This window comes from Lathyrus oleraceus, chromosome 3 (genome assembly GCF_024323335.1).
Source record: "Lathyrus oleraceus cultivar Zhongwan6 chromosome 3, CAAS_Psat_ZW6_1.0, whole genome shotgun sequence".
Classification (NCBI taxonomy): domain Eukaryota; kingdom Viridiplantae; phylum Streptophyta; class Magnoliopsida; order Fabales; family Fabaceae; genus Lathyrus; species Lathyrus oleraceus.
Genome location: NC_066581.1, coordinates 342,825,459 through 342,897,547, shown reverse-complemented (window position 1 = coordinate 342,897,547; position 72,089 = coordinate 342,825,459). Strand labels below are relative to the sequence as shown.

At 35.3% G+C, this 72,089-nt stretch overlaps 4 protein-coding genes across 4 annotated transcripts in view; 2 read left to right on the top strand and 2 right to left on the bottom strand.

The window, feature by feature from the left end:
• The window catches only part of LOC127131194 (18.1 kDa class I heat shock protein-like), a 522-nt gene extending 257 nt beyond the window's left edge, over positions 1 to 265 (top strand). Inside the window, exon 1 of the mRNA XM_051060128.1 lies at positions 1 to 265. This exon is cut by the window's left edge and continues 257 nt beyond it. Coding sequence (XP_050916085.1) covers positions 1 to 265 — 265 coding nt within the window.
• Positions 266 to 23,584: 23,319 nt separating this feature from the next.
• Positions 23,585 to 26,244, bottom strand: LOC127131193 (uncharacterized). The gene is made up of 4 exons (XM_051060126.1): positions 25,966 to 26,244; positions 24,573 to 25,177; positions 24,236 to 24,497; positions 23,585 to 24,130 (listed from the first exon to the last, which is right to left on the bottom strand). The coding sequence occupies exons 1-4, from the start codon at positions 26,242 to 26,244 to the stop codon at positions 23,585 to 23,587; spliced, it is 1,692 nt and encodes a 563-aa protein (XP_050916083.1).
• A 1,410-nt stretch (positions 26,245 to 27,654) lies between these two features.
• Positions 27,655 to 28,335, bottom strand: LOC127131192 (uncharacterized). The gene has a single exon (XM_051060125.1). The coding sequence runs from the start codon at positions 28,333 to 28,335 to the stop codon at positions 27,655 to 27,657; it is 681 nt and encodes a 226-aa protein (XP_050916082.1).
• Positions 28,336 to 48,894: 20,559 nt separating this feature from the next.
• On the top strand, positions 48,895 to 49,710 carry LOC127129235 (copper transporter 6). Its single transcript, XM_051058495.1, has one exon. The coding sequence runs from the start codon at positions 49,097 to 49,099 to the stop codon at positions 49,547 to 49,549; it is 453 nt and encodes a 150-aa protein (XP_050914452.1). The 5' UTR covers positions 48,895 to 49,096; the 3' UTR covers positions 49,550 to 49,710.
• Positions 49,711 to 72,089: the final 22,379 nt, after the last annotated feature.

Here is a 72,089-nt window from a genome sequence, read left to right as displayed (position 1 = left end):
ACGAAGCGACGTGAGAGTTGAAGTTGATGATGACAGAATGCTATGTATCATTTGTGAGAAGAGTGTCGAAATGGAAGAACAAAGTGGTGGATGGCACCGTATTGAGGTTGCTAGTGGTCATTTTGTTCAGCGTCTTACTTTGCCTGAAAACTCTAAGGTTGATCATGTTAAGGCTTATATGGATAATGATGTGCTCACTATTAATGTTCCTAAGAATAGAGTTGTCAACAAACGTGTTAGGAATGTTCAAGTTTCTCATGTTTGAGAACTTAATTACCACCGTGTCTAAGTGTAGTGAGATTCTCTATTTGAGAAATAATTTGTTTAAAGAGATTATGTCTCTTTAAACTATAAAAGTGTTCATTAGTTAGAAAATATCTTAACACCTATTATCTTATAAATTGAAGCTAGACGCTTGATATGTATCATTCTAGAAGAGACACGGTTAACTATATAAATAAAAATTTACTAAGTTGTCTTCTTCTATATCAAAATAACTAAAAAAAATGTTAGATAATTAATTGATAATCCTGGATAATCTTCGAAGAATCGTGTTCGTTCACTTTCCGAACAAAGTATTTCGACCCTATTTATGCCTGGGTTCACGAAATCTTTGTGGGGATAATTCTTGAAGAAAGAATGTTTCTGGCAAAAGAAAGATTCTGGAACGTAGAATGGTTTTTGTGTGTAACCCTAAACCGAGGCCAGATTTCCCCCTTTATTAGGAGAACGAAAACTGAAAACGAAAAGTCATACCTTTTCAAGAAAAACGGTAATAACGGCTGGGAAGGTTCAAACGTTCAAAATAAAATTTTCTTCGGGGCGCTGCCTAAAAGAGATGAATTGGCTAAAAGCGGGACCCCAGCCAGGGGCTCTGCCCCTTGGACCCCGGCAGGGCGCTGCCCCGCACCCCGCCAGGGGCTTCGCCCCTTGGAACCCCAGCGGGGCGCTGCCCCGCACCCCGCCAGGGGCTACGCCCCTTGGAACCCCGTTTTCAATTACTTGCAGTCAATTACACGTTGGCTCTACGAGCGTGCACTCCGCACTACTCCTAACTCGTTTCCAAGCTTTAACGCATAATTGCATCGGCCTATAGTAAATCTCATTACTACTAAAATCATGGGTGATACTAAAATCACCAACAAAAAACACTATTTTAGCTTTAGTAGAAAAGCAGATGCTAAACGTTAGAATCACTACAAGAAATCACTATTTATAATAGAATTACTCATAGTTTAAAGTTCAAGAAGTAATACATGTCTTGGGAAATTGAATTAACGATGACAGAGTGCATGCACGTTCAGTGATGTGACGATTTTATTAAAGTGGTCATGATGACTATGACGTACTATTTTGAACAGTGTCAAATAGTTATTAAAAATGCCATCTTTCTTTCACCTTTTATATATGATCGAAAGTGACATTTTTTAGGAGTCATCTATTAGTCTGAGAACTTTGATTTAGTATTTCTATGATATTGCTAAGTATAATAATTTAGTTGTAGCTTCGACATTTTGATAACTTTAACTGAAAAATATGAGTTCGACTCGCTTATTGGATATTTGAGACTTAGTCTATTCTTGAGTTCAAGGTTTAGATAACCTAGAAACCTACCAAACCTAGTTTGAACGAATATCAAGAACAGATCCATAAGATTATGATCATTCTCTCTTTAAACCATGTTAAGAATCTCCAAAAAATTTATGGTGGTTTGACATATTTGGTAGAAGCAGAAATAAGATAAATTCTCAGGCTAAGTACAAGTAACTAATCATTTCGACACTATGCTCCAATGTTCGACATAAGTAGTTAGCGGATTTAAAAGGAAGTTTGGAATAGTAAGAGTACTTCAAACGATTCAAATGTCGAAGACACATGTAAGCAGACTGGAAGGCTTAAGCCCACGTAAGGGAATACGTTTCGAATCTTGTGAAGATAACTGTTATCGACAGTTAACATTGTTATAGTATATAAGACAAGTCCAGTCATGTAAACAAGGGTCACAAAATTCATTAAGTATTTTCTATAGAAATTAAGTATTCAAGTCACATAGAGAAAAGAGTTTGTGAGAAGATGTGTGAATTTGTGTCCTTTCATTTAATTCTTTAAATTCGAAGCATTTACCTTTTATATTCTTTGTTTATTCTTTATTTTTAAAGCAATTTGTTTCAGTTGGAGTTTATATTTAAATTCTTGACATTCAAACATCAATATTCAAAGTACAAGCATATTTTCTCAAATCTTTGCACAAATATGTCCTAGGCTTTTTTCGAGTTTAATTCTGTAAGTGAATGAAAACTTGTGATTTGATTTATCAAAAATAACAGTAAACAAATTGACACGTCTAGTGGGACCCTTTTTGTACAAGAAATTCAAATTTTGCAGAAACGTTTGGTGCATTTTTATTAATTTTGTTCTTCATATATGAAATACTATGCCTGGGTGTTTACGCGTCTAAGAAGTGGTAAAACTTTAGTTGAGATGACATGTTCAAAGAATAATTCCCTTCCATAGAATAACGCTACAAATAATGAAAACAACCAATAAAATCGGCAATTGGTGGTGTAGGTACTTCAACAACCGTTAGAGTAACTGCTCCTTTTGTAATTCAGACATTGATTTCGACGACATTACCGGAAGTGGTGGTTCTCCCAGCATAAGTAAGGAGCATTCTGACTACTCCCAGGGTTACACATGCATTTATAGGAGACCCTAGGCCTTCATTTATTCCAAGTTTCACGCTACCCCCTAGTAATATAGAATATCCATATCGCATGCCAACTGCAATAATGACAAACCTACAAACTAGTGTGTCTACATATGTAGATAATACAATGACTATTGCATCCCCTCTCAATCCATACTTAGCGTCAAGATTTGCTATAAGTAATCCTAGTTGAATTGCACAACCACAAGGAGGATTAGGATATATCCCTTAACCAATGCTATACCTAACTAATAATTCCTCATGTCTATGAGGCAACAAATGGATCAAAGCAACCACGAGATAGAAAACATGCTTACACATCAAATCGATGTTGTGCTTTATCGTTTGATCCAAAACACAAACCATACTTACCAACAATTGGCGCATCAAATGGGTCAAATCGCTTATTTCTTTGGCACCCCTCAAGCGCATATCCATCTAATCCCTCAAGTCCAAATAGACAGAGGAATTCAAAACCTAGGTCTCCCTAATAACCAAGGGCAACAATAGGTTGTGCCCCAACAATCCGAACAACTTGTGCAAAGGGCAGCCAAAACAGACATAAGCCAAAGTGGCCATGAGTTGGTATTGGTCAATAGAAATCAGGATGCAGACCAAGTAATTAGAAACGTCCAACAAAATAATTTGGGGGGGGGGGGGATAACATAGTCAATGTGGTTGAACAAATCCTATCCCAAAATGGAATTAATATTTGTATGCATAGACCAAACTTTGTTTCTGCCTTGTCGGAGTATGTATTGCAAACTAAACTCTTTAGGCATTGGAATATCCCCAAATTTACTAAGTTTATAGGTGACACCAGTAAGTCTATTGTCGAACACATCGCTCGATACCAGACACAGGATGTTGACTTGGCCAATAATGAGAATTTAAAGATGAAATATTTTCCTAATTCTCTAAGAAAAAATGCCTTCACTTGGTTCACTACCCTTCCCCCAAACTCCATATTTAACTGGAACTAATTAAAAAGGGCATTTCATGAGCAATTCTACATGGGAGAGCTGAAGGTTAGTCTGAAAGAGTTAGCTAGCATGAAGAGGAAGTTCTCTGAGTCGATAGATGATTATCTCAATAGGTTTAGGATAATGAAGTCAAGTTGTTTTACTCAAGTGCATGAACACGATTTGGTCGAAATGGCTGCTGGAGGCCTAGATTATTCCATTAGGAATAAGTTAGATACCTAATACCTAAGGGATATGACCCGGTTAGAAGATATGGTTAGGCATGTCGAGTGGTTAAAGGATGAAAAAGTTAGGTCGAGTAAATACCATAAGAAATAAAAAATTGCTTATGTAGAAATATATGAAAATGATCAAGAATCTGACATAGTATTTGAATATGTCAAAGAAAATGAGGTTAATTTGGAAGAATTAATTCCAAGACCTCCATATGTTTGCAGGGTCTTGAGACCCCCTAATAAAATAAAATTATGTCGAACCTAGTAAAAATGCAAAATTCATTACAAAAACTTATATGTTTGATGTAACTAAGTGTTATGAAATCTTTTATCTTTTAGTTGATGATGGTCATATCATAGTTCCAGAAGGCCTAAAGACGCAACCATTGCGGAGTATGTGTACGAATGTGTCGTATGCCTAAAGGTAAAGATCGAACATCAAAAGTTAGGCGGTTTGTTGCGATCCTTAGAAATTCCGGTGTGGAAATGGGATAACATTTCAATGGACTTTGCAGTTGGGTTACCTCGTACGCAAGGTGGTTATGATTCTATATGGGTGATTGTGGATAGGTTAACTAATACCGCATATTTCCTAGCTATGAAAACTACTTACAAGGTAAGTCGACTCACACAGTTGTTTATTTCAGAGATTGTGAGGGTATTATCGCGGTGAGAATCAAAGACCAAGCTATTAGGTTAACTTGACTCGCAAAACAAAATATCACCACCAAACTTTAATTTATCCAAGGGAAGGGGAAAAGATCAAATAACCCATAAATATGCAATGCAAAATAGTGCAATAAAGAGATTTAAGGTTCGGGGGATTGTTATGAAAAGGGAAGGTACTAGCATTCTAATCATTTATAATATCCTATAGGAACCTCTTGAGATATTTGTGTTTGGTTATTGTTGTTTGCTAAAGATCGGGGGAGATGAGAAGAGAAGTGTGTTTTATTGATTTTTGATTTGAAAAGACATAAAAGTTTTGTGCCTACGTACCAATGAAGGATCAAAATCTCGTAGTTCGGGGTACAAATAACAAAAGGGGTTGTTTAGTAGGTTTTAGAAGAAGAGACAAGCTGTCATCTTAAGGAGAATACTCATTTAAACTACCACAAATATGAGAAGATGGATCTTTGCGTCATTATGAAGGAAGGGCTCCAACTTGCAGGGAAAAGAATCTACAAGTATGCCACTAACTCCTTCATATGGAAAAGAATCAACATCAATTGCAATCATTACTATGGGGTAGGATATTTATATCTCAACTATAAAGATGATTCATGTCTAATCTCACTTGAGAAAGGGTTTAAAAATGAAAAAGCCAAGTGGCAAAAGTTTTAAATGAGATTTGTGTTTTTTAGTCTTATAGAAAGAGTTTGATATGCTTAAAGTTTTTTTTAAAGCATTTATGAAGAAATAAAGTTTGAAAATTCAAGGACCTAAAGTCAAGGTTTTTTGTATGAAGGAAGTTCAAGTTTAAAAAATCCTAATATTGGATTAGGGTTTAGAAGGGGCTAAAGGGCACACAGTGGGTAAAGGAAGCTACAAACACACACACAATGAAAATGAACATGATAATAAGTCAATTGTAATCCCTTTTTCTTGGATTGAAACATAAGCACAAGTATCATGCAAGAAATTTCATGAATTAACAATATGCACTAAGCAAGCATATGAACAAAATCACTATCATGTATCAAGCTTAAACATATTAAGACACCAATCAAGGTCATCAATAAAGAATATAGCAAAAGGCATGGCATAGATAATAGTTCATAACACATGGATAATACAAGCATACAAAAAAAATGCCTCAAGAATAATTTTACAAAGTTCATCAAGTCAAAACATCAAACAAGATATATTATGATATAATTCATAAGACATGTAAAGCAATGGTCGAGGCATTTTAAAAGTGGACCTATAAGTATCATATAAGCATTTTAAACCTTAAACAATTATGTCATGCATCAAGACTAAAGAAATGTTTATGAGAAAGTTCAAAGCACATCAAAGTATCATATTATGACAATAATTCACCTCATACAAGAGTTCAAGTCATTAGGGTTCATGCCTCTAAGGTTCATACATTAGGGTTTCAAATCAAGTCATCAACCATAAACATCTATGTACTTCAAGCACAAATCAAATAAACAAGTTATATCAAGTCTAAGTCCAAGTATAATCAAGGTGTTCAACACACGGGGATCAAAATGGGAGCAAATTAATCATGGGAAAAGTTGAATCAAAGCATACTTAAATGAAAAAATAAAAAGGAATAAATAACAAAGTTTTTTTTTTGGATTTTTTAATATAAAAATTAAAACTAAATAACAACATAAATGAGCTTTTATGAGGGAGTTCATGTTCAAAACAAACATAATGGTAATAAGAATGAGTGAAAATGATGCCTTTATGAGGGAGTTCAAAATAAATTTTTTTACCTAACAGAGTGAGTTCGTTGCACCTTCAAAAGCACTTCCAGATGAGAAATAATGATTCCTCTAGCTTCCTTGAGTGCAAATGTGGAAAGAGTGCAAGAATGATTCAATGTTTTTTCTTGCTTGATGATGGATGTTTTTTGTGTGTTGGAGCATTGCAATGAGGCCTCCTTTTATAGCCAATTGAAGCACATGAATAGATCATAATGAAGCACTTTAGGACCTTGACTCATATTTCAAACCATTAGATCATGTCTTGGTCAAAAAGTCAACATCATAGCAATCTTGATCAAAACCCTAATTTAGGCATCAGATGAATTTGGAACTTGTTGATCTTGAATGGATGAAATATTGAACTTGATTATGATGATAGGAAATCACTTGACTATTATGAATGAATGATAAGCTTGAATTACTGAGGAATATGTCGCAACGCGAAAAACAACCGGCGGGAAAAGACACACACAAACAGAGCCGCCACCGTGCGTTATTTATCCCAAAGGAGGGAAAGGAAACACTCGAAGTAAACCTAGAAAGGAAATGGTCTTACGACCGGAGATTGCAAGGATCGGGAGTCGGTTACGCAAGGGGAAGCTATTAGCACCCCTCACGTCCGTCGTACTCGACGGGATCCACGCTCAAAAGAATAGAATAAGGTTGCTAAATAACTGCTCAAAGAATTCACACACACTGGAACAAACAGGTGAAAGAATATGGAGGAAGGGGACTCGGTAGGATGTCGCATCCTGGGCCTACGTAGTTCGTCAGAAACAAACATCAGAGTTGACGTAGTTCGGGGACATGGGAACGAGCTCGCTAGGAGATCGCATCCTATGCCTACGTATCTCATCTGGAATGAGAATCAGAGCTACCGTAGTTCGGCTAACGCACGCCGAAACAAAACACAACACAAAGACGATGAGACGTCAAAAGAAACACATAACAGGAAATGGACTACCAATGGCCGGTCTTACGTCCGACTCCAAACACACCACAAACAGAAAACCGAATGCCAATGGCTGGACTTACATCAGACTCCAAACACACCACAAATAGGAAACTGAATGCCAATCGTTGGGCTTACATCAGACTCCAAGCACACAACAAATAGGAAACGGAATGCCAATCGCTGGTCTTACATCCAACTCCTAACACACACAAAAAGGTTATCAAACAGACAAACTATAGGGAGTCTGGAACTCGAGCCTAATAGCCGTCAAGCAAACACACACAAAAAAGAAAAGGTTGAAAAACAAAAAGGGTGCCCGGAGAGATCTCGCACGATCTCCTGCCTATGTACCTCATCTGGTATGAGGATCAGGGCAACGTAGTTCCCCTTAACAGGGGAGAAACTTTCTCCTAACCAGAGACCGGGAAATAACAAACTAAAAGGGAGACTGGCTCGAGCCTAATAGTTGTCATGCAATCCACAATAGTCCTAGGTTGAGGTATCTGAATCAAAATCTAACTCGCACAGGCAGCAAGTCAATCACACAGCAAGTAAGCAACACAGGTGAACATGTATCACACGCTATATGCAAACAAGCGGCTCATACAAGGCTGGGCTTTAGTCAAGGGGTCATATCAACCTCGACAAACAAGCCAACACTGGAAAGGGTGTCTGAGGCTCTTAACCACTAACATTGATCGTCAGGGTGAGCAGATGAAAGGTAATGAGGGTTGGACCTCATAGCTCTTAACCCGGGCCTGAGTGAGCTTCAATCAATGAAAACGTGGGGGTCCAGAATGAGGGACCCTGCTCCACTTGACGGACACTGTACAAGATCTTGGGTGTTTATTCAAAAGCATCAGCACGTAGTGCGAGCATAATGAAAGACTCAAGTGAATAGCAGGGGACTGACTGCTAGTCCCTTCTATCTGCCAATTGCCTCTTCACTTAGAAGGACTTGAAGTACATGGCACAAAAGTAAACAAACACAGTCATTGCCTCTTAAGGAGGACTTCAGCCAAATGCCTGCCAAACAGAAATGACAGGGCTTCCAGACTACATGGAGTTAGAAGATGATTACCTAGGTGGTATGCCAACCACAAGCAAAGCAACTCAAGCAATGAGTTAGAGCTACTAAAGTACCTGTAAAAAAGTCAAACAAGTCAATATTCACATTCAGACAAACCAAACAAACAGTCAACAGTGTTACAACCAATATGCACAACATGTAAGTCAACAAGTAGACAACTCAAGTGAGTTCATCTCCAAGGAACCTACAATACAACAAATGTTATTGGACAAAGCAAATTTTCATCTCAAGTCATGAGATCAACATCAATCATTAGGACTAATAGCTTGGACCTGAAATACAGAGCTCAAATTGTGAGTTCAAACCACTAGTGCAAAGACTAGGGTCAAAGGCAAAGCAAAAAGTCAAAACAGCAACCAATATTCCACATGAAGCTCATTTATTCAATCAAGAACATGTCCTAAAAAGGACCAAGTCTAAAGCATCAAGCAAAGTCATCTCATGAGCAAGATATGGCAAAGGCAATTTCAAAGCACACAATTGGACATCAAGAATGAAAATTCCATATTAAAACAGAAATGACTCAAACAATCATGAAAACTTTTATGAGAATACAACATGTCAAACATAATCATCATGTCAAAAATTAGAATCAACAGAGCTCAATTGACCTAGAAATAAAAATGCACAAGTATGACATCAAATTGTGTGACACACATTGTCAGACTATACATTCATGTGTCTAAAACAGAGATGAAAAATGCTAAAAATGCACAACCAAGCCTCAAAAATCATGCAACATGTTGGGAATAATAATACCAAATTTCAAATCAATTGGCCAATGTATGAGCATTTCATAATAGAATGAATGAAGCATGTCACATTTGCATACATGTTCAAATAACAATTCACCATTCAAAATCCAGAAATGATAAAATCAGGAAAGTCACATCATAAAATACTAGACACTTCAATGAACATGTGAGAAAAAATTGCATTCAATTTGGATTAATTTTCAATTTGTTATGAATTTTACAAGTTGCATAAAAATAATGAAGTAATGTTGAAAAATGCATGAGAAAATGGAATTTGGAGAAGAATTGGAAAATGTTGGAGCGGAGGATCGAAGTGAGGAGGGGCGCTGGCCAAAACGACGTCGTTTTGGTGTAACCCTAGCCTCCAAACCAGGTGGTGGCGCTACAGTTCCAGGCGGTGGTTCATGCGGTGGTTTCCACCGTCTTCTTCGTGAAGACGGTGGTGCTACTGTTCATCTTCTTTTTTTGTGTGCAGAATTTTATAAAATTTATATCGTTGGAAAGGTCTTGATGAGTAGATTCCAAGTATCATAAAAGCTAAGCCTAATTCTCAACATATTTTCAAGATCGAAGGAAATAAGTTTCTAGATCTAAACTTTAATTCAACATAACTTCTTCATTTTTCATCCAAATTTCATGAAATTTATATCAGAATTCTCAGTGATGAAAGCTCTACAAGTTTATGTACATAAAATCAAGATTTATGAGATTCGAATTTCCAACCTCTTGAAGAGTAGTGGATGAAAACAGTGTGTTCAAGCTTCCTGAACCTCCAAATCTCCTTCTCCACTCTTGTTATGAAGCTTGATGTAGAAATGGATGCTTGCCACGACCTAGATCTTGCTTAATTTGCACTTGCCATTGATGTGTTCATGTGTTGAAGGTGCACAAATCTTTACCAATTTCTTCAAAAAATGTATGGATCTTGCTCAAAACTCCATGATGATGAAGGATCTACCAAGAAAATGTGTGTTTGTGTGGAGAAAATTTGAATTCCAATGAGAGAGAATTTTGGAGGGAAAAAATTTTCTAGATCTAGAACTTGTGATTATGAGAAAATTCTGTTATGATTTGTTATTTATACCATGTACTAATCACTTTGCTAATCCCATTTAAGCTTGGTTAATTTGGATTAGTGAATTATGAAATGTTTTGCACAAAAATGAAAAAATGAGCTTGCATGCACAAACCACACGTGAATAATGCCATGCAAATATCCAACTCCACTTAAAATCATCTCATAAACACAATGGAAGTGGAATTTTACTCATGTGATGCACCAAATTTAAATTCCCCATTTTCCCTCCAAAATGCACTTGAATGAACACATGATTATGTGAACTTTTTTTCATGCAATGCAATGTTTGATTTGGAAAATATAGGTCAAGACAAGAATTTTGCAAAAAGAGTGGACCAATTTGGAGTTTTGGATAAAAAATTATGGCATTTTGAAGTTCCATGTATATTGTGCAATCATCTGGCCATAACTTCTCAACCATTCATCATAAATTCATGATCTTAGACTTTTTGGAAATGGGAGAGAAAGATATTCAACTTTCATGTTGGACAAAATTTCATTTGAATCTTCTTTGATGATGTGAAATCAAGTTGAATTTGAACCAAAATCTTTCCATTTTTGGAAACTTTCAATTACACGTCACTTTCCATTTTTGGAAACTTTTGATCTGACCTCAAATTATTCAAGATAAGTATTTGTAATGACAAATGAACTTCTTTGGTACATGAAGGAAGTGTCTCAAACCATCTCTCCACCTCCTAGCCCTCAGTTGACTTTCTGTTGACTTTTATGGGGCCTAGATGACTTGAAAATGCACTAGGGACTTTGAGCCTCTAACACTTGGCCAACTTGCTTCAAAATGAACCTTGGCTCATATAAGCTCAATAGAATGATCATGTGATCTACACCATCAACAGATACCTCATCTCCTTGAAAATCCCTGGTTGGAATAGAAGTCATTGATTAGGGTTGACCAGAGGTCAAAACCCTAATCCAGAGGAATCTAAGCATGAATAATGAACCCCTTGATAATGTCATAACCATGATGATGGTGACATATCCTTGCCAATAAGATAATGATCAAAACCATTGAAGGACCAAAAAACCCTAATGCACTGCAAACCCTCAGATGGTTGATAATCAGTCCATAGAAACCCTCAGGCTTAAACCACATCACTTCTCCATCTCTGAAAAGACTTTGGAGGATAACTTCATTATTTCCACATGATATGCAATATGCAAATGCCTAATGTCCTAAGATATGAAATGCAATATGCTAAGCTAGTCCCAAGAAGAGGAGGGCAAATTTTGAGGTGTTACAGAATGCCCATAATCTTGACCAGTCAATCACTTGAGCTCCTTAAACCAACACACCTACCTTGTGAAAGAATCAACTAAGACCAAACATATTTTTGTATTTTCATAAGGTTGGTAATGCATAAAAGATACACACATGAGATGTTTGATGCTATGTAAATGATGAATATGAGATGGGATCTTAGGGTTAAAAACTAGGGTATGACCGATTCCCCTATTTAAGTTTCTTCCATCCGAAGATATGAAGATTGACATCTTCGTTTCGACGAGATGGAAGAGACTTAAAAACAAAGATGCATAATTTGGCCCCTAAGATGCCACCAAATGATATGATATAATATGAATGCAGACAAATATTCTGTGGGGAATAACAACAAACTAATCTACTAGGAAATGATTAATATTATTGGGAAAGGATTAAGATTATTGGGAAAGGGTTGCAACTTCGATGTAAAGACAAAAAAAATGTGATTCTGACAATTGGAAAGATAGGAACTTCACTGGGGAAGAGACTGTCAACTACCAATCGTAAGGTAGCTTCACAGGGGAGAGAAATATTACCTACTACCAAACATATGGTAGCCTAAGCAAAGGTAATAAAATCGGGAAAAATATCGGATCACAACTGATTTCTCAGATAAAAAGATGACCGTCTGTTTAAATAACGAGTCCAGTTGAAGAATAACAAACTTCCATTAATAGAATATGATTCAGTTTCTTCTTTAACTAAATAATCCACATAGAAAAAGTAAATAAACCTCCCCAACGCTCCGGGTTGTAAGCCACGAATGGGTCTCAGTTTCTTCTTTAATCTAGTTTTCCACTTGAAAAGGATAAAATAAACCTCCCAAACGCTTCGGGTCAACAACCACGAACGAGTCATGATTTCTTCTTTAATTAAGTCTTCCACTTGAAAAAGGTAATAAACCTCCCCAGGATTCTGGTCATGAACCACGAAAGGGTATCAGTTTCTTCTTTAATCAAGTCTTCCACTTGAAAAGGATAAGCAAACAAGCTCTTAAAAGGGTAACCATTTTCTGAGTTAATAACTTCACCGAGGATCTTTAAAGAGATATTGGTCTGTTAATTTTCTAAATGAATTTCTCAAATAAAGAGAAAATCATCTGTATGGATCTTCATCAAACTTCTATCCGGAATTTAATGGGGAGATAACCATAATTTAATAACAAACTTACTTGGGAAGCTGCCATTAGATATGGTTTACATTGCATGAAGCAGATAAAACACTTGTAATAATCTTCGACAAACTCCTCTGACGGAATTTTTCGGGGAGATAACTATTTGATGAGAAATAACTTCATCATACTTCTCTTCTAGACTATCAGAGAGATTACCATCTGATGAAAGGAAAATTGATATGTTGATCTTCAAACTTCTCTGACGGAAACTTCCCGGAAAGATAGACATTTAATGAAGGGTAATTTGAAATATTCATAGCTTCATTGGGGACAAACAAACTTCTCGGGAAGATATTACCATTTGTCATTCACAAGGAAATCCAGGAACAAAACAAGCTTCTCAAATAAAGAGATCACTACACGTTGTTGGGTATAAACTTCAAGGGAGTGTTATAGCAACACTATTTGGGGGAATAAAGTTTGTGTTCAATGGGGAACCACCAATAGATTCTTCCTGAGGGGAGAAAGTATTCAAAGGTGCAAAATAAATGCACTCTCAATCCAGGTTTCACAGCCTAGAGAGACTCAATCATTAAAATCTTCAGAGACCGAGTTCAATTCAGGAATAAACTGGAAAGAAAATGTCAAACAAGAGACTACCTAACGAATAACGAAACTCAATAGGGTATTTTCCCGATCCATGGACGGAAAGGAAAGTAAAAGCAAAGTCTTCCACGAGGGATAACTCAGTGGGGAAGTCGAAAGGATATACACTTTCTACTCACTACGCCAAAAACTGGAATAGACAGCGCCCCTTAGAGGGCGCTTTATTACAAAAGCGCACTCTAAAGTAAAGAGAAAAAATAAGGAGCATACTATTGGAATAGACAGCGCACTTTAGAGGGCGCTTTTGTAACAAAGCGCACTCTAAAGTGAAGCGAAAAAATAATGAGGAAATGGAGGGACACCAATAGAGGATGCTTTATTGAAAGCGCCCTCTAAGGGTAACCTTAGAGGGCGCTTCTAAAAAAGCGCTCTCTATGTCCATGTACATTTCCAGTTTATAAGGCGCTTTTGGAAAGCCTTAGAGAGTGCTTTTAGAAGCGCCCTCTTAGGCCCCCTTTAGAGGGCGCTTTTGTAACAAAGCTCCCTCTAAAGTGAAGCCAAAAAAAAATGGAGGGACAACAATAGAGGGCGCTTTTGTGAAAGCGCCCTCTAAGGTTACCCTTAGAGGGCGCTTTTGAAAAAGCGCTCTCTAAGTCCATGTACATTTCCAGTTTAGAAGGCGCTTTTGGAAAGCCTTAGAGAGCGCTTTCAGAAGCGCCCTCTTAGGCCCCCTTTAGAGGGCGCTTTTTTTAAAAAAGCGCCCTCTAAGGTCCCCTTTAGTAAACATTAAAATTATAACATATACTGCATGTCTCTTTATTTTCCCTCTCTATAAGCTATTTCGTTTACGTAACTGGGTTTTCTCTCAACTGCGATTACTCTCTACTGCGATTACTCTCGTCCTCCGTTCGTTCTCCCTCCCTCACCGTCATCGTCGCCGTTCGTTCTCCCTCCCTCACCGTTCACGTTCACTGTGTTAACCTCTTCCACCGTCACTGTTCACTTTCTTCTCCATCGTTACCGTCACCTTTAAGGTATTTCTCTTCTCCATCGTTACCGTTCACTTTCTTCATGTGTTTGATTAGGGCATTTTCTAAACTTAGTTTTTCATTTTGTGCATTATGTTGATTAATGTTGTTTAGGGCAAACTGAGTTTTTTATTTCTGATTGAAAACTGATATATTTGAAGTGTGTTTGAGCTTGTGCTTGGAAGTTTGATGATTATGGATGCAAGTTTGTTCATGTTCCAAACACCATAAGTTTGCATTGGTCTTTTGCATGCAGTAGGTGTGTGTGAGTAAATGTGTATGCAGTAAGTTTGTGCATGCAGTAAATGTGTTCACGTATTGAATCATTGTCTTACTTGGGTCTTATTGAATCATTTCTATATTACAGATAAAATGGCTAACCAAGACGATACCCATGCCGCGAATGAATCACGTAACAATGTTGAAAAAGAAATCAAACGAGGATTGACTGTTATGAAGTCAATCATTCGTGCAAGAGACAAGGGTGTAAAATTTGAAGTACATTGGAGTGCTGAAGACCAACTAATTGAGCCTAACGGTTCAATGTTGGCAAGTTACATTGGTTTCCTTGTTCGCCAACATATTCCGATTACATGTGATAATTGGAGAAGTCCGGACTTGAAGGTTGGCAAGGAAAAAATATGGTCGGAGATACAGGTACTTACCATATATTGTTATATGTTTTTTTTGTTGACTATTTGTTAATCATATATTGTTATAATATTACTTTATAATAACACACTCCATTTGTATGTTTTTTAGAGATCCTTTCACATCGATGAAAGCCGGCAAAAACATTGTATTCAATTGGCCGGAAAAAGACTCCGAGGATTTCGATCCTTTTTGTGCAACAAATTTCTCAAGGATGAGGAAGGAAAATTTGTTGAAGGAGAACGGCCAATGAAGTATGCCGAGATTATTTCAGCCGATGAATGGGATAACTTTGTCGCCAAACGAAGAAACGAAAAATTCCATGTAATGTCTATTAATTATGGTATTATACAATTGTTAAGTTACTTGGTTCTAATATGCCTTAAACTTTTTTATCCAGGAAGTAAGCGACATAAATAGGAAAAGGGCATCAAAACCCGCGTATCCGTACAAAAAAGGGCGTACGGGTTATGCACGGTTACAACAAAGAATTGTGAGTATATTCAAATGCTATGAGCTTATACATTGTCACAATATGTTATAATTGATGATCTTATAATCTAATTCAATGTGTAGCTAGCCGAGGAGAAAAGTGACGCAACATCTCTTCCGGAGCACGTATTATAGAAGGCTGCTCGGGTTGGGAAGGATGGGGCTGTCGTTGAAGCGGTCCAAAATGTTTATGACGAATGTGTAAGTATATGTAACATTATTTCTTTAATTATATCGAAAATTTTGTTAGACATATAATTCATTTTTAATCTCCTCTAATAATATTTCAGGAGACTTTATCCCAAACCGTACCTTCAACCGAGGTCCAGGATTGCAGGAGCGTACTTAGTCGAGTACTAAATGTTCTTGAGTATTCCGGTCGTGTGAGGGGTAAGGGTTTTGGTGTGACTCCGTCGTCATTTTATAAAAAAACAAAAACAAAAAATCCTACCAACAAAGAGGTGATGGAGACCTTGGCGGAGTTAAGGGCACAAGTACTCCAACTGCAAAACGAGAATGCAAGGTATAGAGAGGAAAGGTGCGCTTCCGAGGCAAAAGATACTAGTGACCGAGCTAGTATCAATCATCAACCGAAATTTCCCGAGGTAATTATATATGTTATTATGAAATTAAAATAGCACTTTTTTACTTGACACATATACAAGTTAACAATAACATTTATTATTGGTTTAGGGCATTTCACCTTGTCAGCTGTATCTATCGTCACCAACTTATCGCATGGTTGGCAAGGGAAAAGTGCACAATACTTTGGGTGAATTACTTCACCATAATCCCCTCCCGGTGGGATTTATGAAAGTTTCGGTTGACCTCGTATTAGATACGGACGCCCGTCTACCATTACCCGACGTTGTTTCAGAGACAACGTTGATGCGAGATGCAGTCGGATCCTTTGTTGGTTGGCCGTCAGATCTAATTTTCCCTGATGCCGAGGTATATATGTTCTAAATGATTATGAATATTTAGTATTCACATTTCAATTCAGCTACAATTATGATATTTAATCAATCCTTATTACATGGTAATGTTAGACTCCTACAAGACCCATTATGAAATAATTGCAAAGGAGGACATGCAACAACTTTTTGAGCACGACGAATTGGGCATCGCTATCATTCATACATACATATGGTACTCCGATCAATCTATAATTTACTTAGTTGAACAATTTATTTACACATTTCAATGAGTAGTCTAATATTTATTATGTTTCTATTTAAGGTATATGTATGACAAATTGATGCGGGGAACTGAATTGTGTAACCGTTTCAATTTTATTGCTGCTTCCCGTGTCAACGCAACGTTAATATCGAAAAATCCAACATCCGTAAAGAATGATCTAGTCGATAGATTCATGGCGGCCGGCGATAATACTACACGCAGTTTGTATTTTTTACCGTTTAATTCTGGCAACGGGTTAGATTTTCTTTCTAATAATTTCATTCTAATCTATGTATATCTTTTACGTAGAAAATTTTCATTCATCTAAATTTTTGTTTTATTTTACAGTGGTCGCTGGGTGTTGGTTGCTATGGATCTTTCGAGACTAATAGTGTATTATCTCGATTCGTTATCGGGTGATTGGAGTAAATATCCGGGTTTGAAGAAGACGGTTGACACGTAAGTGAAATTCCCCTAAATATTCGTGTGTATTTCTATATTTAATTATGTCTGTCAGATTGACCTCAATATACGTTTTTATTTTGTTAGGGCAATAATAAAATTTAGATCGAAAAAGAATTACCGCATTAGGAAGGACATTACCTGGGTCAGAGTTCAGGTATATATTAAGTATCTTATTTTTGCTTATAATAGTGTTTGTTTTTTTGCTTATAATAGTGTTTGTAAGAAATTAACTATATATATATTGTTTGTTTTTCTGTGTAGTGTCCTCAGCAAAATAATTCGGTCGATTGCGGATTTTTTGTATTGAGATTTATGAGAGATATCATTGCATTGAATCGTATAGACATCCCAAAAATGGTATGGAATAATAACTTAGGGTTTATTTTAATATTATCGGATAACTCATCTAATTTGTTACTAAATCATGAATATGTTTTATTCTCTTAATTGTAGTACTTTGAGGAATACAAATCTTACTCAAGAGCTCATTTGGATGAAATGAAGGATGAATTGTGTCAATTCATTGTTGATCAAAGAATCATATAGCTAGGTTGTATATTGTTGTACATATATGTATGGAATGTTGTTGTTGTATGCTGTTGTTGTATATATGTTGTATATTGTTGTTGTACTTTTACTAAATCATGAATATGTTGTTGTATATTGTTGATCAAAGAATCATATATTAATGTTGTATATATGGATGATTAATGTTGTATATAAATGGATTCATGTTGTATATATCAATGGATTAATGGTGTATAACATTGGATTAAAGGATGAAATCAATATGAATTTTACACTTTTGCAGCATGCGAACAGGTTACCAATTAAATATCCACTGTTTTTCAAACAAATTTTTTTAAAATAACTAACACTTTAGAGGGCGCTTTCTGTAGGAAGCGCCCTCTAAACACTTTACATTGAGAACTTTAGAGGGCGCTTTGTCCAGAAAGCTCCCTCTAAACACTTTACATTGACAACTTTAGAGGGCGCTTTCTGCAGAAAGCGCCCTCTAAAGTGTTAGTTATTTTAAAAAAATAAGCGCCCTCTGAACACTTTACATTGACAACTTTAGAGGGCGCTTTTTCCAGAAAGCGCCCTCTAAACACTTTACATTGACAACTTTAGAGGGCGCTTTTTCCAGAAAGCGCCCTCTAAGGTGTCCCTTTATGGACCACTTCAGAGGGCGCTTTTTTCATAAAGCGCACTATAATGTGGCCCTTTAGACAGCGCTTTCTCCAGGAAAACAAAGCGCTGTCTTTACCTATGCCAGCGCCACTTTAGAGGGCGCTTAAAAGCGCTGTTATAGGCCAAAATAAGCGCCCTCTTTTCCCTTATTTGGCGTAGTGACTTAAGGTTGACAACTCTACTGGAAAAAAGGAAAGTATCACTTGGGGAGAAACACAACAAAGGTGAAGTAATCACATCAAGAAAATTTGAAATGAATATGACTATGAATTTAGCTACGCATGATCTATGTATGCATGTATGCGTGTGATGTTTATGCTGACAAAACATACGCATAAATTGGTGATGAAATAAACATCACAATATAACCGGATATTCGGCTAGCCATCACTAGAGATAAACAACACCAAGGATAAATCCAAACAATCTTTGTCTAATCAAAAAGGACAAGTACACGAACTCCATTTCAGTTAGGAGTTCCAAGCTCCAGATTCAACTGGGGATGAAGTAAATTATGTATTCTGCTGGGGAAGAAACCCACACTCGGCTGGAGGAACCTTAATCAAATCTTGGTTGGGGAATTAGGTTTAGTAACTCACTAGGGAACGTTAAGTCCCAAAGACATCAACTGGGGGATATGGAGCCATACACCTTAACATGCCATAAAAAACTTGAAGTAAAGATCCATCATCTGGGGATACTTGCAAGGCAGATCACAAAAAGACGTAGTTCTACATTTTGAGGTTTAACCGTTCTTGGAGAAACTGTTGATATTCCTTCTTATATTCATAAATAAAAGGAAAACACACACATTTCTATCAAAAACAAAAGCTTTTATTTCAAGACTTCCTATCAAAAGTAGAAACGATATCTTGCAAGGTAGAATAAAATAAGAATTGCAAATAAATGGATAAGGTCTCAAATTTTATTGAAGGAATGGTAATCAAAAAATGGCGTGATTCCATGGATCATTTACAAAAATTTGGAAAATTGTAATTAAAGGGAAAAGGCTACATTAAAATACGATGACCATTATTCTCCCTAATAACTTTTTGAATTCCAAACATTCTTGAGCTGATTGAGAGCCATTTGATTGAGAACTCTTGATGGATGAGGTCGCCTTAGATAATTCAATATGTTCTGATGCAGTTACTTGCCATTATCTCTAACTCTTTCCTAGATTTCCCTTTCAAGTTTTCAATCTACCGAGATGATTATTTCTGTTTATGTCTCGAATTTTTGCCTGGACTGCCCTTTCGGGTTTTCAGCCCACTGAGACACTCATTTTTTTGGCCTAAGTCTCCCTTTCGGGTTTTCAACTTAGCAAGTTGTTCTTTTATTTTTGTTATACAAAATATTTCTTGACTGCATTAACATTTATAGGACGGGGGAGCTCCTCACCATCCATAGTCGCAAGAATTAATGCACCACCAGAAAAGCCTTTCTTGATAACATATGGGCCATCATAATTAGGACTCCACTTGCCTCTAGAATCAGAAATGAAAGATTGGATCTTCTTAGGCACGAGGTCCCCTTCTCTGAATACGTGAGGTCGGACCTTTTTGTCAAAAACTTTCTTCATTCTTTGCTGATATAACTAACCATGGCATAAAGTTGTCATCCTCTTTTCTTAAATCATATTCAATTGATCATACCTGCTCTGACACCATTCAGCCTCAGATAAATCAGCTTCCATCAAGAATCTCATTGACGGGATCTCAACTTCTATCAGGAGTATTACTTTCATGCCTTATACCAAAGAGAAAGGAGTTGCCCCTGTTGAAGTGAGGACGGATGTGTGATACCCATGCAAAGCAAAAGGGAGCATCTCATGCCAGTCTTTATAAGTCACAACCATCTTTTGAATAATCTTCTTTATGTTCTTTTTTGCAGCTTCGACAACATCGTTCATCATTTTGTTGTTCAAGTTCGATCCATTATCAGTGATGATCTTGCTTGGAACACCATAACGGTCGATTAGTTGATTTTTGATAAACCGGACAACCAGTTTCCTGGTGACATTGGCATATGACGTTGCTTCAACCCATTTGGTAAAATAGTCATTAGCCACCAGTATGAAACGATGTTCGTTCAATGCTTTGGGTTGAATCATTCCAATCATATCAATTCCCCATAGGAAGAAAGGCAAAGGAGAAGAAAGAAGATTGAGAAGAGTTGGAGGTACATGAATCTTGTCGACATAGATCTGGTATTTGTGACATGTCTTCACATATTTCCAACAATCGAACTCCATTGTCAACCAATAATATCATGCCCTTAACATTTTCTTCGCCATTGTGTATCCATTGGCATGAGTACCAAAGGACCCTTCATGAATCTCTTACATTAACAGGTCTGCTTCGTGTTTATCCACACATCTGAGCAAGACCATGTCGAAATTTCTTTATACAACACGTCATCATTCAAAAAGAAGTTACCAACTAATCTTCTCAAAGTTTTCTTGTCTTTGTTTGACTTCCCAAGTGGGTACTCTTGCTTATGAATAAAACATTTGATATCATGATACCACGACTTATCATCTTTGACCTCTTCTTCTGAAAACACATGAGCGGATCGGTCAAGGCGCATAACATCAATTTTGGGTACATCATTCCACCAGTTCACAACAATCATAGAGGACAAAGTGGCTAATGCATCTACCATTTGATTTTCTTCACATGGAATATGATGAAACTCAATTTCATTGAAGAAGGTCTACAACCTCCTTGCATAATCTTTGTAGGGGATTAAACCGGGTTGACGAGTTTCCCACTCTTCTTTGATCTGATTGATTACCAAAGTCGAGTCTCCATACACATCCAGAATCTTAATTCTCAAGTCGACAGCTTCTTCGAGACCCATAATGCAAGCCTTATACTTTGTCATGTTGTTTTTACAATTGAATGTCAACCTTGTAGTAAAAGGAATGTGGGAACCATGAGGAGTAACAATGATGGCTCCAATTCCATTACTGTAAGCATTAATAGCTCCATTCAATATTAATCCCCAATGGGATTCTAACTCTGGCCCTTCATCTAGCAATGGTTCATCACAGTCTATTGCCTTTAAATACATCACATCTTCATCCGGGAAGTCAAACTTGATAGATTGGTAATCATCAATGGGATGGTGAGCAAAATGGTCAACCAAGATACTCCCTTTGATGGTTTTCTGGGTATGATACTCAATGTCGTATTCAGGCAAAAGCATATGCCAACGAGCAATTCTTCTGGTCAAAGCATGATTTTCAAAGATTTACTTGATTGGATCCATTTTGGATATCAACCAAGTGGTATGATTCAACATATATTGACGGAGACGATGAGCAACCCAAGCTAAGGCACAACAAGTCTTCTCAAGCATAGAATACCGAGACTCACAATCTGTGAATTTCTTACTCAGATAGTAAATGGCGTGCTCTTTTCTACTTGTTTCATCTTGTTAGCCATGCACACAACCCACAAAATCTTCCAATATAGTAAAATACATAATTAGCGGCCTTCCTTCTACTAGAGGAATCAGAATATGAGGCTCAAGCAAGTATTCTTTAATACTATCAAAAGCTTTTTGGCAGTCTTCCGTCCAAACACAACCCTGATCTTTTAGAAGAAGCTTGAATATATGGCCATAAGTAGAAGTCATACGAGAAATGAATTTGGAGATGTAGTTCAAATGTACGAGAAATCCTCTCACTTTCTTTTCAGTTTTAGGCGCGGGAATTTCTTGAATGGTTTTTTACTTTGTCGGGATCAACTTCAATTCCTCTTTGGATAACAATAAAACCTAAGAGCTTTCCTGATTGAACACCAAAAATACACTTGTTGGGATTCAGGCGGAGTTTATATTTTCACAAGCGCTTAAATAACTTCAACAAATATTCCACATGTTCTTCTTCAGTTCTGAACTTAATAATCATGTCATCAACATATACTTCAATTTCTTTGTGCATCATGTCATGGAAGAGAGTTTTCATGTCTCTTTGATATGTTACACCAGCATTCTTTAAACCGAAAGGAATTACTCTATAGAAGAATGTCCCCCATGGTGTGATGAATGTTTTTTTTCTCCCTATCTTAGGGTGTCATTCTAATATGATTGTATCTGGAGAATCCATCCATGAAAGAGAATACCTTGAATTAAGCAGTGTTGTCAACCAACATGTCAATATGTGGTAATGGGAAATTATCCTTTGGACTGGCCTTGTTTAGATCTCTGTAGTCGACACACATTAGAACTTTGTCATCTTTCTTATGAACAAGCACTATGTTGGCCAACCATTGAGGGTATTCAGACGTGATAAGGAAGTCTGCATCAATCTATTTTTGGACTTCCTCTTTGATCTTTATGGCCATATCTTGGCGAGTTCTTCTCAATTTCTGCTTGACCAGAAGACATTATGGATTCAAAGGCAAACAGTGCTCTATAATATCTGTATCCAACCCTGGCATGTCTTGATAGGACCAAGCAAACACATCCACGTACTCTCTGAGAAGCTCTATCATTCTCTCTTTGACAACTAGAACAAGCAAATCTCCAATCTTCACCTATTTTCTATCTTCTTCTGAACCCAAGTTGATTACCTCAATTGGTTCCTTGTATGCCTGAGTGGTTTCTTCCTCATGCTCGAGTAACCGAGAGATCTCATCAGGAATCTCTTTAACACTTTCCTCTTCAGCTTCAAATACCGGGAATTCAAAGTTTAGAAAGGACATAAGGTCATGGTTTTTTAATGGATGTTTCATAAATTAATTTGCACATGTGATTATGCTTGAATTTAGAAATAGATAAAGGTGGAAAAGTATGCAAATGTTGCAAGTGATTATTACATACTTTTTGTTTTAGAATTACCATTTTCTGGAAAAATAAAAAAGTAAAAACAAATAACATGGAAAGCAAAAGGTGGCACTTTTAATAATGATTGTCAAATCTTGTAATAAAAGCCCAACACCAACTCTTTTGCCTTGGGCAGAGAGAAAGGAAACATTTTTTTAAAAAGAAAACCCTCAAAATATTCTTTTGCCTTGTACAAAGCGAAAGGACAGGACAACAAAACATTACTTAAAAATGTGAGTAATGGACGGGACATCAACAACAACCCAGTTTTGACAAACCACTCAATGCACAACGAGGTCTGGTGAATCCTTTCCAGGATCATCTTCTATAATAGCACTGACTCAGGCAGAGTGGGATGAATGAAACCTCCGCTACGGAAAACTTCTTGAATAGGGCGTATGAACGCGTCCTTTTGACAACCTTTGCAGACGAGGAAGAAAAACCAAGACCTTATCGGGACTTGTTATCTAGCAAAATCACGACCTCTCCCCAACCATCAGTTGCACAATTCTTGACCACCTTCTACGTATCCTTGAGAGAACAAATGGATGCCCTACTTCTCTCAATATCTTGATCAATAATAAACAAGGCTTGAAACTGGGTTCCAATAGCATCTTCAGGTTCAACATAAGAGAATGATGAAAGGTGGCTCACAATCAAATCATGTTCTCCATATACCATCATTAATTTCCCATTCTTTACAAATTTGAGCTTCTGATGAAGAGTAGAGGTGATTTCCCCTGCCTCATGGATCCACGGGCGACCTAATAAAAAATCGTGTGCTACTTCAATGTCCATAACCTGGAATGTGATCTGAAAAGTGTGAGGACCAATAGTCATATGAAAGTCTACCTCTCCAATAACAGTTTTGCGGGAACCATCGAAAGCATTCACAATAATCCCATTACCTCTCATTGGAGCGCCTTGAAAATATAATCTGGAAAATGTTGATTTAGGCATCACATTCAGTGACAATCCAATATCTACCAGCACACTCGAAAGAGCGTCACTCACATAGTTCGTTGAAATATGTAGCACCATATTGTGATTTCTACCCTTTTTAGGGAGCTATTCATTACAAAAACTAAGATTATTGCAGGCAGTTATGTTAGCTACAATATTGTTAAATTGACCCACAGTCACGTTATGATCTACATACGCTTGTTCTAAAACCTTTTGCAAAGCTTCTCGATGAGCCTCAAGGCTCATTAACAAGGAAAGCATGAATATCTTTGATGGTGTGTGCAACAGTTTCTCCACCATGTTATACTCGTTTTTCTTTATAGATTTCAGCACTTCATTATCCATCTTATGATTTGTACCACTAGACTGACTAACCCGCTCAATTGGAATCTCAACCTGAGTTTTCTCTACATCGACATCTTCGGTTCTTCTGGGACATGTAGAGGCAAACACACGCCCACTTCTTCTGACTCTGGTCACATCAGCAATATTAACAATGGAAGGCAAAGGAACCTCCACTCAATCTTCAATCATGGTGGCGTTATACTTGTATGGTATAGCCTTCTCAGATTTATAAGGAACTGGACCAGGAAAATTGATAACCAAAGGAGAAGCATAAGTATTTCGGTTGTCATAAATGATCTCCACAGGCTTGGGAACATTGAACTGAGGTACTATAACATTAACTTCATTATCATCATGGTTCCTATCATAGGTGATCGTGATAGTCCTTTGATCTAAAAACTTCTGAATATCTTGGCGTACAAGAGGACATGCACGCAGATTTATGGAGCAAATTCTAGAAGCAGTGTAATTGTGTTCATGATCAACGAAGGCAAGCCTTGTCAAACTAGCATGCATTCTGACTAAGGATCCTCTGGTAAACCTAACCTTGAAGACTTCAAATTTTCCTGGACAACCATGCACCATTTTTACTAAATCTCCCTCATGCTGAGGTAAGGGATTAGCTTGCACACTCGGATTAACATCTTTGAAGGACAAAATGCCACCTTTAATCATCCTTTGAACATCAGATTTTAAGACATAACAATTCTCTATACTGTGACCAGGTGATCCTTGACGGTACGCATACAATTGAACAACTTTGTACCAATAGGGTATTTCTTTTGGGACAGCGGGTGGAGATCGAGTCTAAATGTGATTTTTGGCTAACAAAGTCGGGAACAACTCCGCAAATGACATTGGGATAAGATCAAAATGGGGTGTTCTTTGGACACGATTGTTGTTGTTGAACTAAGGGAGAGCCTGTTGTTGAGGTTGTTGATGTTGTTGAGTAGATTGTTGAGTAGGTTGTTGATGAAACTGTGGTTGATAGGTTGGAGCTACCACTGGTGGATTGATGATTAGAGAAACGGTTGCAACATGCTGTGGTTGGTACCTTCTTCTTTGTCTGCCATGCAAAATGGCACTAACTTCCTGTTCCTTTTTCTTAATGAACCCACTTCCGAACTTCTTAAAATTACTGGAAGAACCCAATTTTTAGTTAAACGTCCCTCACAGAATTCCTCTTCAAGCTGCATCCCCATGTTCACCATTTTAGTGAAGTCATTTGGTGCGCTTGCAATCATATGGTCATAGTAAAACGAACTCAAAGTCTTTAGGAAAATCTTTATCATCTCTTTTTCCTCAAGCGGAGGACATATCTAGGCGGCTACCTCACGCCATCCCTGAGCATACTCCTTAAAATTCTCCTTGTCCTTCTAAGACATGGCTCAGAGTTGGTCCCTGTCCAGTGCCATGTCTACATTATATTTATATTGTCTGATAAAAGCTTCTCCAAGGTCATTGAAAGTATGGATTTGTGCACTGTCCAAACTCATGTACTACTTGAGGGCGACACCAGTTAAGTTATCCTGAAAGTAATGGATTAATAATTGATTATTATCTGTCTGGGTTGACATCTTGAGAGCATACATTACCAGATGACTTTGAGGGCAAGAGTTGCCTTTGTACTTCTCAAAGTCCGACACCTTGAACTTGTGCGAAATCTTAACATTGGGAACTAAGCAAAGATCAGAAGCATTCTTGACAAATAAGTCTTTTCCTCTGAGGGCTTTGATTTCCTTTCGCATTTCTGAGAATTGATCTTGAAACTCATCAATTCTCTCATCCATTACAACACATTCACTTGGAGCGGTGTGGAAGATAGGTTCTTCGTTGTAAGGAGTAGTGTGTACAACAAGATGTAGCACCGTCATCACGGAGATAACAACTAGAGCTTCAGTAGCCTATAGACGATACCCTTCTGGCATATAATTAGGAGGCATTCCCCAAAGAAAATCGGAGGCCATGTGGTACTGAGGATCACTGAGGGGTGCCATAAAAATAGGTGTAGACACGATCTCAGAGATCACGATTCTTTGAATAGTCTCTTAAGAATCAGGTGATGGTTGATTCTGAGCAGCCACCAATGCTTCCATCATGTTGGAGAGTCTTTCCAAGCTTTCTTTCAGAGTGTTCACTTCTTCCCAGAGCTCTTAGTTTTCTTGCTCGAGTTGATCCATATTTCTTTGTTGACCCGCTCGAGTGTTGTGCGGATGATACAATTTGACTAACAGAGATAAAAGACACAAATAAGTTTCCTGGAATACAAACTTCTTGCATGATACATGATGTGTTAATGCAAATGAATTTTTTTTCAAGGAACTTTTAATAATTATTGCAAACGTTATAAAGGATAACATTTTTTAAATAGCTAAAAGAACCTCATTTCATTAATAAGTGGAAACAATACAAATCAGAAGTTTTAACTTTCAAAAGTTCTAAACAAAATAGAAAATAACAAAAGCTAGAATCTAAGAGTCCTAGGGTATCCCGTGAGAAGAAGATCCAATCCCTCCTTGCAGCTTCCTGTTGAGCTCCTTGATCTGGTCTTCCATCTGAGTCTTCTCAATCATGAGCTTGTCAATAATCAACTTCCAAGCAACTGAGGAGGGAGGAGTATATGGCAGAATGCTAGAGGAAAATAAATCTTGTTGTACCTTTCTCTTCTTGCTGAAAAGCTCCTCTTCATTCTTCTTCTTCAAATTATTTTGGAGTTCTTCATTCTCATTATTAACAAATTGATATTTGTTCTTCCAAACGTCCCTTTCTCATTGCACCTTGGTCAAAGCAATCAAAAGTTTCTCCGTATCAGTCATGAAAATCCGAGTAGGCTCTCTAGCGGCTATAGGAAAAGGCTCATGGCGAGGATAAGGCATATTGAACTTGATAGCCCTAGATTTTAGCCATTAAAGATAAGTCTCCAAAGAAACACAATTTGGCTTCCCTAGAACTTCTCTCCCCTTTTTATGGACATGACACCATGCATGCATAATCTTCTCCTTAAGTGATTTGTTATCTTCACCTTCTTTAAAGAAGAGGCCTTCCAAGAGGATATTGCTTGGTTTATCTTTCATAGGATATCCAAGATGACGACGAGCCAAAACCGGGTTGTATTTGATACCTCATTTTGTACCGAGAAGAGGCACATTAGGAAACTCTCCATAAATGTAAATGATTTTCACTTCATCATGAGCATGACTATACCACTCAATATCATAATGTGTGAGAGACATAATCATTTGTGACCATAAAAGACCATCCTTAAGATCCCAAAAAGTAGTAGACTAAGGCAAGTAAGAAATAAGCCACTTGTAAAGCAAAGGCACACAACATATAATCATCCCTTCACAATAAGAGTTTCTGAGATGAATGGAATGGTAGGTATCTGCAAGTAGAGTGGGAACTAGATTTCCAATCAAGAATATCTTAATAGCATTAATGTCAAAAAAGTTGTCAACATTAGGAAAGAGGAACAATCCATAAATGAGCAAGGCAAGAATATCCTTAAAAGCATTTGTACTCTTCATACTAGCAAAGTAATGAGCTTTATCGATCAGAAACTTAGCTGGAAACCCAAGAATACCTCCTTTGATGGTTATATGAGCTTTAATCTCAGACATCTTTAAATGAGTAGCTTCAGAAATAACTTTATCCTTAGGAATCTCCTCCAATCCAAAAAATGGGATCTGATCAGAAATAGGTAATCCAAGCAAATATGAATACTCCTCTAGTGTGGGCATAAACTGGTAATCTGGAAAGGTGAAGCAATGATACAATGGACCATATAACTGGACTAGTGTAGAAAGAATTCCATCTTTCATATTGGTTTTCAATAGTGACAGAAGTCTCCCATATCTATCCTTGAATCCTATTGGATCAGCAACCAAATCCCCTAGTTCTCTTAGATCTTCTAGCTTGAGACTCTTGAAAGTGTACTTTTGAGTTCTTCTTCTTCCAAAATCCATGGTAAAAAAAATCATGTGATGTTTTCAACAAGTGTTTCTAAGTTCCTTGAAAATTTGGTAAAAAATTATGAGTGAATGCATCAATGTATGGATGCACAAACAAGAACACAAACATATGTGGTTCAAAGGTTCGACGTTACGAGCATGGGTTCAACCATCCCAAAAGGTATGTACTAAGGTTTTTTACCCATAGAAAAAGGTTCTAAGAAGGTTCCCAAAGTCATTGATCAATCTTTTGGATATTACTAGCACACTGATTACTCGGGAATCAATAATATTCTCAAGAGAACCTCGTTTGAGTGTTGCATCGTGTATCAACTATTTCAGGTTTACACCTTCATAGTCATTGCACTATGTCCTAAAAGGCCAAGTGGGGTAAAGGGATACTAAAGTCCTCAATTTCTCAGGCTCCCAGGTCGAAAGTAGCAATGCTTTCACAATTACTCATTTAATAAAGACTACCCTCAAAGGGGCTTCTACGGAGTGGGGGATTCTCAAGTCAGCTTGTTCGGGATTACTCCACCCAAGCTTTCTCGACTATACCACCATTCTATCTTATTTATGTATTCAAGTCCGGGTTAGGACATATCTCACCACATATGAATCACCAAAAGAAACCCAAACAATATAGCAAACAATATAATAACGAAAATATATACAAGATATGTTTAACCCTCTTGGGGAATTCCCCAATGAAGTTGTCATTTTTGTCGCGGTTAGAATCGGATACCAAGCTATTAGGTTAGCTTGACTCGTAAAACTAAATGTCACCATCGAACTTTAATTTATCCAATGGAAGGGGAAAAGATCAAATAACCCATAAATATGTAATGCAAAACAGTGCAATAAAGAGATTGAAGGTTCGAGGGTTTGTTATGAAAAGGGAAGGTACTAGCATGTTAATCATCTATAGCATCCTATAGGAACCTCTTGAGATATTTGTGTTTGGTTATTGTTGTTTGCTAAAGATTTAGGCAGATGAGAAGAGAAGTGTGTTTTATTGCTTTTTTATTTGAAAAGACATAAAGTCTTGTGCCTACGTGCCAATGAAGGATCAAAATCCTATAGTTCGGGGTACAAATAACAAAAGGGTTTGTTTAGTAGATTTTAGAAGAAGAAACAAGTTGTTATCTTAAGGAGAATACTCATATAAACCACCATAAATATGAGAATATGGATCTTTGAATCATTATGAAGGAAGGACTCCAACTTGGATATAAAATATACAAGTATGCCACTAACTCCTTCATATGGAAAATAATCAACATGAATTTCAATCATTACTATGGGGTAGGAGATTTATATCTCAACTATAAAGATGATTCATGTCTAGTCTCTTTTGAGAAAGGGTTTAAAAATGAAAAAGCCAAGTGGAAAATTTTTTCAATGAGATTTGTGTTTTTTAGTCTTATAGAAAGAGTTTGATATACTTAAAGTTTTTTTTGAAGCATTTATGAAAAAAGAAAGTTTGAAAATTCAATGCCTAAAGTCAAGGTTTTTTATATGAAAGAAGTTCAAGTTTGAAAAATCCTAAGATTGGACTAGGATTTAGAAGGGACTAAAGGGCACAAGGTGGGTAAAGGAAGCTACAAACATACACAATGAATATGCACATGAGAATAAGTCAACTATAATCCTTTTTCCTTGGATTGAAACATAAGCACAAGTCTCATGTAAGAAATATCATGGATTAACAATATGCACTAAGCAAGCATATGAAAAAAATCACTACCATGTATCAAACTTAAACATCTTAAGACACCAATATATTTCATGATATATCACATGGATCATACAAGCATACAGGCAAAAATGTCTCAAGAATAATTTTGCAAAGTTCATCAAGTCAAAACATCAAACAAGATATATCATGATATCAATCACAAGACATGTAAAGAAATGGTCGAGGCATTTTAAAAATGGACCTATAAGGAGCATATAAGCATGTTAAACCTTAAACAACTATGTCATGCATCAATATTAAAGCAATGTTTAGGAGCAAGTTCAAAGCACATCAAATTATCATTGTATGACAAAAGCTCACCTCATACAAGGTTTCAAGACATTAGGGTTCATGCCTCTATGAATAATACATTAGGGTTTCAAAGAAAGTCATCAACCATCAACATCCATGTACTTCAAGCACAAATCAAATAAACAATTTATCATCAAGTCTAAGTCCATGTATAATCAAGGTGTTCAACACATATGGATTAAAATGGGAGAAAATTAATCATGAGAAAAATTGAATCAAAGCATACTTAAATGAAAAAATAAAAAGGAAAAAATAACAAAGTTTTTTTTTGGATTTTTTAATATAAAATTAAAAACTAAATAATAAAATAAATGAGCTTTTTATGAGGGAGTTTATGTTCAAAACAAACATAATGGTAAAAAGAATGAGTGAAAATGATGCTTTTATGAGGGAGTTTAAAATGAGCTTTTTTTTACCTAGCGGAGTGTGTCCGTTGCACCTTCAAAAGCACTTCCAGATGAGAAATAATGATCCCTCTAGCTTCCTTGAGTGAAAATATGGAAAGAGTGCAAGAATGATTCAATTTTATTTCTTTCTTGATGATGAATGTTTTTTGTGTGTTGGAGCATTGCAATGAAGCATCCTTTTATAGTGAATGAATTCAGATTTGGTGCAGTGGTTATTGGTATTGTTTGATGGACTTTAGATCAAATCTAAAAAAATGGTGAGAAGTACAAAAGTAATTTTTCTTTTATTGTTTAGATAGAGTAAGATCAAAGTAATTTCTATTTACAAAGTTCCAAGCAAAAGTGGTTGAGAAAAGTGATCTTTATGGAAATGGCAATGAAGCTTTATGCCAAAATGATCCATGAATGGTATGTTGTTTGGATAATGGTTCAAGCTCTTGTGTAATGCATAAATATTTTTTTAAAAACACTAATTATGCTAAGATTTATAAGCATCATAGGCTGCAAAGCATGATCTTGAGGTTTGGCTTTGGTTTGAACGTGAAACTTGACATGAAGATGGACTTTAAATTTGGCCTAACATGGTGACTTTCCTTCTTTTAAACTCCTAGCTCAAGTGTGATAAATTCATGTCAATGGTATCTTCGAGAATATTTTCCTATCCTATAAAACTTTCATGTTGAACAGTTGAGGAGATTCATCTTGGATCGTGGAGATAATTGGCCATCAACTTTAACAATCTTAACTGCTAAACACTTGGAAAATTTTCCAAGTGTTGAACAATTTTACAACTTTGAGATCTCATCTTCATCACTTCATATATTCTAATCCTTATGAGATATTTGGTTCATTATTTATACAAAGTTGAAGCATGGAACATAATCTACAAGTAAATACTTTAAGCATGAAAAATGATGGCTTGAGGAAGAAGCTACAAACTTATAAAGTGGGCTTCATGAACATGCAATTTCATAACTTGGAGAAATTTTGAAAACCCCAGATTTGACATTCTTGAACTTTTTCTTGATCTTCTTGATCAAATACATTTATAAACCATATTTTCATGATTCTTGACTTGATAAACCCATGGTTGACCAAGAAATCTCAAAAGTCAAACTTTGACCTTGAGCAGTTGCCTTTTCATCAGATGAATTCCAAATCTTCAGTGATAAATGAATCAAACTTCTTTAGCCATTTGAAGCACATGAGTGGATCATAATGAATCACTTGAGGACCTTTAATCATATTTCAAACCATTAGATCATGTCTTGGTCATAAATTCAACATCAAAGCAATCTTGATCAAAACCCTAATTTAGGCATCAGGTGAATTTCGAACTTGTTGATCTTGAATGGAGGCAATATTGAACTTGATCATGATGAATGGAAATTACTTGACTATTGTGAATGAATGAGAAGCTTGAACTACTGAGGAATTCCCATAATCTTGATCAGTCAATCACTTGAGCTCCTTAAACCAACACATCTACCTTATGAAAGAATCAAACAAGACAAAATATATATATATATATATATATATATATATATATATATATATATATATATATATATATATATATATATATATATATATATATATATATATTTAATTTCATAAGGTTGGTAATGCATAAAAGGTGCACACATGAGTTGTTTGATGGTATGCAAATGATAAAAATGAGATGGGATATTAGGGATAAAAATTAGGGTATGACAGGTACATGGTGTCCCCACTAATATTGTGTCAGATAGAGGAGATCTGAAGTTCACTTCATGGTTTTGGGGATCAATTCAGCAAGCCATGGGATCGAAGTTGTGTTTGAGTACGTCCAATCATCCTCAGACAGATGGTCAGACAGAGAGAATGATACAGTTCTTGGAAAATGTGTTAAGGTCATGTTTACTTGAAAGTGGAGGACATTGGAAAAAGCTCTTACCATTGATTGGCTTTTCATACAACAATAGTTACCGTGAAAGTATCAGAATGGCCCCTTATGAAGCTTTGTATGGGAGGAAATGTAGAACACCTCTTTGTTGGATGGAAGTTGGTGAGGAAAGGATTTTAGGATCGTAAATTATTCAAGAAAGTACAGAGAATATAAGAATGATTCGTGAGAAAGTGAAGAAAGCGCAAAGTTGAGATTTAAGGAAGGTGACCATGTATTTTTGAAGGTTACTCCAAGGTTGAGATTGAAAGGACCATTTAAATCACGGAAGTTAAGTCTGAGATACAAAGGACCATATCAGATTATAGAGAGGATTGATAAAGTAGCTTACATATTAGCCTTACCACCTTCTTTATCTGAGATGCATGATTTTTTTCATGTATCTCAACTCTAGAAATTCATTCCTGATTCTCTTAAGCCCGTTCTTCTAGATTCAGTAGAAATAGAAGTAGGTCTTTCTTTTAAGCCTCAACAAAGTCGTGTTATAGTACGAGAAACTAAAATATTGAGAAACAAGGAGATTCCTCTTGTTAAGTTCCAATGGGATGAACCACATCTGGGCGATGCTACTTGGGAGCTTGAGTCCGACATGCGAGAAGATTATCCTCATATTTTCCAAGTAATTTTTAAATTCGAGGATGGATTTTGTTTAGGAGAGGGGGGGGGATCTAATACCTTGTATTTACTTAAATACTCAAGTTCATATCAATTTATTTCCTATGTGCTCTGAAAGTTATCAGTTGGGTCAAATAGAGTAACTAGTGAACTCTGATTGACTTAACTAATATTCTCTGAGACTGGCCTTTTATTAATTGGTATAGGAGGGACATTTTGATAATATTAATAGTGAGTTAATTACTCTAGTAGAACAAATAATAAAGTGTAGTATCACTTGGGATATTCGTTACTACTATTGTTATTTTTCTAACCACACATTTCTACCACTCATTTGTGTCCACATGTTTTTCCATCACAAAAACTCTTACCAACTTCTAAGTACCATTTCACTTGCCCATTTCCATATCAAATTGTAATGAATTAGTAAAAGGAAAGGAAAATAAGAAATGAAGCACTGGAGAGAAAGAGGAAACTTGTGGAAAGAAGAAAAAACTTGGAGGAACCAATAGCTTGGAATCACCATCTCATCCCAACATCTTTCATCAATCTCTGCATCTCTTCATCGAGGTGGGTTCTAGTTAGAACTTTTATGTTTTAGAAGTTAAGGTTTATATTAGAATCATAGAATAGTTGGTAAGGTTCATGATGAGTGTTCTATCTTGGCTATGAAGATTTCCATAAACACAATATTTACTCCTATTCTCTGTGATGGTTATGATTCACATGATTGAGTGTTATTGTTGTTGTTTAGGCTTCTATATGCTATTTTATGTTCCTTATATGTTAAATTAGTGTTTTCCCCACCCAAATGTGTCATGGTAGTGTTTTAACTATGTCATATTCGCTACAGTTTGCTAAGAAAAGTCAGGGGAAATCTGCTACTGACTAGGTTCACTAGGAGTTCGCTGGAGCTCACTAAGCAAACTTGATAGAACTGAGAAAAATACCTTGGTTGTTGTTTTCACTATAACTCAAGAACCGTAATTCCAATTAACGCGCGGTCGAATGCGTTGGAAAGCTTGTTTAAAAATATATATGGTCATAATATTTGATGATAACTTCTTGCATGTTGTTTGTGATGAGTGAAATATGCCCCATTTTCTTATGTGTGTCTTATGACATATGTTATAATAGGTATGCACTAAATCAACAATAATTGAGAGAAATACATGATGAACAATGTGAGTTAACCTAGAAGTCTAATTAGGTTAGAAGGATTAGATACATGATATATATTACATGAATAACATTAGACGATGATGTTTATACAAGATGATACCTCAGTGAGTATCATGGATGAATGATCGCCATGTGTAGGAATGTTATGCCTTGTAGGGAACATGTTGTGTTATTGTGTTGTTATGTTATTAGGGTGAATGTGATTACCTTGTAGTTGTCGAATACAATCATGTTGTGTTATATCTAGTTACATAGTCAGAAACAACCCATTTATTGCGTCATCCCATGTTGCGATGCTTATATATAGTAAGAATTTGGATGTACGCATCAATAATTTGCTCAACCAAATGGGTTAGAGTACCATAGATGACATGGACCTCAAAGTGGGTTAGAGTCCTATACGAGGCAAATGCTCGAAATGGGTTTGGAGTCCCATAGGGAGTGACGATTCTTAAAGTGGATTGTTATCGCTTGGAATCCAAAATCTACACTTAATTCGAAGTATGATAAAAGGATCAATGACCCGTGTCGATAATCCTATACGTAGGGTTGATCGGGGAAAGATACACAGATATGGTTTCTGATTAGTGATTGTTTGAGTTAATGAACTCAAGAGGCATGTTTCCATACATTGCGAGTTTTTCTTTACTTAAGTCTTTTCCCCTTTGTGACTTGATTTAGGATTTGATTAGAACCCTATAAAGTCGAGTGGAATCATAAGATAGGGAACCCACTAGGATTATTATCTCACCCCATATTTGTTGATTATTTTCAGGAAGTTCTGTGGAGGTGAAAGGTAAGGACAAGATGGCTTGATGTTCTTGCTTTCTTGATATTTTGGATGGTTTTTTCCGCTATGTAGATATCTATTTTGAGATCATTCTGAGAATGATCTAGTTCCTAGTTTCATTTTGGTCATCCTTTTATCTATCTATCTATCTATCTATATATATATTGTGCCATAGTTGTAGTTCTTTTTGGGCATGTAAATATGTACAATCTTGTCAATAGACGCTTATGTATTTAAGTACTAGTAATACACTATGTATAATATGTAATTCTAGATATATTATATGTTGGAATATATATATATATATATATATATATATATATATATATATATATATATATATATATATATATATATATATATATATATATATATATATATGTTAGATGATAGTACCTATCTAGAAGGGGGGTTGCGCTTTTTAAAAATGTTTTCAACGGTTGCGGAAGCACCCTAGATTATAATCGTCTAAACGATCCGTTAATGGAAAGACCGGATTTGCGTGAAACCGAATGGAATAACTACGATAGAGATAATCAACCACTATCTAAATCAATTGATTAACTACCACAATCCTTGATATTGTTACCTCTAATAATACGTTAACACAATAAGAGAGCAAGTAATAGATTAATAGATTTGTATGAGATTAATTTTATCGAGCACTTGGTGAGCACTCCACACCAAGTTTCAATTTCACTCAAATTGAATGTGCAGAATTTTATTCAGTTGCAATCAAAGTGATTGCACTAATTTATCAAATAGTTATTATACATAACAATCAAGCGAGATTGATTTTACTATTAATTTCACACAAAACGTAATTAATGCAGAATTTAAAGAGATAAGAGAAAGAGAGAACAAGACCAGATTTGTTGAGGCAATTCCCCTATCGTCTTCGCTTTAGGGTACGTCTGCCCTCAATTCTAAATCTAGAATTGAGATGTTTCTATTAACAAGTTTCAAAGTTAATACAAGAGAACAAATGATCACCATCAATACACCCCTAGTGTTGTTGCAGATCCTATTCGCTTTTCTCCCCTTGATTCGAGTTGAACCAAGTCCTTTAAGTGCTTCGAACAAACCTCCGGTTATAGCTACCTTATTGCAAGAACTCCACGTTCTCCAAAACTTCAGCTCGGCTGATTTCGATCGCAAGTCGCTTGAATCCTAAGCTTTCTTCACAATTCTCCGGTTACCGCTACTTGTTTGACTAAACCCATCATTCTTCAAATCTTTCACTCGGCTAAATCTGAGAATCAAAGGTTAGTGCAAAAAAACCCAATTCTTGGAGGATAAAACTCCAATGGTTTTATTCAAGAAAAACTCACACAAAGCCTCAACTCAAACTAAGACTACACAATCCTATTTGGACGTTATCACCACAACAATTCACAATGCTCAACAAAGATTGTTATGTGTGATTATTAAGAAATGCAATGAAGAATGAAGATGAAGAGCACTTTGGTGTATATCTTTCACATTTCTTGTTACATGTTGAAGAAGAGACTCTAGAATATTGATATGATGCATGGACCAAATAACAGACATAACATAATTATTTTGTAAAATTACACAACAGAAAATTGAGTCCAAGCAGCGACCACTCGACCTGTTTACACAGGTCACTCAACCTGTTCGGACCCGAGGCAAAATTATTCAAGTCAAACAGGGGATGAGTCGACTCAAACAGGGTTTTTCCAGAGTTGAGTCGACTCATGACTCGACCTGTTCAGACCCGTGGCAACATGGTTCAAATGAAACAGCCAATGAATTGACTCAAACAGGGGATGAGTAAACTAAAACAGGTTTTTTTCAGAGTTAAGTCGACTCATGACTCGACCTGTTCAGACCCGAGAGTTATGCTCCAAGTCATGAGTCGACTCATGACTCAACCTGTTCAGACCCGAGAGTTACGCTCCAAGTCATGAGTCAACTCTAAATTCTGAAACTGTCAAAAATGAGTTTTTGATATTTTGGTCAATTCAAACCATTTTCTTATGAACTTAAGGTGCAAATGATGATCAAGTGCATTATTCACATCTAGGAAATGCTCCTATATGCATGGACTTATTTCCCTTATACTTTGAGCATGTTGGAGGATGAATGCATTCTATGATATGATGACACCGTCCAAAGCACACATTATGAGCAACTAAAAAGGTTTGACATCATTAAAAAAGGACAACGAATCTTTGCCCTCACAATATATATATATATATATATATATATATATATATATATATATATATATATATATATATATATATATATATATATATATATATATATATATATATATATATATATGGGTCATGATCAAATTACACAAATGTGTCAAACTTGATAACATGACATCTTCAATAACTCTTTATCACACATTCGTATAATAAAATTCACTATTGAATTAAATTTTTTTATCATATAAATCATGTATATAAAATTTAATATCAATCATAAAGAAATTATACTTTTATAAATTATTTAAATAATAAAAATCATTGACACAAAATGTTACAAATCATGCCTTCAAGTTAAAGTTAATTTCGGAGAATATATATTAATTCTACTTGAGAACAATCAAGCAAGATAAAAATTTATTATACACTTCAAAAATCAGTTATCAATGTTCCAAATGTGAAATCATACAAAGATTTAGTATTTTTGACTAAATAATTATTCAAAACTGAAATTTTTATAAATAATAAATTAAATTTGTTTTAAAGAAATATACGGCGAATAAATACTTTTTATTAAACAACTTATTCAAATTAAAGTGTTTTCATTTATTTTGTTAAATTAAAATAAAATAGTTATAACAACAACTATAATAATTTGTACGCTTCTATTTTATTAAAGTTGTTTTATTGAAAGAAAATCGAATAATAAAAGTGTTCTAGCAAATAGCAATGAATAAATGTTTCTTATCAACTAATTAGTTCAATTTAATAAATTTACTATAAACTAAATAAAAATGAGAATGAATATAATAATATATAAAATGAATTAATATACAATATTAATGTAAAAAATCTTATATTATCTTTCAACCACAGTCATTAAATTATATATTTATAATAGTTTACTTATAATATAACTATTTTTAGAGTCATCCTATTATCATTTTTATTTATTGAGAGTGTAAAAATATAAATATTAACAATTTTGATCTATTAAATGTAAATAAAAATAATAAATAAATATTTATTATCGATGAAAATAAAAAACACGAGACACAAGTTTGTCTTTGATACATAAAAATTTATGAGCCAAATAATCATAATAAAAAAATTAATCAAAATTAAAATTTTAATAAATAAAAAATAATTATAAAATAATAAATTGAGTTTATTTTAAAAAAACATACACCGAATTAATACTTTTTATTAAAAATTTTATTCAAATTAAAGTTTTTTTTATTAATTTTGTTAAAATAAAATAAAATAGTTATAATACAATAACTGTAATTATTTTTACACTTCAATTTTATGTAATTATTTTTACACTTCAATTTTATTAAAACTGTTTTATTGAAAGCATATCGGGTAAAAAAAAGTGTTATAGCGTACTATTTGTGCAATGAATAAATTTATGGCGTACTATTCGTTATAAGATACACTACAAGAAAAACTCCCCCTGCCACATGATTATCACGTGGCAAAGGTGAAAATCACTTCACTAGTCAAAAATAGCGACGTGTTGATTCACGTCGCTGGAACGCGTGTGGCAACTTTTTGTGACGTGATAAACACGTCGCTAATTTGCCAAAGGCAAATCACGTCGCAACATTGTGAATTAACTTCCTTCTGCGCTTAAACTTTGCCACGTGATATTCATGACACAACTTTGCCACATGAATATCACGTCACAACATTTGAAAATGGATGGTATGTTGCCACATGAAAATCACGTGGCAAATTACCCACGTGATTTACACTTCACAACTTAAAAACAAAATTAAAATAAAAGATAAAATATATTGTTATTATTAAATTATATTATTAATAAAAGATAAAATAATTAATAAATAATAAAATATAGAATAATTAATAATTAAGTGAAATATTTTTAAATTAAAATTACACATATGAAAATGTATTATAAAAATAGCAAAGTAATTATTTATACAAAAATTAATATTTAAAACTAAATAAATATTACACATCAAATTCGTCGTCATCTTCATCGTCTTCAGTTGTTCTTTGATTTTGATTTCTACTCATGGACTGCATAAATTGTCTCATTTGCTCCTCCATATCGTGTTGTCTTTTTTTCATTTCCTCTAATTCGGCCTTTAACGCCGCCTCACGCTCCGCCGTCTCTCGTCTAGCCTCTGTTAGAGCCAGTTGCCTCACCGTTTCCATCATTTCAGGTGTCAATTGTGTTGGACGGGACGTTCCTTCCCCACTTGCAACTCTATCAAATAAAGTTCTATCTCCGGTTCTGTAGTTGCCAGCCAAAGGACCAACACCAAAAAAACACCCATTACGTCCCTTCCCTCCAGTGACTAAGCTCCAAATATACATATCCACGCGTGGATCAAGCGGATTAGAACCAACAGGTGTATATTGAGGATTTTCAACTAGAAATTGTGTGAGCAATCTTTGATACTCCTCCTACACATACAACAAATAAAATAATTAGATACAGTTGTGACATGAAAAGAATCCCACATATATTGTTGCCACATGAAATTCATGCCACAAACATTATTACCACGTGAAATTCACGCCACAAAATTGATAGAATTTTAACAAAAAAAAATAAAATAGAAACAACTTACTATAGTTCTTCTCGACCGATCATCAACCAAATCCCCCGATTTTTTTGTACGGGTCTTCACAAACAACTCATTAAGTCGGGGGGGTCTTCCTTGTGCCTTAGTCTGATTAATATAAATAAATTTAATTAAACACATAATAAATCAAAATATAATTTTAAACCGTAGTTATAATTTTTACCATCCGTTTTGCATGTTCTCCAATGCTTATACTTCCTGTAGCATTAAGGCAACCCCCCCTTTCGGATGCTCTCATGTCTTTTGCTTTTTGAGATTTAGCTTTAAAATTATCGGTAGCCCAATAGGCAAGAAGTTCGTCAAATACTTCCTTGCCTATCCAGTTGGGACGAATATTTCGTTCTTCCCAATCAAGTCTGACACGCCTAAGCATGTCAGAAAGTCGGACAGATGTTCTTCCCCGATAATTTTTTCTAATCATATATTCATCCATTACATTCCACGTACACTTTTCCTACAATGTTGTATGACATTCAAAAAAATTGTTAGATAAGTGTTAGATAATATATTACAATAAAATAACTAATTAAAATAACAACAATAAAATTTATTTTACCTTAAATTTATCAAACCATTCATCTTTCTCATCCTTGGAAAGTTCTTTGAATGACTTCCAAGCTTTTTATACATTTGTTGAATCACATGTTTTACACACTGTGCAGCTGGCCTACTCGGAGAGAAACTAAACAACAATTTGAATAAGTGTTAATTATAAACATGGAAACATGGAAACATGTATACTAAATAAAATTTATAAATTAGATACTTACGATTTTCCACATGGCTCAATAAAATATCTGCCATCAATCATCTCATACTCTGTGGGATTTGCAGTTGGTTGCTCTAAAACATGGTCATCCTGCTGCTCCTGGTCATCCTGCTCCTCCTGCTCCTCAGGCACGGGTATATCTGTGGCACGTGGTGGGTGTGGGATGCGAGATCCCCCATGATGCGTGGATGATGAGGGCATGTGTGTGGTAGGTGGGGTGTGGGACCTCGAAAGCGTGGATGATGATGGTGTGTTTGTGGGATGCTGGGACGACAGAGGTACCTGTGTGGGATCTGGAAAGATCCCAGACTGCATGAAGGGTGGGGGTACCTGTGAGGGATGAGGAAAACTAGATCCCCCAGTCTGATGGTATGATGAAGTCCCAGATGGGCTAATAAAGGATGGGTTCCCAGATGGGCTAATAAATGATGGGTTCCCAGATGGGCTAATAAAGGATGGGTTCCCAAGTTGGGCCATAGGATAACCATGGGATGATAGTAGCGAGAGAAAAGGCTGTGAACCCATGGTCATGGGATCTACCTGAGTCTGTGGGGGAGGATACCCCATAGATGACTGCAGTGGCATAAAATGTTGAGAGGTCGTAGACATGGGCTCTACCTGACTCTGTGGGGGAGGACATACGGCCGACTGAGGAGCCTCACATACCCTTATCCTCGGGCGCTGCTGACCCTTACCCTTATCGGTTCGGGGCGGCATTTTATCTACAATTAATAAACACATGTAATACATCCTACATTAAGTAACATTACACAGTACATTAAGTAACAATACACAGTACATTAAGTAACAATACATCATACTATCTATTCAAAGTCTTCATCTGTTCTGATACTATCCTCGGATACAAACTCTTCACATTCTTCATCCACATCATTTTCTGTCAACAATGTGGATGCATCAACTTGATGGCCCTCAACCACTGTATCACACAAACTTGTAATTTGTTCAACTTCAATCACATCATTAACTTGAGAAGTTTCATCATCTTGGTAAGCGACATCTTCGACTACTACATCATCGGCTTCGATATGACCCAATGGTTTTGTTTTGATTACAACACACCATCCTCGTTTACGTGGCTGAGTTGAAGGATAAGGAACATAATAAACTTGCCTAACAATATGTGACATTATAAAAGGGTCATACTCTTTGTACCTTCGATCCATACGAATCTCAACTGTGTTATATTTCTTATCTATTTTTGTGCCTCTAGCAGATATATCATACCAATCACAATAGAACAAGACAACTTTATTTTCGCAGTCCAAGTAATTGTATACCAACTCGTAAATATGTGTTATTGTGCCATAGAAGTCGTCTTCACCACCATCTGTAACTCCTTTCACGAACACACCACTGTTTATGGTTTTTTTCCCTTCTGTCCATGTTTTAGTGTGAAATTTATATCCGTTCACAAAGTAAGTGTGCCATTCATTTGCACTTTGAACAGGGCCTCTAGACAAGTTTCTCAAATGGATTATTTCTTGAGTAGGTGCAACAGCGCATGACAACTGCTCTTTGAACCATGCTGGAAAATAAGCATGTGTGTCACTAGTATTCGGATGTTCACCGGTGCTTTGAAAGTAGGAGGTATTGAATGCCCTACAAAGAATATCAATATAAGTTTGAGTAAAAAGTTTGACATATTTAAACAATAAAGTTAAATAGGTGGGTATACTTACTCAAGATATGGTTTAACTTCAACGCAGTTAATCAAGACATGAACATGTGCTGCTAGCAATTCTTTTTGAGTCAGCCAATGTACATTCTTCTTACCAGATGGACGACCGGGAATACCGAAGACTGATAAGGTAAATTTACTTTTTTCATTAATGTTAAATTCATTCCTTATGATTCTTGGAGTTAACATCAAGTGATTGAAATAATGACTGCAAAAATGTGATGTTTCCCGATGCAAATAATGTGCACATATAGATCCTTCAACTTTAGCTTTATTTTTCACGGATCTCTTCGAATCACCCATGAATCTTTCAAACGGATACATCCACCTATATTGAACAGGGCCTCCAAGATAAGCTTCATATGCAAGATGCACAGGTAGATGTTCCATAGAGTCAAAAAAACCAGGCGGAAACACTTGTTCCAACTTACAGAGAATAACTGGAATATTTTTGTCCAACTTAACGATGTCATCCACTCTTAATTTTGATGCACAGATATCTCTAAAAAATTGACTAATTTCAGTGAGTGGATTAAGCACATGTTTAGGTAGTGAAGAGAACGCAATTGGAAGCAATCGTTCCATGAAAACATGGCAATCATGGCTTTTCATTCCATGCAACTTTCCGGTGCTAGAGTCAGCACACCTTGCTAAATTTGACGCATAACCATCAGGCATTCTCAATTCGTTTAACCATCGACAAATCGCTTTAGCTTCTTCGGAAGTTAGACTGTAATTAGCCTTGGGTTTTAGTAACTTCCCATTCGGTTTAACCTTCAACTCCAACTCCTTTCGATTACACAAAATCTCCATGTCCTTTCTAGCCTTCTCATTATCCTTTGTTTTACCTTGAACATCCATCACTGTGTTAAACACGTTATCAAAAAAATTCTTCTCAATATGCATAACATCAAGATTATGTCGCAACAAATTATCTTTCCAATACGGGAGATCCCAAAAAATACTTCTTTTTGTCCAGTTATGTGTATCCCCATATCCTTCAATTCTGCAAGCTTTACCATAATCTGTGAATTTTGGCAGTTCACTAACTCGGTTCCATACTTCACCGGGTGAGAAACGAGGGGGAGGCAAGTCTGTTACTCTTATGCCTTTTTTGAAGTCATTCTTATTTATTCGAAAGACATGATCTTTCGGTAGGAATCTGCGGTGACAGTCAAACCACGAACTTTTCCCCCCTTTTTCCAACGTGAACGCATGAGAGTGTTCCATGCAATGCGGGCATCCCATTTTTCCATGTGTCCCCCAACCGGACAACATGCCATATGCGGGAAAGTCGTTTATAGTCCACATCAAGGCTGCTCGCATAGTAAAGTTTTGTTTGCAAGATATATCATAAGTCCATTCTCCAATCCATAACCTCTTCAAATCATCAATTAAAGGTTGTAAATACACATCTATTCCAGCTTTTGGACTCTTTGGACCTGGAATGAGGCAAGTCAAAAACATGTATGGTTTTGTCATGCACATCTCAGGAGGGAGGTTGTAAGGGGTAACAATAACTGGCCAACAAGAATATCCACTTCCAGACGCTTGGACATATGGAGTAAAACCATCAGAGCATAGTCCAAGTCTGACATTTCTAGGTTCTGCTGCAAAATCAGGATGTATCATATCGAAGTGCTTCCATGCCGCACCATCAGATGGATGTCGCATTGTGCCCGAACTTGTTTGGTTTGTATGATGCCATGTCATTTGACTTGCACTATGCATTGAAGCAAACATTCTTTTTAACCTTGGTATGATCGGCAGATAAAACATGGACTTCACTGCCACATGTTTTTGCTTACGGTTAATGGCTTTACTGCGAACTTTGTATCTCGGACTCTTACAAAACTTACATTCCTCCAACGATCCATCATTAGTACCAAACTCATTATCGTAAAACAACATGCAACCATTAGTGCAACAGTCAATCTTTCTTACCTCTAAACCCAATTTCGACACCAACCTCTTTGCATCATAAAAACTTGTGGGAAGGTTGTCTTTCGTAGGAGTTGCGTCCAACATCATTTTTGCAAAGAATTCCAAACACTGGTCAGGAACATTCCAATTGGACTTGGCGGCCAATAATCTCACACACATCGATAATTTTGAGTCTGACGACCCTTCAAACAACGGCGTATTCATTTCTTGCAACAATTGATAAAATTTTTGAGCTTCCTCATTCGGCAACTCTTCCTGATCGAAGTCTTGAGGTTCATCATAGGTCACGTTAACCCCAAAAGCATCGCCAACCATGTCACTGATCAAACTAAATTCTTCCCGGTGTTCCATATGTGATCGACTGCTAGAAGCATGTGTAGTCGTAGTCCTTTGTACATTACTCGGCAACTGTTCTCCATTATATGTCCAAACCCAGTAATTTTTAATGAAACCCCTTCTCTTCAAATGACGTTCTACTTCCTCCGGGTCACTAATTATAGGTCTACATTCACATTTTAGACAAGGACATCTTACTCCTCCTTCGCTTAGACAACATTCTTGAGCGAAAGCCCATGTGATAAACCCTTTAACTCCTTCCTCAAAGTTCGGTTTAAGTCCACGTCTTCCTGGATACGTTCTATCGTACATCCAACTACGATAGTAATGAAAATATTCCATACTGCACATTTACAAAATCGTTACTATTTTAATTTCAAAAGTGATATTCCTCTATCGTCCAATTTAAAAATCGTTCTATCGTACATCCAACTAATTATTACGTACAATTTAAAAAAAATATATTATACTATTAATAAATATATAATATAACTATTACATACTTTATTGTTTAAACTAAACATATATTTATAAAACATATACCCTAATATGTGTTATTTAAAAAAAAAACATTTTAGACATATACCCTAATATATATGAAATTAATGTTTTGTTTTTTTATACATTATTTTAAACATAATATTAATAATACAACTTCTATTTATTTAGTTATCTAAATAATATATATACACACTTATCAATTTTACTCAAAACACTAATCTATTATATTTTTTAAACTAACCATATTATCTAAATAATAATACAACTTCTATTTTTAGACATGATTCATATTACTTTTTCTAATAAACAAAATATTTCGTTTTTTTTTATAAATATTATTCTGTTTTAATATTTTGTTTAAAAAAAATTATATATTATATTTCTAAAAAATATAATGTGCACATATATAAAGGCATTAAATAGTTTCTAAACAAAGTAATATCAAAGTTTTAATATTTCCAAGCTTGACATGATTTTCTTTTGAAATTTATAATTTCTCTAGAAATAATTAAAAATGATTTTATAAATAGGGTATTAATAGAGAGGATAGTATTGGTATTAATAGTATATTATATAAAATCTATTTCTAAACTATAAAAATTTAATACATAAAATATTCTGTTTTTTTTGTATAATACATTAAATATTCTGTTTTTTTAAAACTATTATATATTATATTTCTAAACAAATTCTAAACAAATTCTGTTTTAATAATACATTAGGGTATATGTTTTATAAACAAATTCTAAACAAATTCTAAATATATAATACATTAAATTTCTAAATAAATTCTATTTTAATACATAATGTGCACAAAAACAAAATCCAGTCCAAACAAATTCGGTTTTAATACATAATAAGTACAACACATAATCCAGTCCAAACTCAATACATTTAACTAATCTGAAAATAATTAAAAAAAAAATAAATTTCACAATTTTGAATATACCTTGATGAAGACTTTGAATCTGTTTGCTCCAAATTCTTGAATGAATAATTCACTCTTAGCTATTTCTTAAAAAAAAATACAATAATTAAAATAAAATTCATATATATTAAACAGAAATGGGTTTAAGTTGAAATAATAAAAGTATTTACCTTTAAATTTCCAATTTCACAATGGATCTGAAGCTTGAAGGAGAGAAATGGGTTGAAGGGGAAAATGGGTCTGCAGGTGGAAGGGAAGAGGAAACGAAGAAGAAGAAGAATGAAACGGTGAAGGGAAGAGGGAGAGAAGACGGAAGGTAAAGGAAATGTTCCCACGTGGTAAACACGTCGCTATTTGCGACGTGATTTACACGCCACAAACCATTCAACGGTCATCTGTACCCACATGCTTGTCACGTCGCTATTTGCGACGTGATTTACACGCCACAAAGCCTTCAACGGTCATCTGTACCCACATGTACCCACGTGATCAGCACGTCACTAGTTGCGACGTGAATTACATTTCACAAAACATTATTTGAATTTTAAATTTAAAATAGCGACGTGATCTGCTTGTCACTACCAAATTTTAATTATTTTCATTTCCCCCCAACCTGAAAAGTTGTCATTCCATTTTTTTATTATATTTTTCTTTTAGCCACGTGAAATTCACGTCGTAATTGGCATTTTTTGCCACGTGCATTTCACGTCACTAAATCACGTGGCTGCACAAAGTTATTCTTGTAGTGATACTATTTGCCTCTTATCAATCACTTCCTCCGTTCCTTTTTAATTGTCAATTTCTTGTAAAAAAATTATTTCTTTTTAATTGTCATTTGCAAAGTTTAAGATAGTATTAATTACAATTTTATCAAAATTACTCATAGGTAAATATTACATAGAGAGAAAAAAAGTAAAATGAATATAATATATAATTAAGGGTATTATAGATAAAACAAGAGTTATTGTTTGAAAAGTAACAATAATGATTAGCTTCTTGGTGTGTGTAAAAAGTTAAAAAATGACATTTAAAAAGGAACGGAGGGAATAATTAGTTAAATTTAATAAATATATTATATTCTAAATAAAAATGAGATTAAATATAATAATATATAAAATTAATTAATATACAATATTAATATAAAAAGTTTTATATTATCTATCCACCGTCAATAAATTATATATTAATAATATTTAACTTGTAATACACTACCTTTAAAATCATGTTACAAACCGTTTTATTTAGAGTAAAAAATATTTGCATAACGCATGTCTATTGAACAATTTTGATCTATTGCGAGTGTAAAAAAATATGATAGATAAATATTTGTTATTGACAATAAAAAATATGAGACACGCGTCTGTCTTGAAGGTGAGAAAAACACAAGAAAAGTTGAATTGTGTTAGTTTTTTTTTCTTTTAGAACTCTTAAGTCAGATTCTAAATACAAAGATATAGAATTTGAGTTAGTTAGAGATAGACAACAAATATAAAATGTAAGAAAGAAGAATAACGCACACGGTTATTCAGATTTCTTTCACAAATCGAGAGTAATTCAGTCCCCTTGTATTTACAAAGAGATTTTCACTATAATCCCACAAGATTACAATTTGGTCAAGCACACAAGCAATAGACTTCTTTTGCTCTCTCTCTCTCACACACACAAGTATGAGACTTCCTTACTCAAACACATAAGACTTCCTTGCTCACACATACAAGTATGAGGATTCCTTTCTCAAGCACACAACTTCAAAACTTCATTAATCACACACACAAGTATGCGACTTTCTTGTTCAAGCACATAAGCTCAAGACTTCATTACTCTCTCTCTCACACACACACACACAAGTATGAGACTTCTTTGCTCAAGCACACAAGTTCAAGACTTCCTTGCTCATGCACACAATTATGAGACTTCCTTGCTCAAGCACAAGCTCAAGACTTCCTTGCTCACACATACAAGTATGAGACTTTCTTACTCAAACACACAAGCTTAAAATTTCCTCACTCAAACACTTAGTAAGAGACTTCTAACAATCTATCTTGCCGATAAATGATTGTTGGGTGAATACACTTGATATATAATCAGAGATCTATACGTAATACAACACAATAAAACTCTTTTAAGACTTAAGGATTTCCAAAATATATAAGGATAAAAGATCCTAAGTTTAGCTTTTGCTAAAACTTTAACAGAGTAATTTCTCTTTAGTTGTCAATCGTTATTTAGCATGTACGCATGTATTCCACGCGTTATATATTTCTTCAAGTCTTTTAACTTCTTAAATAACGAAGAAAATAATCATTGAAGATACAACAATAGAGTCATTTGAGATACTTCAAAAAAAAAATGTTGGAATGTTTCATCAAATTGTTAGATTAAGTGAAACCTACTATCTCATTAAATCAAATTTGTTTTTAAAAAAGTAAGTATCATTACTATTTCTTTTTAATAAAAAAAATGTTTAGAAGAAAGTATAACCGAGCTGGATTTTGCATGCCTCGAAACCTAAAAAGACGTTTAGAGTGTCGGTGGGTGAGGGTCCCACTTTTCTGAGAAACCTATTAAGCTAGAACTAAAGTAATTATGCATTGCCTTCTTTCCTTTAACTTCCCATTGAGTTTATTTCTTCCTAGTACTGTTAGCTTGTTTACTTGCAAATGAATTATGGAACAATTTACCTGTACAAGAACAAAATCTTCATGTTCAAATCTGCCACGTTCCAACCGACACAAGATTTTTATACACATATAAAAACCTTAAGCCACAATGTCCATTATTCCTTTAAACGCTAGTCACATCACGTAACATGACTATGTCGTGTACGGCCACCGGAAACGGTTTTCAGTCCAACTCCACGATGGCGACGATGTTGGGGCGGAGGAGGATTCCGATACACACATCGTTCTATTGGGGACACAAAGCGGTCATACTATTCCGTTGCTGGCCCGGCGACAGCGCCGGCATGTACGCGGTGGCGTTGATTCTTGTTTTCGTCATGGCAGTTTTGGTGGAGTGGCTTTCATTCACTAATATTGTTAAACTCAAACCTGGGGCATCAAACGACGTCGTTGGGTCGCTTCTTAGGACGGGACTGTACGGTGTTCGTACTGGATTCTCGTACTTGGTTATGTTGGCAGTTATGTCGTTTAATGGTGGCGTGTTTCTCGCCGCGATTTTCGGCCATGTTATTGGGTTTATGGTTTTTGGAACTATGGCTATTCTGAAGAAATCGGGTGGTTTGGATTCTGCCAAACCGTAGAGTTTGTTTGATGCATTGTAAAACGATGCGTTTTACTTTGCGGCAATATAGTAATGTTTTTTTGTGAGATATTAAAAATAATAAAGTTCTTTGTTGTTAAAATGTGAGACTATGTGTTGTTTTCATTTTGATTAATGTGAAATAAAGAGGTTTTTCTGGAAGCTTTTGAGTTTGGGTTACTGAACCATTAACGGTGCATTGTGGAAGATAATGTATTAGTTAAAGTTGATGTAAATGTGTGGAATATAAAATGAGTTAAATACAAATTTATTTATGTTTATAGCTATCAAATGAATCTATTTTGACGTGGAATAGACTTTTTTAACAATGCGTGGTTCTAAAAAAATATTATATGCCTTGGTTTTAGTGAAAAAAATTAATATTATTTATTAAAATATTTTTATTAAATATAATTAATAAAATAATTGAATAAAGTAAAAGTCAATGAATAGAGATATTATAGTAAAAAAATAATAATAAATGTTGCATTGATAATGTAAATGGAGAATTATTTTAAGATAAAGAAAAAGTGCAATTGAGATACTTTTATGAAACAGAGAGTAGAGAATTAATATTGAAATTATAAAGAGATTGAGTCAAAGTGCATTTTTATTTTAACATATTTAAGGTGGCGTGGGGTTAGGATCTTATATTCACTTCATTAGTTAAGGAAGAGAATCTTGGGATTTTCTATCCAGTTGATTAGTTAAGGAAAAGAATGTTCTCACCTTTTACACTTTTCAAAAATTTACGTAAATAAAACTGAATCGAAGTGAAAGTTCAAGGTTTAAAATGTGTAATATTATTTTTATCTAAAAAATTATTAATTTTAGTACCGAAAATTCTGAATACTCAAGATATCTATTATCAATGTTGGATGAGGTGGTCGCGTAAGATTCTGGTCAAAATATATATACCGATCTGTGATAGATGTCGGAGGGTCGGATTAGTCACCCGCCGCAACGGTTAAAAAGGAAGTCTAGGGGTTGTCCGAAGGTTACAAAATTATGATATGTTCGTTACAAAGTTCCTTCGTATATCATTCGAACGTTACGACATACATCAATGATGGGCAACAGTAACCGTTTTTCCACTAATGGTCATCAAACCATTACTTATGACCATAACTAGGCGAGTCTCTTGGAATACTGGAAGGAAGAAGAATAACAATATAAGTATGATATCAAAGCAAAAAGAGAAATGGGAGAACAATATGCATGTAAGACTCAAGGATCCCAAAAATGGAGTTGATCACCTCATCCTCCCCTACACCAATCACAAACATACTAACCAGTCATTTGTGAACTTCTTTGGCTAGCATCAGGGAGATTAACATTTTAATGTTTTTAGCAAGAACATTTGGCGCCCACAGTGGGGTCCCTGTAAAACTCTCCCAGGTCACACAGTCAAACTTAAACAATCATTTTTTATAGCAAATTGATTTCCAATTTCACAAGATTTGATGCTTGAGCACGCAACTACACTGAACCTTAAACACCTTCTCTCTTTGGGTTCATCCGTCAAATGTCGTCATAGTGAAATCCGCCGGCTGTCCGAAGAACATTTCTTGTAGAAAAAAGTGCAAAGAACATTTCTTGTAGAAAAAAGTGCAACTCAGGTTCAGTAGAACATCTATTCAATCAAATCCTTCTTCAAAACGCACGTCGATTCAATTCGTGCATTTGATCGCAATGGTAAATTCGGAGCCGATGTGAAAACTATCAACTCTCTTCCAAATCTTGAGATTATCTCCATTTTCAGTGTTGGATTGGATGAATCGGTCTCGGAAAATACAGAGAGATCAGAGAGTGATGCAAGAATTTGACGTTCACACTTCGGAGATCCTGTTTTGCTCACTGAATCGATTCGCCGTGAGTTAGATCAATATTCAGATCGGAGCTTAGCAGACAAAATTTTGGAGTATCGTTCTCGATTTGTTGCCGCTCTCTGTTGTATGACACAACCTCACATATCTATCGAAGAAAATCGTAACGTAGCTGCATTATATTCCATCGGAAATCAATTATGGGATTGATCTCAGGCTTAACTTATGATCAAATGTTGTCGAGGTAATACAAGTAAATCGGTGGGATTATGCCAGGATGTTCCAGTTGTGAGTGCAAGTTTCGTTATGTGTGTTTTATATGATGTCAAAATTATGATAATTTAGCATTAATGTATATTGAATGGTATCCTCTGATTCTCTATGTGCATCTTAGCATTAGAAAACATAAAAGTATTTGGAAACAACTTGGAAAAGGTCTCATGCATCAAACATGCATGAAAAATCATTTTTTGTGAAAAATAACATTATAGGTCGACATATGCAATTACAAGTCGACCTATGGAAAACTTTTCTTGACTATACGTTGACACATGCATTCTATAGGTCGACACATATGTTGCAGTATTAAAGAATGTAGCTTTTGTCTCATGTGTCGAGTCTTCAGGTCGACACATAGGGAGCGCATAACAATCATAGGTTGACACATGACTTTAGACAGGTCGACCTATGCATCGAATAGGTCGACACATACCTTTTATAGGTCGACCTATCCGATGTAATTTTTCAAAAAATCATATTTTTCTCAAGTCTTTTGCATTCCTTTTTGCCTTAAAACACCCATGCATATAAATACTTTATACATGTATCATTTTCTAGTAAGGTTTCTAGAATGAATTCAGGATTTTAAAGTATTCTCATCATCTTCAACTCCATCTATGAATACACACAATCAAACTGCACATAATCATTTTTTGATTGGGTGCCATCTAGATTAGCGTTGATAACGTCCAATTAGGTTTGTTGTATCGAGAATATTGGGTTGAGAACTTTGAGGGATTCAAATCAGAAAACCGAGTTGGAGTTTTCCTTCAAGATTTTTTAGGGTTTGAAGGTTTTGGACAAGATTGTGCAATTCGGATCCGATCGTGTGAAAGTCTTGGGACAAGGGTTCCCTTTCAAGGGAGTACCGTGAGACAGTGGATCGTGTTGGAAAATCTTTGATTTTAACAAGTGTGCGTTTGGGATTAATTCGGTCGGGTGAAAGCCTTTGGACAAGGAGTGTCTTGCAAGGAAGTAAGAAGAACAGGTGAATTGAAGTGACATTGTTGGTTACTTGATCAATCTTTGATCAAGGGTTTTGGAGGTGGTAGAGTCAACATCAAACTTAGGGTCTGTAGAGTTCAATTTCTTCATCTCTTGTATACACATATTTTGCAAATTAAAATTTATTATAATACCTCAATTCGAATTTGAATTGAGGGCAGACGTACCCATAGCGAAGTCGATTGGGGAACTGTCTCAGCAAATCCTTGTGCTCTCTCTCTCTCTCTCTCTCTCTCTCTCTCTCTCTCTCTCTCTATATATATATATATATATATATATATAATATATATATATATATATATAATATATATATATATATATATATATATATATATATATATATATATATATATATATATATATATATATATATATTATATATATATAATATATATATATATATATATATATATATATATATATATATATATATATATATATATATATATATATATATATATATATATATATATATATATATATATATATATATATATTTTTTGTGATTTGAAAATTGTCGATTGCATTGATCATTCAATCAATATTGTTTGGATCATAATTTTGAATACGTTTTGAAATTTGTGTTGTTACGTATATCACAAACCATTTGGTTGTGATTGGATTTCTAGAACAACATACCCTAAATAATGTTCCAAACATTGTTTATCGCACACTAAGTGTTCGATAAATTGCTTGACTTAAGTTTTTGTGTGTTTTGATCATTGGAGATAGACTTTATTTATTGTATTGTATTCAACTAGTTGTGATTAGTTGTTGTTGATTGACTTGTGGATTATTATCATTTTATTGACACCTCTACGCATATTCGAGCTTTTCGATAATAGGTTCGGTTAGACAATTTTTGATACGGAAATTTTTTGAAACTTGCTTCCGCACTATAAACTTTTCCAAAATCAATTTTAGTTCAACTTTTAACTTGTGATCTATTCAGCCCCTCTAGATCTTAACCTATTGTCTAACACCAATGAGAACGATGGAGATGTCGATCGCTCTACGATAGTTCCAAATACCGACATGTTTGCCCAAGACAGAGTAGCATAACAACACCAGGCGGAGGCGAAAGCAAGTATTGGTAACGAGAGTTGCGTTGTTGCTAGAGAAGATTTTGACAATGAGGATTTTGTTAAGGTCTGTGGCTCCAAACTCGATTTTGGTCAAATGCAGCAGGACAAAAAATCTATGGGAATGCAGTTTAAGCTTGCTGACAGGGTATCTGGTTTTCGCATCTGCGTATCTAATTCAGATTGTGACTCTTGTTGTAGCTATTGATGATAATGATTAGCATTTCGCAAGGTGTTATAATAGTAATCGTGATAACACTTGTTGCGAATTAGTTAATTCTTTATATTTGGTATTGGCATTTTTCCATACCTGTTCGTCACGGTCGTTTTTCCTTAAATGAGGAGTTTGGCTATGATCCATTCTAAAAGTTCACGAAATTTGCATTAAGTTTAGTGCTATTTGGCCGATGAGTGATGACAATATCATTACATGATGGTGAATATCAATGCACATATACTTTTTGTCCTTTTTGTCCTACTTCATTCTCTCATAAATTAGCCTTAAAAATGAGTATAACACTATTCTAGTGGTGTTTTATAGTAGAATCGTTACAGCTATACAGCTTGCACAGACCCTTACTTGAGGTGATCGGAATTTTTCCGCTACTGTTTGATATAAGTTGCTGCAGTATTGCAGTCCTATAGCATAGTGAAATGTTGAACTACATATGTTAATATGTGGATTATTGATTGCAACTCCACAACTTTTTAGGTTTGTCATTGTTCCCTTCGTAGTATATCTAGCTTTATCACTAACAAATGCCATCATAAAAGATTTTGTGATTTCAATCTTAAAGATATGAATATTTTCAACATTGTTTTGTATTGAAGATTTAACCATATATACACAACTGGTAAGTTTTAATCTGTTCATCAATTAATTATAGATCCTAAATTTTCATGACTTCAGTCTTTGTAGAAGTTAGTGTAATTTGGTTGTTGGAGTACACTGCATACTCGTGGAGGTCCTTGATATGAACACAGCGGATTCAGATAGTCAAGAGGTCCTTGATATGAACACAGCGGATTCAGATAGTCAAGGTCCAGAAGAGAAAGTTGGGCTCAATAAGTCAACAAGGCCCAAATCAGAAGAACAATGAACGCATTTAGGGGTGTGCATGGATATCATTTAATATGAATCAATCTATTTTTACGATTATGGTTTATAAACCAAAACACTTTTTATAAAAATCAATTTAAAATTTCGAATCGGTTTTAATGGGTTTTTATTTTAATAAAAATTATTTAATTTAATTTAAATTTTATTTTTTTAAAATTAATATTAATTTTTAAATTTAAAAACATAAACAAATTTTCTAAGATTTAAAAATATTTTTTTTTTTAAATTTAAAAAACACTACAAAAAACAATTTAAAAAAAAACAAATATTCAGGAAAAAAGAAAAAAATATATCAAAAAAAAGTTGAAAATAATAAAATTATATTCTGAAAATGAAAAAAAATCTTAAAAAATAAATTATTCCAAAAAATAAAAATAATTGAAAAAATTTTATTTTAAAAAAATGGAAATCTAAAATAAAAAAATTCTGAAAATAAAAATTTATTATTTTTTTAAAAAAAATCTGAAAATAAAAGTTTTTTTATTTTGAAAATTTGAAAAAATAACCTTTTTGAAAATTAAAAAAATTATCAAAAAAAATTTAAATTTTTTTACTGAAAAAATTATAAATATTTTTTATACAATTTTTTTTATTTAGAAGAAAATAATAATTTTATTTGAAAAAAGCTATCAAATATAATTTTTTCGAAAAATAAATTCCAAATATAATATTTTTTCGTGAAAAGAAAAAAAAATGGATTTTATTTTAAAAATAATTTTTTTATAAAATTTAAAATAATTTAAAATATAAAATTAATTTATAATGTGATAAAACATGAAAGGCATAGTAAAATTTGGATATCCAATAACAAAATCAAATTTTTATAATGGGTAACGATTTATATTTGGATAATAAAATGGATATCCAAATTTTTATTTTATTATTTGGTTTGGTTTTTTAAAAGTGGAATAATTTAGATATCAATTTGATTATGAATAATCGATTCTTTTGCACACCCCTATCTGCACTCACTCTCTTTTAGCTTGAGTAATTGTGTGGTGAAGTGTGGTTGGGAAATGAAATCATATTTTTATAGGGAAAATACTGTAGAGACAAAAGTGAAATAACACTTAAAATTGGAAGGAAACTTAATTGTGTATTTATTGAAATGAATCTAAGGCATTTTATAGCCTTTTACACGTACTGAAGTAAAACAGAAAGACCAATTTTTATGGCAAGTTATAAGGAAATTCAAAAGCAACTAATCCTAGATAATAGGGAAATCCATAAGACTAGGGATTTATTGATGACGTGAATAAAGTAAATAACTAATTTTGACTATCATTCCCTCCCTTAAGCTAATGCATCTGCATTGAGCTTAAACTTCAACTGCATCAATTACTCCAAGCATTCCACGGAGCTTCACAAATTGCTCCAATTTGAGAGGCTTTGTCATTATGTCGGCAATCTGTTCTTCAGAGCTACAAAAACTCAACTTCACAACTCCATCATTTACCAAGTCTCGGAGAAAATGAAATCTTACTCCAATATGCTTGCTTCGTCCATGAAAGACAGAATTTTTGGACAGCTGAATTGTAGAGCTGTTGTCACAATAAATTTCCGTGCTTCCTCTTTCTTCAGCTCCAAGTTGCTCCAATAATCTCCTAAGCCAAATACATTGACAAGCACAAAGTGCAGCAGCAATGTATTCAGCTTCTGTAGTTGATAGGCTCACTACAGGCTGCTTTTTCGAAGCCCATGAAATTGCTCCAGACCCCATAATGAAAGCAAAACCTGATGTGCTCTTCCGGTCATCCAAATCTCCAGCATAGTTGCTATCTGTATAGGATGTGAGACCTGCATTTCTTCTGCCTCTTTTGTAGAGTATGCCAAATTCAGTGGTTCCTTTTACATACCTTAAAATCCTTTTTGCTGCAAACCAATGAGATGACTTTGGATTTGCCATGAACCTACTAATCAAGCTTACTCCATACATTAGATCTGGTCGAGTGGCTGTGAGGTACATGAGGCTTCCAACTGCTTGTTTAAACATGGTAGTATCTATTCCATCTCCAGCCTCATCTTTTGATAATCGTGTTCCCGGAATGATGGGATTCTTCACGGAATTGTTGCTCCCCATGCCGAATCTTTCAAGAATTTCTTGAGCATATCTTCTCTGGCAGATAAATATTCCAACTTCATTCTGTATCACTTCAATTCCCAGAAAATATCTCATCATTCCTAAGTCAGACATATCAAATTCTCTCATCATTGAGCTTTTGAATTTATCACACATACTCTTATTGCCTCCAGTAAAGATGAGATCATCTACATAAAGACTAACAATAAGCATGTTACCTCCTTCTTTCTTGGTAAATAAGGTGTGCTCGCTGGAACATTTTTCAAACCCTTCACGTATAAAAAAAGCTTCTATTTTGCTGTACCAAGCCCTTGGCGCCTGTTTAAGGCCATACAACGCCTTCTTCAATCTGTAAACCTGGTCTTCTTTCCCCTTTTTGATAAACCCTTCTGGCTGTTCAACGAAAACCTCTTCTTCAAGTTTTCCATGAAGGAATGCACTCTTCACATCAAGTTGAAATATTTCCCATTCATATTGAGCTGCAAGTGCAAGAATTAGACGTACCGTATCAAGTCTGGCTACTGGTGCAAAAACTTCCATGTAATCGATTCCATATCGTTGTGCATATCCTTTTGCCACCAATCTTGCTTTGTGTTTTTCTACTTCTCCACTTTCGTTGAGTTTGGTTTTGAAAACCCACTTGACTCCAATTGGCTTGATTCCCGTCGGTAGATCGGTTAGCTCCCATGTGTTGTTCTTCTCTATAGCCTCCATCTCAGCTTTCATTGCCTCTTGCCACTTTACGCATCGATGTGCTTCTTCGAATGAGCACGGATCATTTTTGCTTTCGGCGATCAGCATCATGAGATTTTCTTCTTCTTCAGCCAAATCAGCCCCTGTCACATAGTCTGTCATCCATATTGGTTTTCTTCTAGCTCTTATGTCCCTCCCTTGAACTAGATTTTCTGGAGCAGTGTTGCTGTCCTCACTTGCAGGTGATATGATTTCACTTGAGTTGCCACCACCATCTTCATTTTCTTCTTGTTCAACTTCTTCTTCTTGCTCAACTTCTTCTTCTTCAAGATTGCCATCTTCATCTTCACATACTAACACACCAGCTTTCCTTTCTTCATCGGTTATGCCCCAATCCCAGCTTTTCTCTTCTTCAAACACCACATCTTTGCTTACAATGATTTTCTTGGAAACAGGATCAAATAATTTGTAAGCTTTTGATCCATCACTGATTCCTAAGAAAACACACATCTTACTCTTATCCTCAAGCTTGGTTCTTCTTTGATCTGGTATATGAACATGAGCCACACACCCGAAGACTCGAAAATATGCCACCGTAGGCCTCACATTGCTCCATGCTTCTTCGGGAGTTGTATTTTCTATTGCTGAAGTTGGACTTCGATTTTGTACGTGCACACACCATGTCACAGCTTCTGGCCAAAATACCTTCGGAACTTGCCTTTCGTTCAATACAGCCCTCACACCATTCATGATCGTCCTATTTTTCCTCTCAGCGACTCCGTTTTGCTGAGGAGTATAAGCCGCTGTTAATTGCCTTCTAATGCCTTGAGTTTTGCAGAATTCGTCAAATTCATGTGAGGTGAATTCACCACCTCTATCTGTTCTCAAGCAAGCAATGTGTTCACCAACTTCTTTTTCAACACTAATTTTGTAGTTCTTGAAGTTTTGGAATGCTTCGGATTTCTCATGTAAGAAATAAACCCAAGTTTTACGTGAGAAATCATCTATAAAGCTTAAAATATACCTCTTGTTGCTGTTTGAAGAAGGCTTGAGAGGACCGCATATGTCGGCATGTACGAGTTGTAGTTTCCTTGAGGCTCTCCACATGCTTTTCTTTGGAATTGATCTTCTGTGTTGTTTTCCAATTAAGCAGGTGATGCAGGTCTTCTTTGGGATCTTCAGATTTGGTAAGCCATTTACCAAGTGTTTTTGTGATAATGTATTGAGACTCTTGTGATTAAGGTGCCCAAACCTGCAGTGCCACAGGTGAACTTCTTTTTCTGTCTCTAGCCCTGTTTGTAGACACATGGTCTCCTTTGGTGCTGCAGTGGCTGCCACATGAAACATTCTATTTCTACTCATATTACTTTGCATGATTAAACCCTTCATAGAGTGAAATACTTTACATATTCCATTTTGAATCAATATTGCCAGCCCTTTTTGTTGAAGCTGTCCTAAGCTAAGCAGATTATTCTTAAGCTCAGGAACAAAGTAGACATCTGAGATTACTTGAGTGACACCATTAACTTGCATTCTTACATTTCCTTTTGCTACCACATCCATTGTCATGTCATTCCCCAATTTCACAGTTTGATAAATACCTTCTTCTAAATTAGAGAACCAACCTTTGTTTCCTGTCATGTGGTTGCTACATCCTGAATCCAAGAACCATACCTCCTCTTGCCTTGTTTGGTGCAGATCCATGTGTGACATCAGCAAGAGATCCTCTTCTTCTTCCATCTCTGCATAGTTTGCCCTTTTCTCCCATTCTGGACATTCATATTGAAAATGACCAAGCTTATGACACTTGAAGCATTCAATAATTGATTTGTTTAGGGCCCGTCTTTCACGTCCTCTTCCTCTTCCACCTCTAAAAAAGGCTCTTCCTCCTCTTCCTCTTCCAAATCTGTCATCATGAGCAACTTTCAACACCTGTTCCTCCACTTGATGTTCCTGCATCCTTTGTTCATGAACAAGAAGACTTCCATGGAGTTCATCAATGGTTAAGATGCTTAAATCATTTGACTCCTCTATCGAACATACGACATAATTGAATTTAGAAGTCAATGATCTAAGTATCTTACTGACCACCGTGCTTTGCCCCATGTCTTCACCATTTGATTTCATCTTGTTCACCACACTGAGGGTTCTTCCTAGAAAGCTGTCCACCTTCTCTCCTTCTTTCATAGCAAGCAATTCAAACTCTCTTCTCAGAGCCTGAAGTTGTGCCCTCTTTACCTTTGTGGAACCTTGGTACTTTTGCCGCATCGATACCCAGATTGCCTTTGATGTCCCTTTGTCAAGAATAGTTTCCAGAATTTCTCTATCAATAGCCTGGAATAAAAAATTCTTAACCTTCAAATCCTTGAGCTTGGCTTCCTCCACACCTTTTCTCCGTGCTTCACTCGTTGTTGAGGTTCCAATCGCCGGCGCCGGTATTCCTTCGTCTACAAGACTCCACATCTCTTTGCTTCTCAGAAAAGTTTCCATCATCATTGACCAATGATCATAATGACCGTCAAATTTTGGAATAGCTGGTTGCACGAACTTTTCTGACATTTTGTTTGTAGACTCACACACACTTTTCACTCCCAATCAGGCCCCTTGCGGTGCTCTGATACCAAATGTAGAGACAAAAGTGAAATAACACTTAAAATTGGAAGGAAACTTAATTGTGTATTTATTGAAATGAATCTAAGGCATTTTATAGCCTTTTACACGTACTGAAGTAAAACAGAAAGACCAATTTTTATGGCAAGTTATAAGGAAATTCAAAAGCAACTAATCCTAGATAATAGGGAAATCCATAAGACTAGGGATTTATTGATGACGTGAATAAAGTAAATAACTAATTTTGACTATCAAATACTAGGACCTGATTGGTAAGAGGGTAGTTGAGTAATGAGTATGGTAAGTGAAATTTATTGCCATGGCAGGACTTGGCTATAGATGTCACCATATCACAGACACGTTATTGTTCCAGAGCTAATTTTTGCAAACTGACGTGTATACATACCCTAATACACGCATGTGTATGTATAATTTTGAGTGGAGCAAAGATGGTAACGTAGACATATACACAAGAAGAGAGTTATGTACAGTACCTCACTTTTGCTTTAGAGTGAAGTTAAATTATTCTACTTAGATAGAATGATATTGAACATTTGAATAAAATAAAATTACATATGGATATTATATTAAACATTCCTGATATGTTGAATAGTTAATTTAATATTTTAATTTATTATGTATCATAGACTCGGGAAGCTAATTGACAAATGGACCTCCAGAGATAATTAACCAATCAAGTCGCACACAAAGAGGTATGATGTGACACGTCATGCCAGGAGTATCAAAATATAAGCTAGTCAAATTATGAATTTATCAAGCGAGACCGCCAATAAAATTAAGAGGTTGGACAAATAGCAAGTGTATACTTTAAATTAAATATTGTTATTGTTGGATAAGGCGAGCTAATGTCTCTGCCATTTATAATTAATGACTCATTTAAAATTTACATATGCAATGGGTGTCCCTCCTTTCCTCTGTGAGGGCGGGAGACACCTCATCTTTTTGTTTTTAAAACTATGCAAGGTAGTTGTCGAAATAAAGACTGGACAAAGACTTATCCTCCAAAAAAAGTAAGGATTGAGAACGACGAAGATCGCCACAAGGGGAAAATCGGTTGCGGCTGAGATAAGTTAGTTGAAATCTCCGACCTAACTCAAGTCCAAACTACTTGAAGTCTTTGGCATAATCGGCTGCGTCCGAGCAACGTTAAAAAAACCTTTGGCCTAACTGAATTCCAAGTTACTTGAAGCCTCTGGCATAATCGGTAGCGGCTGGGCAACATTAATAAAACTTATGGCCTAAATGAAGTCCAAGCTACTTGAAGCCTCTAGTATAATCGGTTGTGGTCGGGCAACGTTAATAAAATCTCTGGCCTAACTGAAGTCCAAGCTACTTGAAGCCTCTAGCATAATTGACTACAACCAAATTTATAATCGGTTGTGGTCGGGCAACGTTAATAAAACCTCTGGCCTAACTGAAGTCCAAGCTACTTGAAGCCTCTAACATAATTGACTACAACCAGATTAATAATCGATTGTGCCACTTCTTAGGAAGGGACTGTACACTATTCGTACATGATTCTCGTACTTAGTTATGTTGGCAGTTATGTCGTTTAATGTTGGCATGTTTCTCGCCGCAATTTTTGGCCATGTTATTGGGTTTATGGTTTTCGGTACTATGGCAATTCTGAAGAAATCAGGTGGGTTGGATTCTGCTAAATCATAGAGTTTGTTTGATGCATTATAAAACAGTGTGTTTTACTCTACTGCAGTATATTGTGTTTTTGTGAGATGTTACAAAAAATGAAGTTTTTAGTTGTTCAAATGTGAGACTATGTATTGTTTTTATTTTGTATAATGTAAAATAAAGAGGTTTTTCGGGAAGCTTTTGAGTTTGGGTTAACATGCATTGATAATGTTTTAGTTCAAGTTGATGTGAATGTGTTGAATATAAAATGAATTAAATACAAATTTATTTATGTTTAGTTAGCTCTATGAATATATTTTGACACCTTAAGTAGTAGAATAACTTATAGACTTGAAAAATAATATTGAAATTATTAAGAGATTGAGTCAAAGTGCAGTTCTATTTTAACACATTTAGGGTGGGGTTGGGTTGGGTTGGGTTGGATTGGGATTTTATATTATATTCAGTTCACTAGTTAAGGAAATAATTAATGCATCATTTAGCCTCTTAATTTTATAAGATGTTTCACTTTAGTCTCCTAAGTAAAAAATGTTACATGATGGTCCCTTAACTTCACTGCTGTTAAACCATTTGGTCATTTCCATTAATTTCTATTGGAAAAAAGTTAAAAAAAATGTCATGCTGGACTATTTATATTTGACGTAGAATTTTAATATTGTTGGAAAAGCATTAAAAATGACATTATATAAATCTTTGAAGATAAATAAGAAAGACACAAAGCTGAAAGGTTAGGGCAAACAAAGACATTTCTCTGAATAGGGCAAACTCCATTGAAGAAGATAACGACAAAAGTTCCATAGACCAACTCCATTGAAGACGATAGCAATAATAGTTCCACATACCAACGCCATTAAAGACGATAGCAACAATAGTTCCACTGAAGAAGATAATGAAGCTATACGACTAAGGTATGATTTCTCACATGTAACCTACTAAAAACGTGAACTTTTTTGTTAATACCTTAGGATTGGCATTAATTTTGTAAAACAAATAATGTAATCATCTCTGTTGTTTTAACATGTTGGGTTGAAGAAGTTCAACATCTGGACCAACATGTCATGTACGATGTCACGACATCATGCATGTGACATCGTACATGTGTAGAAAACTGAATTAATTAATTCAGTATATATTATGGGATTAGTGAGGATATTTGGTGAATATCCTAACTTCCATGTGGAGGTCTTAAAGACTCAATCAGAATATATAGGCTCTAAATATGGAGATATATATGGAGAGATTTTAGGAACTAAAAGATTGAAGACCTTATTTGTAGCAGAAATTTTCTGCTGACTTTGTAACAGCAAAGAAGAAGTTTGTTGCGATTTCTGAAACCCCAAATCCAGTTGGGTGATTAGGTTATAAATAGCATATTGTAACCTAGTTTTTGTAAGCCTCTTAGAATGAAAAATTAGGGGTGTGTGAGAGGTAAACCTCCCAACCTGTGGGAAAGTTACCATGTGTTTCTCAGTGTTCAAAGTTGAGAGTATTTGTAACTCAAAGCCTGTAGGCAAGAGTTGTTATGGTCTTGAACGAAGCTGTGAAGCAAGTTCAAGTTGTTAAACATTACATTGTTTTTGTAGTGATAGGAATGGAAACTGGAGGTTTCTATCTAGGAGTTCCTAGGTATAAATTGCATTGGGTAGGGATTAAGTGAAGAGTTGTAAACGGGGGAGTTTAACTCTGAGTTAATACTGCTGATAGTGGATCTTCTTCCTGGCTTGGTATGCCCCCAGAGTAGGTGATGTTGCACCGAACTGGGTTAACAATTTCCTGTGTTTGTTTTCCTTCTACATGTTATAATCCTGTCTGCCTTAACTTAGCTTGTATTTCAGTCTGCTTATCAAGATAATATCAGACCTGGTACATAGCCTTCTGTTTGAATGTCAATCAGAATGTTTTGACATTCATCATTAACAACACATACTGAATAATAGGCAAGTTGGTTTCTCTGCTTCAGTTCAGTATTTCAGTCTGATCTCCAAGAGGATAACAGACCTGCCCAAAGGATCATTGTGAAACTGTCAAACTGGATGCCTTGACAGTTAGTCATGTATGCTGATACTGAAGTAGAGACAGGTTAGTCTTTTACAGTACAACAAATTTAGCACAGACTGTTTTTCAGGAACATAACTGAATCAGCATGAGGTATATGTTCTGACTGTCAAACGGAATGTCGTGACATTCATTCTTGACAGCATGGGCTAAATTGTAGGAAGTTTAGTTTTTCTGGTTCAGCATTGTTTCAGGCTATTCTTCAGGAATCCAACAGCTGAGCTAAAATCCAGGAAACTAACAACTGTACTACATTAAATGAACCTAACAAATAGCATATTTATTAGCACCCTACTACGTGGAATTTAGGTTAACTCACTTGACCTTAAATTCAGGAAATACAAGTACAAGGCCAGCAGACTGGAATAATATAACAGATGACGTTCAAATCACTATTGAGACATCTTGCTGATTATTGTGTAGGAAAACAACAGAAGTTAGTGCTATGGTTGATTTCTGCTGAGTCTTTCTACCAGATGCACAAAACTAGGTGTTCCTCCATTCTAGGGTGATATAGAAGCAGATGTCGTGACATCTGTGAACGTGAGCATCTTAGTACAGGGTTTAATTTGTATAACTGTCTTGCTGTATTAGTTATAATGTTGGATCAGATGTCATGACTTGGAGTAGAACATCTGAACTCTTACTACGCCAGAGTTTCATTTTTTCTTTAGCCATCTTCCTTAGTACTTTTTCTATCTTATGTAGGTTGAACAGGTAATGGAGAATATGTTTAAGTGTGTTGTTCATCATTCTGGTGAGTTTTCTAGGGAGTTTTCTAACATCACAAAGTCAGGGTATCAAGGGTTAGAGACCATTTGAGATGTTGATCCAGATTATTGAAGTTACTTTGAAATTTTAGGCATGTTAAAAGATTTAGGTTATCCAACTGTATTTAAACTTTGGTATTACGAACAAATGAACGCTTGTGATATTGTGTTGTTAAAGGATGACAAGGGAACTAAGAGGATGAAAACAATTGCAGTAATGACCGAGGAATGTCACTAAATGGAGAAAAATATGATGTCAATCTTTCCAAGAAAGAATACTCGTGTAGAATGCGAATGCTGACAGGACTACCATGCTATCATGCAATGTCATGCATGAAGGATCAACATTTATAAATTGATGATTTTATACCTGACTGTTATAAGAAGGAACTCTATGAAGCTTGTTATGCACTAGTTATTTATCTAGTTATTGGGGAAGCTTTGTGGATAAAATACGATGTTGTTGATCTTTAGCCACCACCAATAAAGAGACAACCTGTTAGACCTAAAAAAGAGAGGAATAAAGAGGTTGGAGAAATGGTGAGGGATGGGACATACTTGAAATGAGAAAACCATGGAATCAAGTGCATTTTTTGCCCCAAGGATGGTCACAACAAGGCCATTTGTAAACTACCATAACCACAAGCACCTCCAAGTCAGGTACTAGAAGGAACCTCAACTCAGGAACCACAAACAACAATTTCAAGTCAGCCACCACCACAACCAATAACTTCAAGTCAGCCACCACAATCAACAGTTTCAAGTCATCCACCACCCAAAAAGAAAAAGAAACTTCAAAAGGGTGGGAAACCTGTTTCAAGTCAAACTTGATGTTTGTTGTGATGTTTGTTATGCCTTATAATAGTTTTTTATAATATTATTTTAGTGCCTTATAATGGCTTATTGACAATGGCTTATAATGGCTTTTTGTAATGTTATTAATATGCCTTATAATGGCTTATAATGGCTTTTTGTAATGTTATTAATATGCCTTATAATGGCTTATTGACAATGGCTTGTAATTCTTTTTTATAATGTTATAGATATTCCTTATAATGGCTTAATGACAATGGCTTATAATACCTTTTTGTATCACTTTTTTGGAATTTTATAGATATGCATTACCATTCTGTAGCGGTAAATTCATGACCATTAAGCAATGGATAAACTTAACGTTAATAAAACCAGAGTCGACACCGCGCTTTTATTGTTTCCAAAGGAAAAGGGAAAAGTACGAACAAAACCCAAAGATAAGAAGTTTTCAATCTAAAACTAATAAAATGTCAGAGATTACAAGTAAGGGGGTTGGTTACACAGAGGGAAGATGTTAGCACCCAAAGTGTCCTAGGTACTCCTAGAGAGCCCTTTTTTTTATGTGTGTATGTGTTTTTGGTATAAAAGATGTTTGAAACAAATAGAGTGTGGGGATGAGAAAAGAATTCATTAATTATATTTTTTTGTTTGACAAGATCTTCAGACTTGTGCCTACGTACCAACATAAAATGAGGGATCAAAACCTCGTAGTTCGTGGTATCAATTTCAAAATGATTGGGTTGCTTTTAATTAAAATTGTAGTTTTAAAAGAGGCACAAAGGGCCCAAAAGTTTGCATGAGTGTAAGTTCTTTTTGTCTTTTGAAATTTTAAGTCAATATGGTTAAGTTCATTTACAAGTTTGATTAAGAAAAGAGTTTAAAAATGCAATGGCATAAGACCAAAATTTCTAATTTGCACTAAAGTCTAAGTTTTGAAATTATAAGCAAAGAAAGTTTTGAAAAGAGGGAGAGATTTTGAAATTTAAGAAGTGAGAGGAGATGAAGAGACTAATCCTAAGCATAAAATTAAAAGTTAAGAGTTGAAAAGATCTGACCAATGGGATGCAATCCAATGGACAAGTATGTCATATAGAAAACCCATTTTCCCTTTGGACTTTGAATCAAGAAATAATCAGTAAGCAATTAGAAATATGAAGAGCATGGCATCATATAAATATGTCCACATCCAAGTAAACAAATCCATAGCTAACGGTCTTCTTTGTCTTCTCATGTATCATATGAAATACTCCTTGATCAACTCAGAATAAGACATTAGGCACAAGATCAAGATAACAGTTGCATCAAGACCATAGAACAGATGAACTCAAGTGGATCCAAATACTTGCATCAGATGAAAACCCAAATCACAATAACTTGGTCTCAGAAATGTTGGCATTGGCCAAGTCCCTTTTTGCATATGGAATGTTGCCTAATTCTAATCCAAAAGCTCAGATCAAACCCAACAGTCCATGCAAACATTTTCTAGGGGTTTTGTTGTTTATTAAGTATTGTAAGGTCCTAAGACCAAAAACACAAACAAATATATACAATCACAATATATGGCTCAAACGAGCAAAGTGAAAATGACATAAACATAAACAAGTTAAATTATATAAAAATGGTAATGGATGGTAAATGACTTGAAATTAAATTGCATAAAGTAAATGACTTGAAAGTAAAGTAAAGTTAATAATAGTTAGTGTTAGTCAAAGTTAATTAGATGTTAGTGAAGTTTTGCTTTTCAATTGATTAAGTCATTCTTTGGAGAACACTCAACCATCTATTCACAAGCATGATTCTTTGAACCAAGACATCTTCCAAAGGAAGGAAAAAAAGCCAAGTTTCCATACAATACCATGAAAGATGGAAGACTTACAATCTCACTTACTAGAATGTTATGCCTTTAGGGTCAAATTTAGCTCTATGTTAAGCAATCGTAATTGGACTTATGTAGAAGTCACAACTATCTGAGGTCGGGCAATAAGAATTTTGGTGTTAATGCATGTTAGAGATTTGGTATAATAAACTCCTAAAACATACTACACACTAAAAGAAAAGAGATCAAATGAGGGACCTATCTCATCCATACTTGTATTGGTTCATCTGACACAAAGTCATTGATGAACCAATTAGCCTTAGGATATTGAGACTTCATTGGTCAATGGAAGGGATGGGAAAGAATGGTATTTGAAGATGAAGAGGGAGGGGAGATAAAAGAAACACAAATTGGTCATGAGAGGAATTTTATCAAATTAAAATCATTCATTCATTTTGGGAGATGAAATGTACATTTCATCAATCCCCTAAATCCAATGATTTTAACTCAACAAAAGTCAAATCAACCTTGTCAAGGCCCAAACACATAGTCACACATCACAAGTCAATCAAAATGGCTCAACATAATTTCTATACAATTAATCAATTAAAAATCAAATTAAAAATGAATTTAAATTCAATTTAATTTGGTCAAAACCTAAAATCTCTTCAAAACACCAAATAAATGGCCAGGAGATTTATCCTAGGTCAAACAAGGTTAAAGGACCTTAGACAAAAAAAATTCATGATTTTTGAAAATTCAGAAGTATTTTTTGAACAATTAAAAATATGCACAAAAACAATTAATTCATGAAAAATATCAAAATTAATCCCAAAAATAATTTTAATTCAGAAAATGAAATAGGAAAATCTTTAAAGATTTTTGATGAAAGTCCCATATTTTTTTGGATTAAAAATAAAATTAATATGAATTAATCAAAATAAGTGGATTAAATGAAAAATCAGAAAATAAAATAGAATTCAAAAAAACAAGGCCCATCAGATCTCCCTAATTAATTGAGGTGACATATTTGATGGCCACACGCGTGCTATCCATGATGGACCAAGTCAAACACGCTGCAACAATCATAATCAGAACCAAGGGGTGAGATTAAACATTTTGATCGAATCTGATGGTTGATAGGCATGACAACACACCACCGGAGCTAGGGCTCCGATCTTCTTCTTCGGTGGACCTCACCAGACTGTTCCACCATCAACCATCACTAAAATAAAAAACAAGGACATGGATTCAAAGATAAAATGCCCAGGAGCTCGAATCTGGCCTCAATTTTCTCCAATTCCAAGTATATAAAAAGATACAGGGATTTGAATTTTGAGGATCATGAACTGAGTTGCTTCGATTTAACCTCAAAGCAACCCAATCTTCTTGCCTACATTGGTAAGACTTCAGCCAACCAAAAATCACAAAGAATAATGAAGAATTGAAGAGATGAAAATTCTAAAAAATTACCTTCGAGGGGCTTTAACCTTGCATGATATCGGTTCTAATTGTGCCTGACCTTGTTTCAGAAGCTTGTAGGAAGTGATTAAGGTCAGAAAATGGCATGGACTCTTGGAGTGTCAATCTCAAAACAGAATGAGATTTGAAGCTTAGTTTTCAAATGAAAACCTTCAAGATTATCCTTTAATGGTGAGGGTTTGGGTTTCAGGTTCAAAGCTTGGGCATGAGGTCCTTAATTTTGAGCAATGAGGGTTGTATTTATATCCAAAGAGATTCATTTCCACACACTTCCAAAAATTGCCAATTTTAGCAATTCACCTTGCATCCTTGCATGGGCGTGTGATAGGCAATCAAGTGATGTATTCAGGTCAAAAAATGAGTGAGAATCATGATGAAATCATGTCATGTGATCATGCACTTGTGTTTGAAATGTGGAAGTGAATATCATCCAAATGGTACCTTCAGATTGCACTCATGCGCAAGTCCTTCATTCTTTGACCAAATGAGATGATCTTGGACTTTTTGGAAAGGTGAGATCAAGGGGAACAACTTTCATGTTGAACACTTTTTCATTTGAATCTTGGATCATGATGAATTTTAAGGTGTAAGTTTGGAAAATCAAACATGTTTGAAAATTTTCTAAGTACCAAGTCAAATGTTCACTTCTTCCACCTTAAATAACTTTTTCTATGAACTTCAAATGGACAACGTTCCTTCATCAAAGTTGTAGCTCTTTCAAACCTCTTCAAATTGGAAACAAATTTGACCTCATTTGGATTTGGCACGAAGGAGTTATGCATTTTAGAAGTTGTGGAAAATCACTTTTTCAATGGTAGTGGCCCAAAATGACCTATAATGTTTCCTCTTGGCACATGTATTTGCAATTTGAATTTGAGCTTGATATAGCATGGGTGAACACACACACTACCTACAAAAGTAACAAACTATACATTGACATATTTTTGGTATTTGGGTTAGTAAATAATGAAAAACAAAGTATGATACAATCAAAAGTGCTTGGTGACCTCTCCCAATGCAATCCCAATGAATTAGGCGTAAGGAGGATGCCAAGGTGTGATCCCAAAGCTAATGCATATGATGAGATAGCCTGAGGGGTCTTAGGGTCAAAATTGGGGTCTTACAGCTGCCCCTATTTAAGGACACTCTAACTGAGAATGTGAAGGTTAAAATCTTCGTATCGACTAAGTAGAATGGACTTAAATAACAACAATAGAAACAAATTTTGGTCCCTAAGAGACCTCATGATGCATATGATATGAATGTTAAAAATAATCTTTGTGGGGAAAATGTTTCCACAAAGGAAAAGAATCCGGAGAGACTAAAAGTCCACAGGAGCATAATGCATTCCATTAGGAAAACTCACTAGGGAGACAAAGACTCTTGGGATAAAAAGTTGTGCGTAGGCCAGGCTACGACATAAAAAACTGCTGAAGACACAAGGGGATTCCATTAATGGAAGGACTCGGTTGGGGATAAATAAGAATCTGCAGGGGAGACGGGTATATCATAATAAAACTAAAATACATGAATCAAACTCAACTGGGGAAGAATGAACTTCGACACAGGAGTATCAGAATTACATTATCTATTATCGTTTACTCGGTAGGAAGATAATGTGTTTTGTCAGAGAGACATCTGTTACCGATTAGGGTAAACATATCAAGGATGACACGCTGAGGAAATGGAGGTATGTTTGTTACCGGTTACTGGGTAAGAACAACCTGTTGGGGAAATTATCAAATAGGATTTACAACTACCGATTATTGGTAGAAGACCGGAGAAAGAGAATATTCCTCACTGGTTAAAGTGAACATATCAAGGATAGACTCAAAGGGAAGAATATCTGTCATCGACTAAGATGAACATATCAAGGATAGACTGTCGGGGAACAGTAGGAATTATATCTATCAGTTACTGGATAGAATACCAAAGAGAATATTCGTCTCCGGTTAAGATGATCATATCAACTATAGACTCAGAGGGGAAAACATGATTTACATCTACCGGTTAATGAGCAGAAGACCGTAAAGAGGAGAAAATCCGTCATTGGTTAGGATTAACATATCAAGGATTAACTCTTTGGGGAATGAAATAGGGATTACAACTACCCTTTTACTGGGTAGAAAACCACAAAGAGAGAATATCCGTCATCAGTTAAGATGAACATATCAAGGATATACTCAAAGGAAAAATATCTGTCATCGGTTAAGATGAACATATCAAGGATATACTTCCCGGGGAAACGTAAAACAAATCCGCCGAGGAAAAGTAAGAGGAAGTAGATTACTATTACCGGGTATTGAGTAAAAGTAAGGTGCTCGCAAACCGAAAAGAATATTACCAGTTACTGGGTAATAAACTTTCGGGGGGCCAAAAGCATCTATCTAGGTAAGAGATAGAAAGAAACGGCCAAACAAAGACTCGACCCGATGAGGATATAACTCAGGGGGAATGGTTCCATCCAGATAATTAACTAGGGAGGAAGCTGAAATAATAATCATCCACGAGGAAATAACTCAGTAGGGAATGAGAAAGGTTGAGTTCTTTCTGCTTAAGGGACTGACACTCTACAATTGAGGGAGGACAGACGCACCAAATCTGTATGGAGAAATAATATCACCATAGTAGAGGATCGGAAAATAAGGAATCAAATGCAATAACAATGCATAATGAAATATCTGATGTATGAATGTATATGTATATATGATTGATGATTATGCTGACAAAATAATCACAAAGGATACAAATGTCACTGATTTGAATCATCGCTACAACACTCGGCTAATCTCGACAAGATGGAAGCATCAACTGGAGAAAAAGCTGGGGATGAACATCAATCATCCATTTCTGAATATTTCAAACCCTGGCTGACAAAAGATCTGCTGAGGACTTGAATTATCAACTCAGCGGGGAATTTTAGGTCAACACCATACCAAATGGGAGACAACCTTGCAGAGGACCACAAATACTGCTCAGGAATCAAAGCTGGCGGGAATCAAAAGTGAACTCCGGCGGGGACTTGCGGGGAACAAAACTCTTTGCTGGATCTATGCAAACTGTTGAGAAAGTGAGCCTACAACTCAATGGGGAGGCAATTATAAACTCAGCTGGGGAAACTGATTTGTCGTTGGGGAGGAAAAAGTGACCAAACTAACCTCTTGGGGAAGACCAACAATGCTTTGCACTTTAGGACTTACCTGTTCTCAGGCTGCTGTTGATATTCCTTACCGAACTTGATT

What these genes read in the sequence shown, in the direction of transcription:
- LOC127131193 (XM_051060126.1), bottom strand. Translation starts at nt 26,244, where the DNA reads ATGACGGTGCTACATCTTGTTGTACACACTACTCCTTACAACGAAGAA. An exon ending in CTTGCCCTCAAAGTCATCTG is followed by an intron (nt 25,178 to 25,965) that starts GTAATGTATGCT and finishes AATCACATTTAG; the next exon opens with ACTCGATCTCCACCCGCTGT. An exon ending in GAGAAGGCTATACCATACAA is followed by an intron (nt 24,498 to 24,572) that starts GTATAACGCCAC and finishes TGATGTGACCAG; the next exon opens with AGTCAGAAGAAGTGGGCGTG.
- LOC127131192 (XM_051060125.1), bottom strand. Translation starts at nt 28,335, where the DNA reads ATGGATTTTGGAAGAAGAAGAACTCAAAAGTACACTTTCAAGAGTCTC.
- LOC127129235 (XM_051058495.1), top strand. Translation starts at nt 49,097, where the DNA reads ATGACTATGTCGTGTACGGCCACCGGAAACGGTTTTCAGTCCAACTCC.